General features: G+C 41.7%; 1 protein-coding gene across 8 annotated transcripts; it reads left to right on the top strand.

The window, feature by feature from the left end:
- The first annotated feature begins 10,578 nt into the window (after window positions 1-10,578).
- Window positions 10,579-40,050, top strand: SPTSSB (serine palmitoyltransferase small subunit B). 8 transcript variants are annotated; one of them, XM_077488049.1, is made up of 3 exons: window positions 10,579-10,781; window positions 30,627-30,738; window positions 38,468-40,050. In XM_077488049.1, the coding sequence occupies exon 3, from the start codon at window positions 38,495-38,497 to the stop codon at window positions 38,735-38,737; it is 243 nt and encodes an 80-aa protein (XP_077344175.1). In that variant the 5' UTR covers window positions 10,579-10,781; window positions 30,627-30,738; window positions 38,468-38,494; the 3' UTR covers window positions 38,738-40,050. The 8 variants fall into 8 exon arrangements, with proteins under 8 accessions (XP_077344175.1, XP_077344177.1, XP_077344179.1 ...); XM_077488050.1 differs by lacking the exon at window positions 10,579-10,781 and adding an exon at window positions 11,027-11,067; XM_077488047.1 differs by lacking the exon at window positions 10,579-10,781 and adding an exon at window positions 27,188-27,386.
- The last annotated feature ends 32,039 nt before the right edge of the window (window positions 40,051-72,089 follow it).

A 72,089-nucleotide genomic window follows, 5' to 3' on the forward strand; every position in this document is an offset into this window, starting at 1 on the left:
CTTTATTAACATTCATAAACAAGGGAGAGTCATCAGCGCTGTCCTGAAAGACTCGTAGAAATACTGTTACCATTAAGTCTAACTAAGGTTTCCTCACCTCATCTTTCAAGACAGCACCTGGAGATGATAAGCAAGTACTTACTTTTAGGGTGGAACCAACGCCTGCAGGACTTCCTGCCAAACGATTGCCCTGCTGCTGAGAGCAGGTAAAGTGACAAGTGAAGGTGGAAAAACTCGTCCATGTGGCTGCCTTGCAGATTCGCCCTTATGAGGCTCCAGGTCGAAATTTTCTCTTTAGGGCTTGTTAGATATGGAGAGAATGTTGGTAGCACTATTTCTTGAGATCTGTGAAAAACTGAAGCGACCTTTTGCAAAAACCTTGGGTCTGTCCTCAGCACTACACGATGCGGAAAGACGGTCAAGAACGGCTCAATGATATATAATGCCTGCAGTTCGCTGACCCTTCTAGCCAAGGTGACTGCTACCAGCAGTGTTAGCTTTAATGACCAAAATTTAATTGTGGCTTCTTCTGGTGGTTCGAAAGGGCTTCTAATCAGCCCCTGCAAAATCACAGATAAAAGGAACTGGCCTAGCCATAGCTAGTGCCTTAAAAAAAATCAGATGACCCGCTTCTTGTGCCCCCTTTTTGAGATGTTGTCTGATAACACCTGGATGTGTTGGCCCCCGCTTATCTGCTTGAAGGTCCACAACCCCAGGAAAATGGCCCTTCATTCCCTCCAGTTGGAGGACTTCCTGGATTCCTCTACTATCCAGGACCCTTGGGCTATCTGGCTTTCGAGATGTGCACCTCACACCCAGAAACTCATATCTGTTGTCAAGATCTGCTGCAGGAAAGGTCCAGAACAAACCCTTGCTCAAATTCCTTCACCACCATAACTTCCTTTCACTGGATATAGGATTTTAATCTGTTTCTCCAAAGACTCTCCGTAGGCCCAATTCTGTAGAATCGCCTGTCGGAGGCCTCTTGAATGGCGGCGGGCCCACTGAACAGCTGGGATTGAGTCTGTGAGAAGCTCCAGCGTGGACAATGCTGCCTGAACTGAAACAGATACATTTGTCTGTACTCTTTTCACTGCAGCCTACACCTTTTTCATCTTTTCCTCTGGGAGGGAAATCTTTTCCTGTACCAAGTTGATGGCATACCCCAGGAAAATGGTCCTCTGAGAAGGAATGAGCTTTGATTTTTCCTTGTTCAGAAGCCATCCCAAATTTTCTAAATGGCTCAGCGCCTTTTTCAAATCCCTGCACAATAGATCTTTTGAGCTGGCAAAAAACAGAAGGTCGTCTAGATAGGGCACTACTGAGACCCCCTTCAACCTGAGTGGTGCCAATGCTTCCACTATGATCTTTGTGAAGATCCTTGGAGAAGAGGAGAGACCGAATGGGAGGTTCCTGAACTGAAAGTGCGATACCACTCCCCCTGCTCTGATTGTCAGACGTAGATGTGACGTTGGTGTTATGGAAACATGTAAGTACGTGTCCTTGAGATCTATGGAAGCTAGGAAGCACCCCGTGGGAAGAAGCTTCCTCCCCAAATAAATTGTGTCCATGCAAAATTTTTTGTATCGAATGGACTTATTTAAGATCTTTAAATTCAGTATTAGTCTGAACTTTCCTGGCAGCTTTTTTACTATAAAAAACATGTGAAATTCACCCAATCCTTCCTTTTCCCGGGGCACTGGGATGATTACTTTCTGTTGAAGAAATTCCTGCAAGAGTGATGTCATTGCCAAAGATTTTTCTGGGTCCTTGGGGAGCTGCGTCACATAAAATCAAGATGGAGGGCTTTCTGAGAACTCCAGGGCATAGCGCTCTGAGATTATTTTGAGGACAAACACACTGGATGTTGCCCCCTCTCACTGTGGGAGAAAACACTACAGCCTTCCTCCCACAGTCGAAAGACCGTCACTGGGTCTTTGTCGGTTGGCTGGGGGGGAAAAAACACCCCAGCTCTCCCTCAACCCCTCTGGGACCACCAAAATCTCTTCTGGCCTGTTTCCTTTGATTCCCGGGTTTGGTGAAAAGGACAAAAAAAATTCTTAGGTTGCCGTGCAACCTTCTTTTTGGCTGGAAAGGCTTTTTTCTTATCTAGTGTTTTGTCCAGAACAACGTCAAGGTCCGCACCAAACACCAGATCCCCCTCAAAGGGTAGGCCACACAGCTTTTACTTAGAGGTTGAATCACCTGACCAGGTCTTCACCCACAAAAGCTCTTCTTGCTGAATTAAAGCCGAAGATCCTGCAGTCATCCTCACGGATTCCGACGGGGCATCTGCCATGTGACCTATTGCCTTCTGTAGGACTGGCAGAGTCTCCAGAAGATCTTTGTGCGAGGTCCCTGTCTCAATATGGCCTTTAGCTGCTCTAACCAGTGTTATAAATTCCTGGCTACTACCGTTGATGCCAATTCTGGTTTGAGATTGACTATTGTAGAATCCCAAGCCTTTTTTAGCAAGGTATCAGCCCTCTTGTCCATAGTGTCCTTTAAGACCCCCATGTCCTCGAAGGCTAAATCAGTGTTCCGCGATACCTGCGAGAACGCTGCGTCAAGCTTAGGTCTCTTATTCTAAACTTGCACGCTATCTTCATCAATGAAGCTGTATAGTACCACCCTATGCTCCAGATGAAGTCCCTTTGACAAAATGCGTAGGGAGAAACTATATACCAAATGCACTCTGCCAGAGACCGCAACAGCAGGTGATACTTGAATGGAAGACTGTCATTAAAGATCAGTTTATTACTAAAATTGCAGTGTATATATGGGCATATCTGTGCAGTGGTTACTGGGCTGGTTACCTGCACTGAGGCATAGACTTCTGTTATTACCTGCGGGTTTGGAGAGCTTTCACAAAGTGCACCACACCTGCAGGATATAATAGAAGTCTATGGCAAAGTGTAGCTAACCCACAGGAAAGAGGTGCACTGCGCTGCATTAGTATGAAAGGCCCCTTTCACACAATCGGTCCAACTCAATCCCTCCATTCACCTCTATGAAACGGCAGATATAAATATTTGTGTCCTTTTACACCCGCCTACCTCCAATCTGATTTGCTTAAAAAAAAAAAAAAAACAGAAGGGGATCAATTCCCCATCCGTCAGGGCGGATCAGAGTACCCATAGAGTAGAGTGGGCTGTGTCAGTGTCCTCTCTGCACGGACCTGTCATCCACCTGCTCTGCTCATTGTGGCCCGCAACCAGTTGCCAAGTCACTTAAGTGGCCCTTGCTCTTCAAAAGATTGGGCACCCCGATCTAAGAGGTTAACAGTGAGAAGACCACTTACATCGCAGACAAGGAGGCACTTGGAGAATACAGGAGAGGAAGTTTCCTCCCACTCCACAGGCTGCACAGTGGCTTATACTGTGAAGGTGAAATACCTCCTTGTGGGGTGAATAATAGCGGTGAGTGCATTTTTTATGGGGCACTGTTTTCCAGGAAGCACATAACAATTTGAAGGAGCACATTGTCACTTTATTGAACTTTTTTTTTATACACCAGGGTTTAAGGACGGTATATGCATATTTCTGAACCCAGTTTCACAGCAACAATATACACCAGTCATATATGTTGGATTTTTTGCACAGAAATGTCACTTTGAATTGCAGGTTTTGCACAGGATTGTGCTTATTTTATTTTTATTTGAGCATAACAATATGCATTATATATAAGCAGCTAGGAAGTTTACACAGTAGGATTTTTTGTGGATTTTTGTGAATCTACAAATATATTATATTATATATATATATATTATTTTCTGCGCTTTTAGTCACTTTTTGCACTAAATGCACCCGTGACACACACCCCTCAAGTATTCAGAGGTTGTAGGTCACCTCTTAATAAGAACAGGGTCATACCTATCCCCTCCTTTTCACATACAATTTATAAGAGTCAGAGCTGCACCTACCTATTCTCTTAATGCTGTTAGCCTTTAGCCCAATCCGAGCAGCCTCTGTAGCTGCTCCTATTATAAATGAATGTGTTGTGATCCTTAAATGTATTAAATGTAATTGATACAAACAACATTGTAATATATCACTCTAAATTGATAACCTGTTAAAGGTGAATCATCGCTGTGAATGAATAATAGATTAGATAAACCCAACCTCATATTCATATATAAGCTCAATGCCTTAAGCGGACAAATACTTGTCCTGGCACCTCTTAAAAGATGTCCAAGAACCAAGACCCAAAGATTCCGTCTTGCTAAATTTTAGAAATATCCTTACACTTTCTTCCAACAACTGTACATTTGATAACAAAATACATGACCTTCCTGCCCTCGATGGAGGTAATAACTTTGAAATCCTTAATGATGCAAAAAATGCCAGAGAAAAAAACGCATTGAACAGGATAGCTTCATATTCTGATGAGAACATTAAAAGAGTTACCTTACATAACCTTGATAATATCTCAGGTGTAATAGGAGATCTATTATCAGTAATCATATGCGTTTTTCTATATCCTTTCATGACCTGCTTTGTTGAAAAGAAACTTTGACAAGCAGGTAATTTGTAAAGACGTAGAAAGAATGATACTCCAGATAGAGTTTTGTTAATGTGTGACCAAGAATAATTCTTCTCTCATTGAATGAAGAAATAGTAACACTAAATGTTCTAAAATATAAAAAAATGGTCAATTTTAGTGAAGATAGAAAAGATAACCACAGCAACCATGAAGCAGAAGAAGAATTTTCCAAGTAGATATCGCCACTGAATTCTTAACCACTTAAGGACCAGGCCTCTTCTTTAGATGTGTTGTTTACAAGTTAAAAACATATTTTTTTTGCTAGAAAATTACTTAGAAACCCCCAAACATTATAAAAAAAATTCTAACACCCTAGAGAATAAAATGGCCATCGCTGCAATACTTTCTGTCACACCGTATTTGCGCAGCAGTCTTATAAGCATGCTTTTTTTGTGAAAGATAAAGTTACGCCAAGTTAATTGATTCCCAACATGTCACGCTTCAAAATTGCGCCCGCTCGTGGAATGGCGACAAACTTTTATCCTTAAAAATCTCCATAGCTGACGTTTTAAAATTCTACAGGTTGCATGTTTTGAGTTACAGAGGAGGTCTAGGGCTAAAATTATTGCTCTAACTCTACTGACCGCGGTGATACCTCACATGTATGGTTTGAACACCATTTTCATATGCGGGCACTACTTACGTATGTGGTCGCTTCTGCACGCGAGTTTAGCGGGACGGCACGGGTTTAAAAAATGTTTTCTTCTTATTACACCGTTTTAAAAAAAAATGGTGTCACTTTTATTCCTATTACAAGGAATGTAAACATCCCTTTTAATGGAAAAAAAACATGACAGGACCACTTTAATATGAGATCTGGGGTCAAAAAGACCTCATATCACACTAAAATGCAATAAAAAAAAAGAAATAAAAAATTGTCATTTAAAAAGAAATGGCCCTTTAAAAGTTATGAGCAGAACTGATGTTTTGACGTCACTTCCGCCCTGCAGGGTCATGGAGATGGGTGGGGGCCATCTTCCTCTCACTCGTCTCCATGTGCAGCCAGTGAGAGGGCCCCTCTCCCGCCGCTGATAAAAGTGATCTTGCGGCGAAACCGCCACAGAGACCACTTTTATCTTGTAGCAAACCACCGGCTGAACAAGGGGATACAGGGGTTATGGCAGCTAGCTGCTGCCATAACAACAATATCCATCCTCAAAGTGAGGACATATATTGGCCTTTGGCGGTCGGCAAGTGGTTAATATTTACAAAAATGAAATCAGATCCCATAAATGTGGTAGGCATGAAGCTTCGACTAGGTCCACCTTCAGCAGCAGGGAGAAAAAAACAGTCCATCAGAGAGAGAGAGAGAGCGTCATCTATGATGTTAACCTAACCTTGAATATATTTAGCCTTTAACCAGATGTTCCATTTTAGACAAAGAAAAACTAAATGTCGCAATAAAGAAACCACCTGTGAAGACTTGGAGGAAAGACAATTTACAGCAAAGCATACACCTTTATTTTCTGTACTCAGTAATATTCTCCTATTAGCAAAATTAAAACCCCATAACTCCAAAGAAACAATAACCAAGAATAATTCCAAAAGCACTATATTTCTGCAGAAACCATTGGCAATCCACTGGCTCGGCCAAGCTGATGTGCACCAATGTCCCCCCCCCCAGATTGCTCCAAAACTAATCGATCCTGCTGCATCTGTTGCCAAAAAGAAATCACTGTCAGAAATAAAATCCATCTGCCACAGTGATTTCCCATTAAATTGCTCAAGAAAATTAAATTAAACCAAGAGCTCTCCTTTTATCTCTGAGGTCAATCTGACATGAGAGGAAGGGCTTTTTAAACCAGATATAGCCAAGTACAACCTTCCAGAAAATACTCTTTTCATCTGTAAAAAAAAACCCTTGACGCAAATGCCAATTGACCCAAAAGCGATTGCATTTCTTTTAGTGTTATCTTCTTCCTTCTTATGAACATCAACAGAATCTGTATAGTCTCTTCCGGGAGACGAAACTCACCTGCTACCGTATCCACTATGATACCCAAAAATTCTATAGATGTTGTTGGAAAACCGTTTTTTCTTCTGCCAAAGGAATACCAAAATATTTACATAATGAAAAGAATGAATTCAGGAAAAGACAGTCCTCCAATTTTCCAGATCCCATGATAAGAAAATCATCTAAATAATGAATTGGGAATCCGCCACCTCATTTACTACCCATTAAATGAATGAAGAAAACGTTTCAAAATATATACATGACAATAAACAGCCCATTGGCAGGCACATGTCAAAGTAAAAATTATTCTCAAAACAGATCCCTAAAGAGTTAAAACAATTTGGATTTAACGAGAGAAGTCTAAAAGCCGACTTAATGTCTGCTTTTGTCATTAAAGCATTTTTTCCCCAATATATGTTGCTTTTGCAAAGCTGATTCAAAAGATGCATAAGACACTGACACTAAGGCCCCCTTTGCACTGGGGCGGTTTTCAGGCGCTACAGCTAAAAAATAGCGCCTGTGTAGTGCCTGAAAAAAACAGCCCCTTTCACTCCAGTATGAAAGCCGCTAGCCACATCTTTGGAGTGGTGAAGGAGCGGTGTATTCACCGCTCCTAAACCGCTCCTACCCATTGAAATCAATGGGGCAGCGTGGCTATACCGCCGGCAAAGCACCGCTGCAGCGGGCGGTTTTAACCCTTTTTCGGCCGCTAGCAAGGGTTAAAACTGCCCTGCTAGCTGCCGCATACCACTGCTAAAACAATGGTAAAGCGCCACTAAAAATAGTGACGCTTTACTGCCGACGCCCGCACTTCCCCAGTGTGAAAGGGGCCTAAATTTGGGTCTATCTGATCATTCAAGAAATCTCCATAAAGAAATGAGAGGTGGTGGATGAGGCAGAATTTGTTTGGTTCCTTTTTGGGGACTCCCTAAAATTAGAAAAAGGGGGGAATTAAAAAGGACCTTCAATTCTGCCAGCCATCACCTCCTTAATACATTTTTCTCTATCCACATTAGGTAATTCTCTAGCTAAATTACATCCTGAACCTTAAAAAGGGGGTAAATTAAAACCTACCGTAAAACCTTCAGTTAACAATGAAGCCTTCTGCTGGTTTGGATAAATTCGGAGCCAAGGTAGAATTCTTTGAAAATTCACTGGCAAAGAATAATTGTACAGTGGTGATTGTTGGGGCACACAGCTCTGCTTCCCATAGATAACTTTTTTTATCACTTTGGGAGGGTGGGGCCCCTGCGTCCCCTATTGATGGGCCGCCACTGGTAGCAGCCTAGTTTAGGCAAAATGGCTGAACTTAGACAAAATGGAAACTATAACAAGATGGATGACTCTGATAAGCATGTTTAAGTTATAGCAAATTTCTGATATTTAATGGAGTTTCCAGACCTGTTTCTAAACTCACTTCCTCTCCCTTCTTTTGAACACAGGATGCATAGGCAGGATGTTCTGCAACTCGGTAGCTGATGCACAGAAGTGGGAAAGCGCAAGGCTTCACGCTAATGGCTTAGAGTGGGAGCTTAGATTATGCTAAAGGAAAAATGTTTTATAATTTTTTTGGAAGAGGAAAGGTATTGTGTGATGTAATTGTTAACAGCATATATATATATATATATATATATATATATATATATATATATATATATATATTTTTTTTTTTTTTTAACACCCAGAAGGGCACACTTAGCATGCTGACTTTAGTCAGCTGAGTGTTTCCTGCTAGCAGAATAAAAAGTTTGTTTTCCTGAAAAGTCTGTTTTCCGGAGTTATCACTGGTTTCCCAGAACTTATAGAGCTTTTTTGCTGCAACACATGCACATGCATAGTGGCTTGCCATGCAATTGCAGTACAGCACATCCTTCATGTGTCTTGTGGTAAAACTCAGTGTATGTGGCTCAAGTGTTTTTTTTTTTTTTTTTTTTTTATAATGCCTTTAATGTGCACTGCTGGCCCATTCAAAATGAATGGACTGCCCTAATGCAGAGCGTCATAAGACATTAAAACACTTTTGTTGCAGAATGCAAAAGTGTGAAGGTGACATTAAGTACCGGTATACAGAGTGGATTTGCTAGTAGCAGCCAATGATAAATAAATATTATTGCTGCTATCAATAAATGTTACTGTTTCTTTTCCATCCTTTCTTAGATTTTCAAATGAGTTTCAACATGATGAAAAAAATAGCTGTAGCCGTAGTTGTGGCTGGTGCTCAAAAGTTTTGGGGGACGCAAACAAACTGAAAAAAAAATAGAAAAAAAAAAATCGATTGCAGCCACTGTGTCCATCATATGCTGCCAGTGTGCCCAACTGCCCAAACGCTGCCAGTGTGCCCAACTGCCCATCATATACTACCAGTGTGCCCATCAAATGCTGCCACTGTGCCCAACTGCCCATCATATGCTGCCAGTGTGCCCAACTGCCTATCATATGCTGTCAGTGTGTCCAAACGCTGCCAATGTGCCCATCAAATGTTGTCAATGTACCCTGCGTGCCACTCGCCGTCTACCCGGCACTTACCCTCTGTCTGTGGGGTAGCGGCGACAAGTGGAGTCCTTCATGCATCTGCTCTCCTGCCTCATCTCCCGTCCTCTCCTCCTGATAGGCGTCCAATAGCGGCGCCTGTCATTTCAGCCAATCAGGTGACAGGTAACAGACCCTGATTTGCAAAGAGGCGGTTCGAAGTTAGGAAAGTAAATTACTATTCACTTTCCTAACACAGCTAAGTGGACTGCGAGCGCCAAGCATGGTGCTCACAGTTTACCTATTTTGAAGCCTTATGCCGAGTATACACGGTTGAAATTTTGGCCACCAAAAGACCGATGAGAGCGTTTCATCAGAAAATGTGATCGCGTGTATGCTCCATGGGAATTTTGCTGGCCGAATCTCCGCCAGCAAAAGATTGAGTGCAGGCTCTCAATTTTTCTGAAGGAAAATCGGAAATTCCGATCGTGTGTATGCAATTCCGACATGCAAAAACTCACGCATGCTCAGATTCAACTACGAGATGGAAGGTATTGGCTACTGGCTATTGAACTTATTTGTTCTAGTCCCATCATACGTGTTGTACGTCACCGTGTTCTTGGTGGTCGGAATTTGGTGTGACTGTGTGTAGGCAAGACAGCATGAGCGAAATCCCATCAGAATTCCGTTGAGAGAACCATCAGAGCTTTTGCCAACCAACATTCGGCTCGTGTGTACACGGCATGAGAGCCTTACTTACCAGCTCTGCTCGGGCCGTGCCTTCCATGGAGCTTCTGATGTCACTTGGGAAACTGGTAGTAAGGTCTTAACTTGAAGAACAAAACAGGTAGTTGTTTGGCACGATGGAATGCACCACAGAGAAGGTAAATATCCTGCAAATTAAGCACCTCATGATTGCATTGACATGGCGCTTCCCATAGTGCACCGTGTCCGGCGCCCCAACACAGTGCACTTAAAAGGACATTTTTTTTTCTATTTTTTTTTTAAAAGAGCCCTTTTAAAAAAAACTATTATTTTTTTTTATTTTTTTAACTGCTGGGGGGGGGGGGGGGGTGGCAATGTTCGTGTGCCCCCGATGGATAGGCCACCACTGTGTAGCCATACTATTTTTATTCTGTCAATGCCATCGCCATTTTACATTCCAGTCTGTGAGAGTCTCTAACACATTCTCTGCATTTAATATGCATTCCTTTTAAGAGCAATGTTGATGCTGCATGACCACTTGCACATAAACTATACTAAATGTAAGTTAAAGTTATTTCAGAAACAAGCCACGAAATACCTTTTAAGTTAACCACATCTGAAATGTAGCTACACATGGGTACCCTAGGAACAGTCAATACACCCCCGTGCCCCAAGATTTAATATATAGCATCTCTTATTTTTTTTATGAAGCCTGATCTTCTTTTTTTTCTGCCAGCATCATGATTTGCAAGCCAAGAAATCATGTAACTTAGTTCCAGTACCTTGGAATGCATACATAGATAAAACAGTAAATGAAAAGGCATTTAACGTGAAATCAACCTTTTCCCTAACATAAAATGCTTGCTGCTTGAAAATAGGTTAAAGTTTTCTTTTTAAACATGCAGCTAAGTGCAGAGCACACACACACCTTCTCTCCTGAGCTGGAAAGGCCTAGATAGCAATCCTGTGATGATGCACTGCTACCTTATCTGCAGTACTTCTGCGTTGTAGCACTGACATAGGAGAGGAGAGCCAGATCTGCAGTTTTCAGCCCTGCACACTGAACAGTCCAGTCTGAGAGCTAGCACAGCCTTCTATACAATTACAGCTGGTAAGACACCCGAAAATCCCACTTTACTGTCTGAACTATTCTCAATATTGGAGCATCCTAGATGTTCCATTGATTTAAATATAATGGGTTACTTTTTGTTCATTTTTAATGGTTGGATGCAGGTATTCTATATGGGAGGCTTTTTTTTTTTCCTAGCAGCAGGAAATTGGGAGGGGCACATACACACCTGAGTAGCACAATTCAGTTCCACTTACTTTTCACACATCTTCTGTACCTGCAATCACCCTGTGGATCCGCTCTGTACTATACTGGTGGGAGTTTAGAGGTGAGGTCTCTCTAAGCAGCCTTTGTTACATAGGAACAATGCTATCAGTAATTGCTGTATCTGATCAAAGGTCATAACACATCAAAATACAGTAGCAGCAGGTGAATATATCAAGTTCTTTAATTTAAGTAATTTTATGTTTCTACTTTAATTGCATGCTTTAATTATTTCTATAAGTTGCCTTTTATAAAGTTTATGAATGTACTCGCGTAACTTCACTATTTTTGTGACCTTTTTATTTTTTTACAGTTGCATTTTTTTTTACCTATGTGCAGCTATTTGTTTTATAATGTTTGTGTTATTTAAACCCATACATTATTTTTATCTGGATAATTGTTTTCAAAGGTATTTTTTGCAGACTTTTTTTGCTTGTTTTCTTCCTAAATTTGTTTTAGTAGTTGTAGCAAGATTTAGTATTAAGTAATCTGACTTTACCCATGGGTTTCCTGCTAGACATGCAAGCCTAGCATTTAAAAGTTATACATTTTAGTTATGAGGTTGTTAAGGCTACTTTCACACTGAGGCGCTATAGCGCTAAAAATAGTGCCCAAAAAGCGCTTTTCCTGTCACTTCAGTGTGAAAGCCCAAGATTTTCATGCTGGAGCGGTGCACTTGCTGGACGTTAAAAAAAAAAAAAAAAAAAAAAAGTCCTGCAAGTAGCATCTTTGCAGAGCTTTAGGCAGCGCTGGTTTGCAGGCACTTTTAATGCTTTTTCAGACACTAGTGGGGATTAAAAGCACCCCACTTTCGGCCAAAAAACACAGCTTAAAATAGAGGCGCTTTACCACTGATAGGGATGAGCTCAGGCGTGTTTGCATGCTCCACGTGCAGAGCCTGCCAGGAAGTCGGCGCAGTGCTGCGCTAATCACAGGCAGTGGGACATTGCCCGATCTCTGCAACCGCGCATCGGGGCAATGTCTCACTGCCTGTGATTAGCGCTGCGATGCGCCGACTTCCTGGCGGGCTCTGCACGTGGAGCATGCAAACATGCCAGAGTTCATCCTTAACCCCCGACGGCCAAGTGTGAAAGTGCCCTTAAAGACTTAGGCAGCCCTAATGTTATCTTGCACAATATTTAATCTATTGAAAAATCATTGCATGGTACTATCCCTGCTGGGACCCTTTGATACATTAGTGGTCCTACTGGAACACCGGAGTATAAGCACTAGTTGGTAATTTAGGGATTTAATTACTAAAGATAAATAAGCCATTTACTTTGCAAGGCAATTTCCCTTAGCTTAATGAATGTGTTGAAAATGTTGTTTTTAAAAAATATCCATTCATATGCAGGAAAGAAAACGTAATTTTTGCAGGCACACATTTGAATGATGGAGGTCCATAGGATAAAAGTCCATTACAAAGTGAACAGCCCGTTTGCCTTTAAAATCTGCACCTTGATTCCATGCAATGATTACGTATAATGTACAATACAATGTATAATGGGAAAGCATCTAGGGCACTTAGTGTTATATGAGCCTTACACTACTGCATCCTTGTGTTACCAAGCTGGTGCCTGCTTACAAGATTAAGACTTCTGTTTCCATAGCACTGAATTATCAGCATAATGCCAGGGTGCCAGTGTGATAAAATGTCACCACGCAATGATAAGTTAGTAGCAGTCAACATCAAAGTGGGTCCAGGTTCCGTGATCTCTCCTCATCCTCTCCATAATAAAAACAAATTCTCCACAGCACCCTGAAAGCTTGTTAGCGGTAGTAAATCCAAAAATGTAATATTTTGCAGCTTACCAATTACCAATGTGGTTGCTGTATTTGTTTCCCATTTTTATTTTTTCACCTGGTGACCCTGCCAGTAAATCCTGTTATTTTTCAACTTTATTACACCAAGTTTACCCCAAAAGGAAACAAACCTGTGTTTGCTGGAGTTTGGTTTTAATGTGTTAGTCAATTCCACCTAAATCTACTAGGACATCTAACACTACCCTCCCCCAGAATGACAATGCTGCTGTCTACTGGAGGAGTAACGGAGCCACCTTTTGGAGTGGAGACACCCTAAGGCCCCTTTCACATGGGCTTTCCGATCAGGTCCGCATGTCAGCTTTTCAGGCAAACCTGATCGGAGCCTCTATTCACCCATATGGAGCTGACGATGTCAGCGGTGACATGTCTGCTGACACCCGCTGCTATCCAATCCAGTCTGTGAGATCCAGACGGATGGAGACCCTATTTTCCATCCGTCTGGCGGGTTGGATGAAAACGGCCAGGCGTTTTTCTTTTTTTTTTTTTTTCTTTTTTTTTTTTTTTTTTCCAGTCTCCAGCGGGACTCTGACAGGTCCGTCCTAGCAGAATGAGTTGACACGGACCTGGGATCAGCAGATCAATCCCCCGCTGAGCAAAACTGGGTCTGCCGTGCGAACCGCTTGTGTGAACGGACCCTAAAGCCTGATATTTGGCCCGTGTATATGTCGGTCATTTGGCCGGCTTCTGTCAGATGTGCATGCTGGAAAACCAGCAGCTGACCGATCAGCACACTCTGTCCATGGCAGAGAGCCATAGGCATGTGCAGCCTAGTGCATTAGGGTGTGCACATCAAAGCTCAAACATGTGTGCGTGTGCGTGTGTGTAAAATATATATAAAATTTTAGATAGAACTAGATGTATATAGCGCCAAGAGTTTACCCAGTGCTTTATAATACAATAACATGCACGAGGTTTAAGAGGTTATAATCTAATAGGGTGGGGCAGGTGGTACAAAAGGTTGTAATTGTGGGGAATGAGCTGATGGAAATGGTAAAGGATTAGTTGGAGACATGATGGGCTTCCCTGAAGAGATGAGTTTTCAGGGATCACCTGAAGGTAGCAAAAGTAGGGGATAGCCAGACAGGTTGAGGTAGAGAGTGCCAGAGGATGAGAGAGGCTCTGGAGACGAGCATGGGAGGAGGAGACGAGAGAGCTTGAGAGTAGGAGGTCTTTGAGAAGAGCGGAAAGGACGATTTGGGTTATATTTGGAGACAAGATTTGGTAGCTCGGGGCAGAGTTGTGGTTTTTTTTTGCCATCTCAGTAAGTTTCTTTGAGTTGACAGATTCTTATCAGCTTGACTTTCACAATCCTTCTTTCTTAACATCATTGTGGCAATATTTTCATTTTCTTTTCTTTTTTTTTTTTTTTTCCCAACGTTACTTATATCAATTTATTACTTGATTACAAAAAAGAGAAAAAACCTTACAGAAAGGAAGAATAAGACTAGCATCTCATTAATTACTTTTTACATTTGTATTTGAGATACCTTATCTTGTTTACTAAACTATTTTATTTATTTATTTTACCCCTCCCCCCCCTACCCTCTTTTCTCTAATCTGTTGGCCCTCCCTGGATCCACTGCTTTTTATTCTGTTAATGCTTGTATATAATGTTTCGTCTTTTTAAATATTCTCCACTTTTCCCACATTACCCCGTATCTTTTCATTTTATTTTCCTCCATTTTACTTAGATATTCCATATTATTGATGTATTCTATTCTTTGTATCCATTCTCTGATTGGGGGTTTTTTAACCTGTAACCAGTTTTTGGGTATTATGGCTTTTGCCGCATTGAGTAAAACAGGTACTAACGTATTTTTTATTCTTTTCTTGAATTGCTTGCTGGTTTTTTCTTCTGCCATTTGGAACAAACACTCCCCGGGGGCTAGAGGTATTCTTTCACCTGTTATTATTTCTATATATTCTATTATTTTTCGCCAGTATTGTTTTATTTCTGGGCATTCCCACCAAAAGTGGAATATTGTTCCCGGTAATTTACATTCTCTCCAGCATAGCTTAGATTTGGAGGGATCTATTCTATGTAATTTATCTGGTGTTAAGTGCCATCTCATAAGGCATTTGTAATTAGCCTCTATTGATCTTGTGTCGGATACGTAATCATGCACGGAGTTGATCATTTGGGTCTCGTCAACTTTAAAGGCCAAGTCTTTTTCCCATTCAACTATAGGTGGTATACTACCTTGGCCCTCTATTTCCGGGAGACGATCATATAGCTGTGAGACACAGTGTTTTATTACTGTTTTCCCCGTACATAATTTTTCTATTGGTGTTAACCTATTTTCGTTTCTTATTGGTTTTGGGATAGAGTTAATAAAATGTTGAATCTGTAGGTATTCCCAATCCCTTAATATTTGCCAGCTATGCTTCTTAATTCTTGTTTTGGCATTATTTTCCCATCCCGCGTGACGTCTTTGATTTGTAAACCCTTCGTTTGTTCCCCTAATTGTGTACCGTATCCTGGGATAAAAAAAAATCGTACCCTCTAAAGGGATTAGTGGTGAATTATATTCCCATTTATTTTTCCGGTGTATTGTATCCCATTTTTTTAGTGCCGTTAAGGTGATTTTGTGTGTCCTACTACTAATTAGCCTAAATTTTGGTGGGATCCAAATTGTTTTTTTGTAATTGTGAACCATTAAGTGTCTCCTCCATTTTTACCCATTTCTTTTTAGTGCTTAGATTTGTCCATTCCACCAATCTCGCTAGAATAATTGCAAGATAATATCTATATGTGTCTGGTAGTGCCATTCCGCCCCTATTTTTTTTTCTAGTTAATAAATTATATTTTATCCTGGGTTTTTTATTTTGCCATATAAATTTTAAAAATAAAGTTCTTATTATTTTAAAGAAACTATTTGGGATATTTATCGGAAGCATTTGCATTTTGTATATCATTTTTGGTAGTACCACCATCTTCAACACATTAACTCTTCCCATCCATGTTATTGTGCTTTTATTCATCCTCCCTAGTAATGCTTTAATTTCGTTTACGAGTGGGATGTAGTTAGCTTGATATAGCCCCTGAAATGTCTTCGTTATTTTAATCCCTAAATATGTTATTTCTTTTTTTTCCCATGTAAAAGGGAATTCTTGACGTATCTTTTCCTCTTCCCAGATGTCTAATCCTACGTTCAAAATAACTGTTTTAATTGGATTTATTTTAAAATTAGAAAGGGCACCATAGTCTCTAATTTCTGTTATGAGTCCAGGTAACGACATTCGGGGGTTGGTCATATATAGGATTATGTCATCCGCATATGCAGCCACTTTATGTTCTTCACCCCCCATTCTTATTCCTCTTATATCAGGGTATTACGAATCTTTGCTAATAGTGGCTCCAAAGCTATCACGTATAGTAAGGGCGAGAGGGGGCACCCCTGCCTTGTACCATTTAGCATATCAAATGCGGACGATATACTCCCATTCCCCCCCCCACTCTAGCTGACGGATGAGTGTATAAATTATTTATCCATTTCAACATTCTTGGGCCTAGGCCTATCTTCTATAAGGTTTCCATTATGAAGCACCAATCCACTCAATCAAAAGCCTTTTCGGCATCGATCGAAATTAAAATCACTGGGGGTTTGGTTTCTTTGTTCTTCCCCATTAATAAAAGAGTTCGGAGGCTGTTGTCTCGGCCTTCTCTGCCTGGTACAAATCCTACTTGATCGCCATTGATCAATTCTGGAAGTAGATTTTTTATCCTCGTCGCTAGTACCTTTGCATATAGTTTGGTATCCGTGTTCAATAGCGCTATTGGACGATAGTTAGAACAGATAGAACTATCTTTACCGGGTTTTGGAATAAGTGTGATATTTGCCAGGAGTGATTCTTTCCTCAGAACCTCCTCATCTGCCAGTTTATTCCAAAATTTGCATAGCTCGGGAACCAACTGTTGTTTAAATTTTTTGTAGTACCTGATGGTGAAACCATCTGGTCCTGGGCTTTTCCCATTCGGCATTTCCTTTATTGCGTTCTCGATTTCTTCTGGGGTAATCGGGTCCTCTAGACTTTTAGACATCTCTGGGGTTATTTTAGGTAAATCTATCTCCCTCAAATATTCTTGAATTTTAATTTTTCTAATCCCCTTCTGTTTTTCTGTCTCAATATTCCTGATTGAATACAGGGCGCTATAATATGTTTTGAATGCGTTTGCTATCTCTGATGTTCTATATTTTATTTCCCCTTGCGCATTTTTAATCTTTTCTATATAATATATGGCTTTTTTTTTCCCTTACTAGTCTCGCCAAATGTTTCCCCGTTTTATTTCCCCACATATACCTTTCTTTGGCTAAATTTTTATATGTTTTCCTTGCTTCTAGTTCCATCCTGTCGTTTAATTGAGTACGTTTATAGATAATCTCTTTATATATATATATATATATATATATATTATTATCCAGTTGGCTCTTATGCTTTTGTTCTAATACATAAAGTTCTTTTTTTAATTCATTTAGCTTCTTTTCACTTTCTTTTTTTTTCCATGCACCTATGGAAATTAATTTCCCCCTGACTAGGGCTTTATGTGCCTCCCAGAGAGTAACCTTTGGGATCTCATCTGTTTCGTTAATTATGAAATATTGTTCAATCTCTCTTTTTATGATGTTCTCAGTTTTCACGTTTTCTAATAGAGACTCATTTAATCTCCATGCCCCTTTACTGTTCTCCCTTCCTGGGTCTTTAAATTTTATTATTACAGGCGCATGATCCGATAGGGTTATAGTTCCTATTTTAGCCTCTATTATATTATCTAACAATTCATGGTCTACATATATATAGTCCAATCTCACATACATGTCATGGGCTAAAGAATAATATGTATAATCTTTTTTTTCCAGATTAAATATTCTCCAAGTGTCCATTAGTTGTAGTGTATACATTCTCTTTTTTAGGATTCTATGTTGTTTATTTTCCTGTAAGAGACCCTGTGATGTACTATCTATGGGCGGGTCCATAGCAAAATTTAGGTCCCCACCCAAGATGGTATGGCCCTGTTTGTATGTTTCTAGTATATTCAAAATTCGGTTTAAATCTTTTTTTGGACCATTGTTGGGACAATAGATGTTCACTAATGTATATCTTTTTTTTTCTTTATTTCCTTTCAGGAATAGGAACCTCCCCTCTGGGTCCACTTTCATTTCGTCCACTTTCCAATTAACATTTTTAGAGATCCCAATTGCTACTCCCCTAGAGCCCCTACATGGAGTATCTGCATAATACCACGTTGGAAACCTTACTGTATTTAACTTAATGTTGGAATCTAGGTGCGTTTCTTGTAAAAAAACAATATCTACAGAAAATCCCTAAGAATATTATACCTTTTCTTTGGAGAATTCATTCCTCTCACATTATATGTTGCTATTTTAAATTCCAGCATTATACCAGGCTAAACTTTTTCTTACTACCAGCAGTGGATCCCAGTCAACAGATTGTTCCCTCCCACCCTTCCCCCCCTACCTGCTCCCTGCCCCCTCTTTTGATGTAAAATTGACCCACTGGTCCGGGACCTTTTATCCGAAACACCCTCGTTCCATTTGTCCCGTGGCCCTGGGGTGGAATTCGGTTTGGCAGTGCCTTCATCCATCTCGCCTTTTATTAGCGAGGTGGTAATCCCGCACGCCAGGGGCATCCCGTCCCCCATCCCCCCCGAGACAAAAGCCAGAGGGAGGGAGGGGGAGGGGCTAAGGGGAGACGAACCGGAGAAGACTTCTAAACAATTGGGACCCCATCCCTTCAATATTTCATATCTCTCTTGTCCACCCCCCCTCTCTTCTCAGAAGGGGGGGTAGGACTAGTTCCCCCCCCCCCCCCCCCCCGGTACTGGAACATCTAATTTACTACAGAATTCTGTTATTTCATCTAAATGTCTCAGTCTTGCTGTCCGACCATTTTTTTTTCCCTATTAAGCATGCAGGGAAGCCCCAATTATATTGCACTCCATCCTCTGTCAACACTGTCAGTAACGGTTTTAGGGCTCTTCTCCTCCTTATGCCCCGTACACACGAGCGGACTTTTCGACATCCAAACTCCGACGGACTGAGTCCGGCGGACTATCCGCTCGTGTGTGGGCTGCAACGGACTTTAGCTTCGCAAAAGTCTGACGGACTTTAGAAATGAAGCATGCTTCAAATTTTGCAGACGGAACTCCGCCGGACCCGGTCCCCTTCGAAAAATTCGCTCGTGTGTGTGCTACTCCGACGGACTAAAACCGACGCTAGGGCAGCTATTGGCTACTGTCTATGAACTTCCTACGTCGAATCCAGTCGTACGTCATCACGTTCGACTCCGTCGGAGTTTGGTGTGATGGTGTGTGGTCAAGTCCGTTCGGTCGAAAAGTCCGCCAGAACTCCGGCGGAACTCCGCTAGAACTCCGTCGGAAGTCTGTCAGACTTAATCCCTCTCGTGTGTACGGGGCATTAGGGTTTCTTGTGAAAGATCCTGAAATATCTAAATATAATTTCCTTCATATCTTAGTGGTGCTTTTGATCTTATATTTCTCCATACTTGATATTTTTCTTCTTCGTTTTGAAATCGCACTATAATATCCCGTGGCATTTGTTGTGGGAGACCCTTGGGTTTCCTTACTCTATGCGCCCTTTCTATATTTATCTCATTAGTTATATCTTTATTCATTAAGGGGTTACAGATCTTCTTAATTATATCTGTAAGGTCCTCTCGTTGTTGTGCGTCTGGGACTCCACGTATTCTTAAATTTTTTCTTCTGTCTCTGTTTTCTTGATCTTCGACTTTGTATGCTTGGTCTTGTTGTGCTTTTTTTAGATATTGTATTTCTGCTTCTAATTTCTTTATTGTATTCGTATCCTTTTCATTTTTTTTTTCCACCTCTTCTACCCTTTCCAAAATATGTCCGAGATTTTTATGTAATCTTTCTATTTCGGTTTTCATAGTATTTTCCAGGGCTGCAAACATGGAAATTATCTCATTTTTAGTGGGCAGTACTTGAAGATTATCTTGTTGAGTCAGACGGGTTAGCGTAGTTTCCATCTCCCGGTCTGATTCAATTATTTGGTCTGACTCGTCCTCAGGTGGTATATCGGGTAGTGTTTCCAGATCTTGTGCGGAGAGGTTTTGCGTTTGATGCTTTCTTTTCTCTTTATCTTTCTTATCTCTTTCTCTTTCCCTTTTGTCTCGGTTCTCAGCCTGTTGGATTCTTGTATATTGTTGCTTTTCAGCTTGTTTGTCCGTTGTCACTGTCTGTGTGACGTATTTATTCATTGCGCCGGGGCTAGTGACCAAGCTCCGGCGAGGCGATTTCGGGATAGTCCCTGACTTTGTTGATTTTCCCTTCATCTGTCACAGAAATGGCGGGACGCCCTTGTTACTATTATTTATATAGATCTCTTCCTTTTTCTTTTTTTTTTTTCCCTCTCTTTGTTGGATTACCTCCTTAATACCTATTTAGAGAGTCTCTCATCCTAGTTGTATCTAGGCTCAATCTTCATTCGTTCTGAGTGCTATCTGATAGTATTTGTAACCTTCCGCAACCCCCTGCAATGCGATTTATGTTTTCTTACAGTCGCAATATCACAATGTTGCAGTCCGGTTTACAATAATACACCATTATTCTACTCTCTCCCCGCTCATTTTTCCTCTCCACTTTTCACTGTTATTCCGAAAGATTTACATAATATATGAAACTCTCTTTTTTTCTTTTTTTTTTTTTATTATTTTGTGTGGGTCATTTTATAGCACGTAACTTGCTAGTTTGCTCAGTTATGCGCTGAGATGTGGATATCTGCCTCCCACTTGTATACTAAATAGGGGGTCTTCCACAGTCTTATTAATTACCAAGGTTATAGTGCTGCGTATGTTTTGTATGTTATAGCATATGTCCACTTACCCCATGCATGCTTTCGGGAGGTTTTACATGCTTTAATGCTGCAGGATGCTTGGAATTCTCATATAATTTCTACTGAATTTCTACTGACCTTCCTTTTTTTTTTTTTTTTTTTTTTTTTTTTTTTTTTTTTAAACAAAAAACATAACACCTTCCAGTATTCAGTATCCTCGGGGAACAGCATCTCTCCTTGTCCAGCAGAGGGCGTCCGGAGTCCTTCGTGTGCCTTCCGTAGTTTACTGAGCACATCAAAGCTCAAACACGTGTGCGTGTAAAATACATATATATATATATATATATATATATATATATATATATATATATATAAAAATTTTTAGATAGAACTAGATTTATATAGCGCCAAGAGTTTACCCAGTGCTTTACAATACATTTATAATACAATAACATACACAAGGTTTAAGAGGTTATAATCTAATAGGGTGGAGCAGGTGGTACAAAAGGTTGTAATTGTGGGGAATGAGCTGATGGAAATGGTAAAGGATTAGTTGGAGACATGATAGGCTTCTCTGAAGAGATGAGTTTTCAGGGATCACCTGAAGGTAGCAAAAGTAGGGGATAGCCAGACAGGTTGAGGTAGCGAGTGCCAGAGGATGAGAGAGGCTCTGGAGACGAGCATGGGAGGAGGAGACGAGAGAGCTTGAGAGTAGGAGGTCTTTGAGAAGAGCAGAAAGGACGATTTGGGTTATATTTGGAGACAAGATTTGGTGAGTAGCTCGGGGCAGAGTTGTGAATGTTGTGTTTAGTATTTTGAATTTAATTCACTGGGTGATTGAGAGCTAGTGTAGGGATTGGAGGAGAGGGTTGGCAAACACTGAGCGGTTGGTAAGGTGTATAAGTCTGGCAGTAGCATTCATGATAGACTGAAGAGGGGATAGCCTATGGAGAGGCAGGCCAATGAGAAGGGAGTTGCAATAGTCAAGGTGAGAGAAAACAAGGGAGTGAATGAGGAGCTTAATGTTACGGAGGGGAATTCTACAAACTTTTGACAACAATTGGGCTTGAGGCTGAAATGAAAAGTCAGAGTCTAGGATTACACCTAGTACCCTGGTGTGAGGGGAGGGACTAATGCTTGCATTGTCGATTTTTTTTAATGGAAAAGTCATGGAGGGGGGCCGTGGGTGGGGGGGATATTAATAGCTCAGCTCAGTTTTAGAGAGATTTAGTTTAAGGAAGTGTTGAGACATCCATGTTGATATATCAGTAAATTAGTAATGCGAGAGGAGACTGAAGGAGTAGGTGAGTAGACAGATTTTTTTGTCAGCGGCGTATAAGTGGTATTGGAAGCCTTGGGCAGTTACGAAGTGACCAAGGGAGGAGGTGTAGATAGAGAAGAGAAGGGGTCCAAGAACAGAGCCTTGGGGGACCCCCACAGAAAGGGGCAATGAAGAGGTGGAGATAGTTGTGGTAGGCAGAGAACCAGGATGGAGCAGAATCTCGGAGGCCAAAGGAATGTAGTTTGAGAGGGAGTGGGTGGTCAAAGGGTATCAAAGGCCATAGAGAGGTCAAGTAGTAGGAGTATGCAGTCCTGTCTGTTGGTTTTAGCAGTTAGTAAATCGTTAGTGAGTTTTAGTAAGGCAGTTTCCGTGGAGTGCTGCGAGCAAAAGCCAGACTGTAAGGGGTCAAGAATGTTATTTTCACTGAGGTAGGAGTTAAGACGGTTGTAGACTAAAGCCTCGTACACGTGATCGGATTTTCCGTCGGGAATTGCGTGATGACAGACTGTTGGAAGAAAATTCATCAGACAATTGTCGGATTTTCAGCGGACAAATGTTGGATGGCAGGCTTATAAATTTTCTGTGGACTAATGTCTGTTTTCCGATCGTGTGTACACAGGTCCATCAGACAAATGTCCAAAGTACAAACACGCATGCTCGGAAGCAAGGATGAGCCAGAAGCGGTCAGTCTTGTAAACTAGCGTTCGTAATGGAGAATTAACATTCGTGACATGGCAAATTATGAAATCTATAAATGCAGCGCACATTCTCTTTTTCATTAATGGGATAATAATGAAGCTGTTTTGCTGGTGATGCTGATGGAGTTCTGCCAAACGTATTTTAACCACTTCCCGCCCAAGGACATTGTATGACATCCTGGAATTTCAGTGGGAATATCTGAATGATGCCTGCAGCTACAGGCATCATTCAGATATCCTTGTTTTCCACCAGCGATTCTGTGCACCATAAGGATGATCATAGTGGCAATTCCACCGCTTGATCGTTCTTACAGGAGGATATCCCCCCTCCCATCGCCATCGGGTGCTTCTCCGAGCTTCACATGCCATTGGGGACCTGGATAAAGAATTGGCCGCCTCTGAATGAGGAGCATTGGAGGCCCGGGCATGACATTATTATTACATCATATTATGACGTCATATCCGAGCCTCGGATGTAAGCAAAGCCGCGATCGTGGCTGGTAAGCAGGAGATTGTGGATTTTTTTTCCAATCTCGTGCTTTCCAGCCTGGAGGAGAGATGCGGGGTCTTAATGACCCCGCATCTCTCCATAAAGAGGACCTGTCACGTATGATTCCTATTACAAGGGATGTTTACATTCCTTGCAATAGGAATAAAAGTGATCAAAAAAAAATGTTGTAAAAAAAATAAAGTAAAATAAAAACATTTTTTAAAACGCCACTGTCCCCAGTAGCTTGTGCTCAGAAGCGAACGCACACGTTTTTCCCACCCACACATGTAAACGCCATGCAAACCACACATGTGAAGTATCACCGCGTGAGTTGGAGCCAAAGCAATAATTCTAGCACTAGACCTCCTCTGTAACTCTAAACCTGTAACCTGTAAAAAAATGTAAAGTGTCGCCTAAGGAAAGTGCTGAAGTTTGACGTCATTCCATGAATGTGCGCAATTTTAAAGCGTGACGTGTTTGGTATCTGTTTACTCGGCATAACATCATCTTTCACATTATATTAAAAATTGGTCTATCTTGATGTTTTTGTTATACTATTTTTTTTTTAAATCGTAAAAAAAACCACATTTGAAAAATTGTTGCGTAAATACCGTGCGCGATAAAAAGTTGCAATGACCGCCATTTTATTCCATAGAGTAACTGATTTATATATTTATTATTAATTATGTTTGTAGGTTCTGACTAATTTTATAGCAAAAATATTATGACGTTTACATGTAGGAGAGGAGTGCTAGAATGGACCCAGTATGGATGTGGTTAAAAGCCTTTTATTTTTCTAGCGATATCAATAAATTAAAATAAAGCACATGGAAAAATTTGACTTTAGAGGCACCAATTGCGAAAAAATGGGAAAGTGGTGCGATCTGGATCCTCGAATGATGTTTCAAGGCATACAACTGAGTGGTCTGTCTTACTGCTGTCAGTGGTAATTTGTTCTTATATACTACTTGTGAACCTATGTGTTATTGTTTACACATTTTTTATATACTTACTCATATGCTATATTTTCTAGAAATCTATAATGTTTTTCCCCTGAAGAAGACAGACAATACATATGGTCGAAAAAGAGGCATGATTTCTGTCCCAGATTCTGTAATGTTTTAACATACACTGTTTAGCAGTTGTTTCTATGTATTCTATCTATATATATATATATATATATAATCTATCTCAAATCTCATTGCAGAGCTCATATTACTGGTCATGCCAATGTAACTTTATTGTTGTAATAAACCATTTTTTCTAATTTTTGACTTTATTGCTGCAATTCAAAACCCAACTGGGACATTTCCTTCACTTTTTGTAGAGGCACCAATTATAGAAAAATAAAATACATTTTATTAAACATATATTACATGAAAGACATTCAAAATACTGTCAATTGCAGTGAACGACTAAACCTCTCCAATATGGATCAAACACATCAAATACTTCTATCATAGATTGTAACATAAAACAATAGCTCTACATGTTTCAGGAAAAAACGCTTCTTCAGGAGCTTGAAGAAAAGGAGGCAGTCAATAATAAACATAGAAAGGTATATCAATGGTAGAAAATATGTCTCAAAGGAACCCATGGCATCGATCCGAAAAGAGGACATGCGGGTAGTGCAGTGGATAACGTGGGGATGTGCCAGATAGAAACTGTCAAAAAAAAAAATCCAAAGTGCTATAATGGTGGGAACCTCTCAAATAAAAGGTTGTTGCACTTGAGGTTAATATATGTGGCAAATATCTATAGGAGGGGTTTCCACCATCCCTGCTAAGTTTCATATGGTATGTCTTATTTTCAGTTGTGTATTAAATGTAAAGTTGCGTATCACAGAGACCGTTATTTTGGTAATATTGAAGTTTATTGAGATTTCCATACATTGAAGGGTTCCACCATCTTTGTTAAATGCAGCGCCAACTTACTAATCAATAACTTTTTTTTTTTTTTTTGTGGTGTGGGGACACATAACAGTGCTGAGCGGCAGGTCTATTACTGACCCCTTCTTCCTTTTTTTTTTTTTTTTTTTTTTTATTTTACCTCCAGTAGAAACGTGGAATGGGGGGTTCGGTGTCTGCCATTGAACAGAAATTGGCTGGTCTTACCTTTTTTTTCTTCAAGTTACGAGGCATGGCGGATTTCACAAAGGATTTTTGGGTACGACAGGCAGTTAAGGGTTATAGGAAGGTTCATGGGCACAAGGACACTAGGCATCTAGTTTTAATTTTAGAATCTTCAGGCCATTTGTGGTCATTTAGGATCCTTGTGTACATTGGATCACGAGGTCTCTTTATTTTGGGTGGCATTTTGTGTTGGGAAGTTAGTAAGCCCGTCTAAGGTAGTAGCAGGTGGATTTGTGTCCCAGAACATGAATTGTGTGGATAATGGTGTCTTGTTACGGCTGTGGAGATCGAAGACGGACCAAAAGGGAAAAGGAGCGAGTGTGCAGCTGTTTCCATTGCTGGGTTTTTTTCCGGTTTGCCCAGTGGGGGCGTTGCGGAAGTTCTTGGCGGTTTGCCCAGACATAAAAGGCTCGTTCTTGATACACGGGGATGGGTCATTTATCGACGTTTCATTTTGTTGCAGTTTTTCGGAAAAGCCGTCGGGCAGCAGGTTCGGATTACACACAATACGCCTCGCACTTCTTCCATGTCGGGGAGGCCACAGAGATGGCCCGCTGTGGGTTTGTTGAGGCAGCAGTAAAGAGAATTAGGTGGGAATCAAAGAGATTTCAGAGGTACATTCGGCCGCATCTGTTGGCTGAGTAGGGGGGAATGCACAGGGGGAGAACAAGGGTACTTTCAGTTTGTTCTGTGTTCATCATCTGTGGTGCGGTAAAAATGTTAGAGTGTTGGTGCTATGTAGTGTTCTGTCATTTGTATTTCAGATGGCATGCACACATGCCTCGTCTGGATTATGGGGCATGCCTATGTTTTTTGGGGGGCCAGGAGAGCTGATGTTGGACCAGATGGCAGACAGCTAGGTATCTCTAGGAGGATGGCTTGTATTTGCTGGCTGGGGATACCGGGGATGATGTAGGGTAGGGAGGTGCTGGAAGTGCACCGTTATGCCATGCCAGGCTGGACCGGACACCAGACATTTTGGGGGAAACGTTTTGGGGGTCAGGTCCATCAGAGAACTGATTTTGGATGTGAAATTGTACTTCCTGAAACTCTGCACGGCTTTTCATGCCATACAGGTCCGACGACATTGCGGTCCGACATCATTGCTCGGAAGGCTTGGCACATGGCACGATCTGTAGCAAGGCTTACATAAAAATTAACAAAGTGGTGGGCAGATTTGTTTCTAGGAATCGGGGTATGGTCATCGACACATCGAGTTGAAATCCAATGTTGGCCTGTATTTAAGAGGAGATGGGGTTTACCTCTCGGCAGTGGGGATTGACCTGTGGAGGCTGGGTCTGCAAGATGGGATTCAGCGGGTGTGGAGAGGCCCATAAGGTTAAGTTGTTATCCTTGTGGGCTGTGGCTGTGTTTTTGGTCTTTTGATGGTGTCAGAAAACCTAATGGAATACACCAGAGGGGCACATACTACCGAGAAGCCCCCCAATATTTCCACTCGTATAAAGGTTAGCTGGAATATGGTAATAGTTTCACTGTGGGAAGGGGGTTGTCTCCAAGCTGGTGGTACGGCTGGAGGCCTATCATGGAAAAAGGTCCCGCAGTGTAGTGGTGGAAGAAGTGTGAAGTTCGGGGTGCTGTCAAAGACCAGCAGACTGAGGGTGAAAAGTTGTCGTTACAGATGTTATGTTTAAAAGTTTAGAGTTATTGATATTTTAATAAAAGGCTGCTATGGCCAGTTATACTCCAAATTCAGCTGTGGTCTCATTAATTTAGAATGGTAAGAGGGGGGTTGGTGGAGTATGAGTGGTTGGGCAGTTTAAGAAGGTTGGGGACATCTGGGCTACACTGGTCAAGCACAGTATTATGTATAGCCTCAGTGTAACAGTTAAAACTAGATTTTCAAGATCTGAATGGAGAAACTTGTCTGTCAAGTTTTCAGGCATGCAAGGATTTCACTCTCTTTTTTGCTTGCCTTCCTTTTGGTGATGGTTGTTTTTATATATGTAGCAATTCTTGGTTGCCGTGACTCTTAATGTTTGTTGTGGTGTTGTGCAAGTTCATTCGTTGTGTTATGGGAGTTCATTGATATGTTGGGCATTTAAATCAAATCCTATCCAGTGCCTGCTTTTCCCTGTCATCAGTACACCGAAGCTGCAGTTCCAAGGTTAGTCACACAAGACATGTTTATTTGATTCACTTGATGTTTTGTCTGGTTTTTTTGTTTTTTGTTTTTTTCTTTCTCTGAAGCATCCGTAGACAAGTAACAATGAGCATTAGCAGATATGTCATTATGTTGCTGACAACACCTATGGTAGCTGGTCTTAAAGTCAGGATTACAAACTGTTACCTGTGTATTAATTTACAGACTGCACTGGAACTTGGTAAAAGGTAACGCCTTTCAAAAAAGCATGCACTTCACTTGTAATAACTTTGATCATATATTGGCTTTTGAATGTGTTGCTCACAACTATTCAGATTTTCATTTCATTTGCTGGGCAAGGTTACTGTGAGATGTCGGGTTTTTTTTTTTTGGTTTTTTTTTCAAATGCATTTTTTTTTTTTTTTTTACACAGGTGTATTTTCTTAGGTTCTGAAAACCTTTTACACAAAAACATACAATTAGTCTAGAAAAAAAAAAACTTGCTAAAATGGAAGTGTTCTCTAAAGCCAGGCACTACAGCAAATAACTTCTGTAGTCTACGGTTGTTTTAATACATTGGCTAGGAGAGACTTTTATACTTGGTTTTAAGATGTATTATAATAACTGGACAATTTACCTAACTGATAAAACTGCAAACTTCCTTAAGCCATGCTGAACAGTCTTTTGTGAAAATATGCCAAATTGTAACTGGGCAGGATTCTACATACTGATCGCTTTGGTTCAGTACATACTATTTACACCCAGCATCAATGGGCACTCAGTAGATGTTAGAAAGTAGGGCAGGATCCATTCGATTCAGTACATACTACAGTTGTGCTCATAAGTTTACATACCCTGGCAGAATTTGATTTCTTGGCCATTTTTCAGAGAATATGAATAACACAAGTTTTTCTTGCACTCATGGTTAGTGTTTGGCTGAAGCCATTCATTATCAATCAACAGTGTACATTTATGGGCACAACTGTATATACACCAGGGATCACTGGACATTGAGTAAATGTTAGAAAAATTTGGTGTTTGTTCAACTTTCTACTAAAGCTTACCTGATTCCAAAAATGATGCAAGAATAGAGAAGTCCTTCTTTATATAGTATATGAGCTACCAATAATCATAATACTGTACTTCTTTTTTTTAGCTTTTAGTATGTTCTCCTTCAAGTGTTTTATTGCATGTCAAATTATTTTCTACCTCCCATTGTATTAGATCTCTGAAGTTCTGGTAAGCTGATATGACCGGTAGACTGTTACAAGACAAGACAATACAGAGGATGTTGCTTTTTCCATGCAAAACCTGCCACCACCACATAACGCTGTCTCGTGTGCATGCTTCGATGCATAACCATTTGATAAAAGTAAACTGTGGCCCTGATTTTGCACATTGCTTGAGATCATGAAGTTATTTATACCTTTTCTTAAAAGCAATAACCGGCATCTCAGATGATTGGAAGGGCCTTTTAAAACAACGATTTTATAACTAAAATCTCCCTGCAAAGCAGATCCTGATACTTCACCCTCCAGTAGAGAAAGTAAAGGGTCACAATATTACTGCGTATGCACCATTGTCAGGGAAATATGGCGGGTCCCACCACTGGAGCAAGACACAGAAAGATGGGTCAGATATCTTCTCATCTATGGCCAGCTATAGTGCACAGTATCTATTTCAGCATACTGTATTTCACAATAAGGGTTGCTGCAGTGTAAACTTTGTCATTGCGCTTTGCCTTACTAATGCACGTTTTTGTTTTTTGTATTGCCACCAATACTTTATCAAAGGAACTTTGTAGAAAGAAAAACACTTTTCAAACATAGTACGTTTTTCAATTTGGTTTATTGTTCTTAGTAATATCTTCACTTTAAGTGCATAATAACATGGTACCCAGCTGCAATTTGTTGAAAGATGCTATAATATGGTTTTTATTTCATGCAACAACACACGCAAGATTCTTGTGAATCATGTGACTGTGCTACGTGATCAGTCTGACTATGAGACAGCAGTACAACTATGTAGGAATTTGAATGATTTAACTCAGCAATGCATTCTTTTGTTCTGAAACTAGCATTTCAGGTTTTTATGGCTCAAGAAATGCCTTCTAGAAAACTCGCATTGTCTGTTGATCATAGCAATGAGCAGAAACACAAGTAGGTTTGTTGTTTGTATGTTCCATCTTCCACATATTAAGTATATGCCATTTAATAAGGAAGTTCAGAAAACTAGAGCTTTTGATCTTTATGTGCCTGACTATTTTGTTAACCTACATGAATGCATTTTATGAGAGACATAAGCTGACATTTCAGGCCTATTGACTGGTTGCTTCTGTCCTTGGTTCTTTTAAACAAAAAAAAAAAAACATCCCTGGAACAAGCATGCAACAAATCTGTGTCATCAGGACTTGTATTCTACATATTTTGTTCAGTGATTTAAAGTCCTGAATCCAGAACATAAACAAAATAGCTAGGCTAGCATTCATAGAAGAGGTAAACAATGGCATCCTACTCCTACCAGATCTTGATCTTGTATATCTGTCCATTCATATACTTTGTAGACCTGGTCAGAATGTTGCCTAAGCCACAACTCCCAGTTGAATAAACTTGTCATAAATAAACTTGTCATCGCAGTAACGTGGAATCTATAAATGCTGACCTCCAACATGCATACATTTGCCTGGCTGTCATGCTGATGTGTTGGCTTCAATAGTTTGACTTGCTAAGTTAGAACTAGTATGCAGATCAGGCATTGAGTTATGCCACGTACACACGATCGGAATTTCGTTCAAGCTGTCTTGCATACACATGGTCACACCAAATTCCAACTGTCAAGAACACAGTGACGTAAAACACATACGACGGGGCTAAAAAAAAGGAAGTTCAGTAGCCAATAGCTTCCATCTCATAGTTGAATCTGTGCATGCGTGAGTTTTTGCGCATCGAAATTGCATACACACAAACGGATTTTCGGATAGGAACTTTTTTCAACCCGAAAAATTGAGAACATGCTCTCAATCTTTTGCTGGCCAAAAATTCAGTCAGCAAAAGTCAGATGGAGCACACGATTGCATTTTCCAACCAAAAGCTCTCATCAGTGTTTTGATAGCCGAATTTCTGATCGTGTGTACGCAGCATAACTCTGACTTTACTCTTTGCATGCTTGGAAGATATGACCACCTCCTTTCTCCTTCCCATTTTTTTTTTTTTTTTTTTTTTTACTGTTACAAGTTTTTTTCTTTAACTCTTATTATATTCATAGAGAGCACGCTAAAGGACATGTGGCCATGTTTAGACCCCAGCTGCTGATGCAGGCTGTCATGCTGATCCAAAGGCTTTGGTACTTTAAGGAACAGGGATACAGCACATGAGTTGTAAGTTCACACAAACTTTGTAATCCTGCATGCTTATTCCATGTCGGTGACCCATGGTATCAGAGCTGAAGAATGTTCTGTTTAGCTAAATGCCTCGGTCAGAAATTATAGCTAAAAATTGTTTCTCCCCACCTTCCCTATTTAAAGCTGATCTCTATCTTTATAGGAACGTTTAAATCATTTGTTTGGACAACCTGGACCAAACTATTACCTTCACTACTAGATTTTTCTATTGTGCGAGTTGTATAAACTATATTCTCGGCTATGTACAGTATACAGCACTGTGTTCCATCAGTGGGGTGGGTGGCCGTGCTGGAAATCGTGAAGTCATCATCTCACCTCTCCATCTCAGCGAATCACAGAAAACTTTATATTTTATATGCATGTAGCCTGGGCTAAATACAGTTTATATAGTATTCACCCACAGTGCTGTTTTATCTCCCTATATCAATGAAAACATTCCCCTCAATATTGTGTGTGTGTGTGTATATGTATGTATATGTGTGTGTAATATATATATATATGATTTTATTGATTTTTATATCTCACAAAAGTGAGTACACTCCTCACATTTTTGTAAATATCTTATTCTATCTTGTCATGTGACAACACTGAAGAAATTACACTTTGCTACAATGTATAGTATTGAGTGTACAGCTTGTATAACAGTGTAAATTTGTCCCCTCAAAATAACTCAACACACAGCCATTAATGTCTAAACCACTGGCAACAAAAGTGAGTACACCCCTAAGTAAAAATTTCCAAATTAGTCCCAATTAGCCATTTTCCCTCCCTGGTGTCATGTGACTTTTATTAGTGTTACAAGATCTCAGGTATGACTGGGGAGCAGGTGTGTTAAATTTGGTGTTTATCATTCTCACTCTCTAATAATGGTCACTGGAAGTTCAACATGGCACCTCATAGCAAAGAACTCTCTGAGGATCTGAAAAACAATTGTTGCTCTACATAAAGATGGCCTAGGTCAGTGATGGCGAATCTTGGCACCCTAGATGTTTTGGAACTACATTTTCCATGATGCTCAACTACACTGAGTGCATGAGCATCATGGGAAATGTAGTTCAAAAACATTTGAGGTGTCAAGGTTCATCATGATTGGCCTAGGCTTTAAGAAGATTGCCAAGACCCTGAAACTGAGTTATTTTCAGGGGACAGAAAATGTACACTTATACAAGCTGTACACTCACTACTTTACATTGTAGCAAATTGTCATTTCTTCAGTGTTGTCACATTAAAATATGTAATATTTACAAAAATGTGAGGGGTGTACTCACTTTTGTGAGATACTGTATATGATAGACTTTCATTTATATCAAAGTCCCAATCTTCCTGTGTCATGTGCACAATATTAATATATAATACACCAGTGCTGTCTTTTAAAAATTCATCCGACCAGCGTGAAGTGATGACCCAATGCTCTCACACTCACCAGAGATTATGGACCCCCTGCCATACAGCAAAAAGGGTCTGTCTCCCTTATTGATATACCCAAGTCTTTAAATATAAACTGTGGGCCTTTTTCTGTTATCCTCCACACTTTCTCCAGATCCAGCAATGGCCACTACTTCACCATCATCTATTCCTGAAGATGCCCATTGGACATGGTGAAACACGTTCGGCGGGGCTTTCCAATGACCTCACTTCTGATCCGTGGAGCACATGCCACTGCCATAATCTATTCTTATACACGTGAGAGCACTTGCATACATTTTAATAAAAGGTAAAGGTCATTTCACTATGGTATTTTCCCTTTTTGTCCTCCTGAAACAATTTGAGTGGTAAAGTACTGGCCATTGCTCGATGTGGAGAATAACAGCAAAGGCGCACAGTCCATATTTAAAGATCCAGGAGGTGTATATAGATGAGCAAGGCATGCCCTTTTCCTGTATAGCAGGGGGTCCATAATCTGGTAAGTGTCGGAGCATTGGGATCACAAAGCACTGCACTGAATTTCACCTGAGCTCCAGAAGGTTTTTTCCCCCACCAGGTAATTTTTTTTCCCTATCCTGCGCTTTGTTAAATCAGCAATTTTGTCCTCATGCAACACTGTACACAAATTTAAAATTTATATAATTTTTTTTCACACAAACAGTGGTATTTTATTACCACTTGAATTTTTTGAAAACATTTTAAAAAATATATATATATTATTCTTCTGTATATAAAATCTAATTTCTAATTTCTTCATATGTGTTCATATTCATGCAAATCCACGGGAGCGGACGCTCTGTGCGGTCCCCTAATCCAGAACAGGCTGGATGCCCCTGTCGGACCGTAGTAAATATACTGTAGATGGTCGGCAAGTGGTTAAAAGACAGGTTTATTATGTTAATATTGTTCACATACCACAGTAAAATTGGGACTTTTTGACATTAATGCAGATCTGTCATGTATATGTGAGATATGGTTAACGTTTTTAAGGGAAATGTATTCACTGATATTTGGAGATAGAGACAGTGCTGTGGATGGATGTTGGTTCAGGAGCCTAAAATACATTGCAGGTGTTAAGAAAAAGTATTGGCAGAAAAGCGAGTGTTTTCTTCCTTTTACATACAGTTCATACCATGCACTAACACAGCTGGATCATCTAATAGTGAGGGTAATAGTTTGGGACAGTTTTGATCCAAATGAAATATTTAAACTGCACTAAAAGATGGAGATCAGCCTTAGGGCAAGCATGCCTACCTATACATGATTGCCCCCGATCTTGGTACATGATGCTAATGTTCCTAGAAAAACACTGTGATTGAGCAAACTTAACAGAGGTACTGTAGTCTCAAGGCTGGTCAGGCAGGGCCCCGTAAGACTGTCCAAGGTGAGGATTGGCAGCAAGCAAGTATAATCCAGAAGACATGTCCAAGGTCAGGGCAGGCAGAGAGCCCTAATCCAGTAAACAGTCCAAGGTCAAGGGAGACTAAGCCAAAGAAAGTACTCAGTGATCTGAGCATGGGTCAAAAACCACGAAACCAAATCAAGTAGATTCATCAGGGACAAGCAGTAGTACAGGTAGGGAGCCAAGAAGCAGGAATGTAGTCCAGAGCTCTGGCCATGTGATGCTCAAATACAGCACCAGAGCAACCAATCGGGAGGGAGGAGGCAGAGCCACTTGGACTAACCAATGCTCCTGCCTGCCAGGAGAAGAGAGCATCTACTGGCCACCCAGGAGCTTGACACAAGTGGAGGCCACAGGAGACCGAATGCATCCCTTTCTAACAGAGAAAAACAGACCACTAGTATTTCTAACTGTACACAGCTTTATTGTTATCTGATAGAGCCGAAGTGAGACTGGCATGAAGTGTAGCTTTTTTTTTTGGGGGGGGGGGGGTTTCATAGGATAGTGTGTTAAACCTGTAGCTAAATGGGTGGACAGGAACCTTCACTAAGTGAAAGGGTGGGTTTGATAATACAATTGCCAGAGGTGATTCCCCTGTAAAATCAACCAGTACCTGGGAGTGACACGGTTACCAAGCATTTTGCAATACAAGCTAATATATATATATATATATATATATATATATATATATATATATATATATATATATATATATATATATATATATATATATATATATTATTTTTTTATTTTTTTATTTTTTTTTACATTCTGACTGTTTGCAAGCATTGGCTCGCAAAAGAAGTGGGTTTCAAGCCTCTGCGATGTGCATTACCGCATTTGGCCAGAGGTGTGGGGGCGCCAGTAATGTGGATGCACTCGGATACACTCCGTTTCCAAGTGAATTTGAACGGTTTCTAAGTGTCTTCCCAGCCCCCCCCCCCCCCCCCCCACCTCTGGCCCCATGCGGTATTGCATACAATAGAAGTCACTGTGGAACAAGTTATCTGAATTTCCATTGATTTCTATGGAGAAACTTGCTTTGATATAGGAGTGCTTTGGATTACAGGCATTCTTCTCGAACAAATTTTACTCGTAATCCAGGGTACCACTGTAATTGGAAACCGAGGACTACTGCAACCCGCATATAATAACCATAAGGATACACATCAGCATGGAAATAATGACAATCTTTATAAGAGAAAATAATTGTATGTACAATGTAATTGTTGTACATACATCCAAGAGCCCCATATTAGTCTGGGTGGAATTGTGCATATATACCCTGGTATATAGTTATTAAATAGAGGTACTTCCAGATGAATGTTGCCGCAAAGTTCTGTTGCAGGTGCCCCTGAGGATAATGATGCAGCATCTGTCTTTGTGTCAGAGGCCTGAAGACAAGATCTGCTGTGATGGGGAGACCATCCAGCCATTGTCCAACCAGCCTGGACTGCATCTTTTCACTGGCAGGAACTGTGGTGTGGTATTGGAACTCAGAACCAGCCTATCTACTATGCACTTTACTACCTCCCTAGCAGTTTTTCTAATCTGACCTGCATCTGGACCTCTAACTACCAGAAGTGACTGTTGAATGCTTAACTTGGCTCTAGTCTATGCTGGTTATTGAGCCCTAAGCTAAAACCACATGATGACAAAAGAACAGTTACAGTCATGTCTGTCTTGCAAGGATTCAGATGCACACTCAGCTGCAGATAAACAATTAATACTTGCAGAATAGTCTCTTCAAGCTTGAGTTTGGAAGCATGGACAGGACATGACATGTAGCTGGGTCACATCTTCCCTTTTTTTTTTTTTTTCTGGGATTTTTTTCAAAGCCTGCTTTAAAAAGACAAAGTGCTAATACATGATTCTACATAACACGTTGATATTAGCAGCTAATAGTAGAGGGAAGCGAACCCCTACACAAGGATTTATTAGGCTATTTTACTAGGGCTCGGTTCACATTACTGCGAATCGATTTTCAATGCGATTATGCAGTAAGACTTTGATTTGTCTTGGGATGTAGTTAGCATAATCTGTAGAGACAAATCGCACTGAAATCACATCAAAGTAGCACAGGAACCTTTTACAAAATCACAGTTGCATTGATGTGAACGGGCACCAAGCAATGTGATTTCCCTTCTCCTGTGTTTCTGTGCGACTCAAGTTGCATCAAAAATACAAGCACTAAAGAGCTGAGAACCTTTGTTAAATTGTGCGATTATTTGCAATGATGTGAAAAGCAAATTCCTGTTCACTTTGAACCTCCAATCATTTGCAGATGATTGGATAGGTTGCTTGCAAGGTTGGATAATTGAATGAAGATTCTTAACTTGTTTAGTACAATGTATATGAGCCTTGCAATAAACTCTTCTGTCACACTAGTCACTGCACCGTATTCGGATTATACCAAAGGTAAAGTTAGAGTAAAGCCAGCAATAGATAATGCGATTGTCTTTAGGGCACGGGTTTTCCCCTCGTCAACACAACACAGAATCCCTCCCGGGGGTGCAGGGTGCAATCTGACTTGCTGGTTGTATCTAAGTTGATCAATGGATCAACTTTTTTACAATTTTCCTATCCATAGATGGATCAAATCCTGGCCAGTCCCTGCTGAACCATTCTATGGCTGCCTTAAAACTGTCATTATCCATAGTGTATCTTTAGTCTACAGTGCATATTTTGGATAAATAATCGGGCAAAGTTGTTGTACATTTTTTAAAAAAAAATTTTTCCCACAAGGGAGTAGCGTGCATTGTACAATACAGATAATCCATATCTTGGATTACGAGTATAATTCATTCCAGAAGAATGCTTGTAATCAAACCACTCGTATATCAAAGCGAGTTTCCCCATAAGAAATAATAGAAACTCAGATAATCCGTTCCACAGCCACTGCCTGTCTATGCAGTACCGCATGTGGCCAGAGATGCGGAGGCGCAGGAGACCGCTCTGAGACGCTCGGGAATGGTGTGTTTCCAGCGTGCCCCCCCCCCCCCCCCCACACACACACACACACACACACACACACGCGCACACCTGGCCAAATGCAGTACTGCACACCCCAGCGGCTTGAATCCTGCTCATCTTGTGAGACAGCGCTGGCAAAGCGAGTCAGGATTTTTATTTTATTTTTTTTAAAACAGCTTGTATTGTGAAACACTCATAAACCGCGTTACTCGCAATCTGAGGTTCCACTTGTACATTGATTCGTTTATTTGCCTAGAATGATAAATGGATGAATGGCTAGAGCAGTACTTGTTCTGTAGTGTTTATTCATTCTGGGGCTTATATAATAATAATAAAGTAGTGGGTCATTGAGTATACCCAATCGCATGCTAGGAACTTTTTAAACAGTTTTTTTTTTTTTTTTGCTTGCACATGATTAGATGATAGAAGTCAGCACAGCTTCCCCTCACTTGCTTTGCAAAGTGAAGGTGTTTTACTGTTAGTAAATCAACCATGGTCTAATATATAAATTTATATAGCCTCATATATTTGCCTGAGCAAACCTGCATCATAAAACACTTGCAAACATATTTTCGATCTGTACTTTTATTGTGCTAGATCTATTGAGGTTGAGTTATTAAAGGCAAATGGGCTTTTCGCTTTGCAAGGACATTTTTCCCAAAGCAAAATGAATGTGTTGCAAATTTCACTTTTCAAAGTATACTTAATCCATGCAAAGTGAAATGCCTACCTTCCTTGATTAAGGATATGTTCACACTATTCCGACACAAGTGGCATGACCTCTGATCTGACTCTGCCCTGTGACTGATAAGCGGATCTGACTTTGAGTTTGGTATGGATCTTGGAGTTGGACCCCACATCCAAAAGAAAACAAAAAAAATGCCCCTGCCAACATCATACCAGACCATTCAGACCTGGTGTGGATTTTAAGGGGACCCCCACGCCAAAATTAAAAATAAAAAAAAGCTGTGCGCCCCCAAAATCCATACCAGAACCTTATCTGAGCATGCAGCTCAGGAAAGTCCCCTCCTGGACCATACCAGGCCACTTGCCCTCAATGTGGGGTGGGTGGGTGCCTTGGGTCAGGGGGGCTCTGTGCCCCCCCAAAGCACCTTGTCCCCATGTTGATGTGAACAAGGGCCTCTTCCCGACAGCCCTGAGCAGTGGTTGTGGGGGGGCTTATTGGAATCTGGAAGCCTTCTTTAACAAGGGGGGGGGCAGATGCCTGCCCCCCTTATGTGAATGAGTAGGGGTACATTGTACCCCTACTTATTCACCAAAAAGTGTGAAAAATAAATAAAACGGCAAACAAGTTTTAAACAGTCCTTTATTAAAAATAGCTCTAACGTGCTCTAACGTGTCTTCTTTCTCCGGTGTTCTTCTCCCTCCTCCGGTTCCTCTATTTTTAATAAAGGGCTTTGTCAAAAACCTGTGTACTGTTTATTTTTGACACTTTTTTTTTTTTTTTTTGGGTAAATGGGTAGGGGGTATGATGTACCCCCTACTCATTCACATGGTGGGGGGGGGGAAATCTGTCAGGTCAGAGTCTGGTATTTCTTTTTGTTTTTGTTTTAATTCTCGCATGGGGGTCCCCTTCAAGAGCCTTATAGCACCAATCGGATCAGTTAAGACGATCTGACTTTGATGCGACTTACATTGAAATCGCGCCCAAGCCAGACCAAAATAGTTCAGGGAGCATTGTTGGACCGACACAAGTCAGACTGCTCTCCTAGGGATCCATTCATTTTGACATGGCATATGACCTGGGCTCTGGAAGTCAGAGCACATGTCAGAGCAGTGTGAACCAGACCTAAATCAACCCCATTGTCTCACTAGCAAATCCATTTTGGGCTTTCTCTATTACCCATTCTTCTCGTTAACAGTCTATTTATTTCTATTTTTCAGCATTGAATCTATTGCTGTAATCCTAAAATGGATGTGAAGTATATTAAAGACTACCTGTCCTGGCTATACTACCAGTATCTGCTCATAACCTGCAGCTATGTCCTCGAACCCTGGGAAAAGACCATCTTCAACACCATCTTACTGACGGCCATCGCTATGGTAATATACAGTTCCTATGTCTTCATTCCCATCCATGTTCGCCTGGCTATGGAATTTTTCTCTGGGATCTTTGGAGGGCAACATGAAAGTACTATGGCCTTGATGAGCTGACATGATCTATCCTACTTCAACATGCCACCTTAATTACTCATAGGATGTGCACCTTTCTGTGCTTCCAAATTTGATGGACATCATTTGGCTTGCATGGTGTGTGAGCTGTGGCATAGGACTCCTTAGTTGAAGACACTGCTGCTCTTTCCATTGTTTACTCTGGTGGACTCTGAAAACACGTTGCACAAAAATCTCAGCTGCACTACATGTACTTATACAGCTTATGTACATAGTATAATACAATGCAGTAGGTTTGCTGGCCTATATGTTTGAAAATTACTTTTTTTTTTTTTCAAAAAGAGAAGTATATATTTTGCGCTTGCTTTTACGCCTATTCTGGGCCATGCATATTTAAATGAAATTGGTCTGTCTGTTGATTTGAATGTTGATGACTTGCTCTAAAGTATTTTTTGTTTTTTATGATTCAGACCTATTGCTTTACTTTTAAGCATAATACTATTTCAACTTAAATTATGTAAACTAGAATCAGTTTCCAAATAGACTAGTTTATGCTAAGTTTCTAGCAATACATCTTAACTTTTAGGTATTCTGCATCCATACCATCATTTTGTGTGTGTGTGTGTGTGTGTGTGTGTAATATATATATTTTTTTCCCCCAATTCCAGTCTGCCCAAATATTGTTCTAGACCTCCAGAGGCTTCAGATCTTGGAATAATATGGAATGGATATTTTTGATGTTGAAACTTTTGTTGTGGGGAAAAGCTGATCCATTCGGAAAATTCAGCCTTGCTTTGTCAAAAAAGTAACCATAATCTGTGTTTGTTTTTTGTTTTTGTGTTTTGTTTTCTTCTCTTCTCACCTAGACCATCACCTGACAGAGTGAAAGCTTCTGTAAGGGTCAGTCAAGGATATAGTTTAGCATACAGCTCTTGTAAACAATAAAACTGTAAAAAACACAACAGATGCAATAAATTCCAATGGAAGCAGCCTGTGACGCAGAGAGCACACTGTAAAATGCCACGCAGCTCCTAAACACACTTGTCTACATGGAAATCCCGGGTGTGTGTGTTTACTCTAAGAGCACAATTCATTATAATGTAATATGCAGAGGCTTGTAAGCTTTTCACTATTTCCTGTTGGCTGCACACCATACCCTTTTTTTATATTTTGTAAATGATTTTATTTAACAGCTTATTCCAAACCTGTGTTTATCAGGATCTACAAGAATATATAATAAAGTATACATGTGTGTGTATGTGATTGTTTAACTTATATTGCAAAATTTTATGAATAATAAAAATGTATAAGAAACCTGTCTTGCATACTTCAAATAAAATACATGGTGCACTCCATGTAGCTTCTTGTTGTCTTTATATGTTTATAGATCAGATCCATATTTTTTTTTTTTTTCATTTTTTACATAATTTGTACATGATTGCACCCTATACCCAAACTCTTGTTTACCCTTCCTTTTAGTTCTTTATTTTTTGTCCTAATGTGCCACTTTAATGTCTGTATGTTGAGTGATTATACTGGGATTTTTTGCAGGTGAACACTGGAGTCAAAAACTGGTAACTATCCTAAAGAGCTAAAAAAAAAAAAGTCCCCTCTTTGCAATTAGGCCCTTTAACTATAAACCTTAACTATAAACCCTCTCCTACCTTAACGCATGTATAACTAAGGCCCCATTCACACCTGAACATATAATTTTCAGGCAGAAAATCGCGCTATTTTGCAGTGTTTTTACGCATCCTTTTTTACCTCAATTTTGTGCAGGGCAAAAGGTCACCAATGTAAAAAGAAGAAAAACGCCCAATTTGAGCAACAAAAAAGGGTCCAGAACTTGTTTGAGCCTCAGGCGTTCGGCTTCCGGTGACACAGAGTGGAGATGTGAACCATCTCCATTGAGAATAATAGATTTTTTTCCCCTCCAGCATTTTGTAGCTTCAGGCTTCAAGCTACAAAACCCTCAGGTGTGAATGAGGCCTAAACCCAAAAAATACTGAACATTTTGGGTTCAAGCTGAACCCGGAAGTAAGTGGTTATTGATAGGCCAACTAGCTGCGACCAAGGACCTTCCTGCCTTGTAGCTGCACATAAGGGGAAGAGTGATGCTTTTGGCATCCCTGATCCAACTTGGCTACATGGGCGAAACCCTAAAAAAAGAACAGATGTGATGGCTGCATTAATTTCTTTTTCAGGGTAGGAATGTTTAGCATGTGCAGAAAATACCTGCTGATCTCTCCAGAAATGCTGTATTTGTACCTTCCTGTAAAATCAATTGGTAGCAAAGATAATGTTTACTTTCCTCATGAAAAATAAATATATCCTATAAACCACCCCGCCGAATTGAAATGGAGATGAAAAAAAGCTAATAAACAAGTATAGGCTGGCAGCCATGGCCCCCTCCATAGATACAATGGAGAAATACATTTTGACATATTGTGAAAATAATACAGAAACTACTGCATTCACCTCCTATAACGACTGGTAAGCAGCCAAATATTTTTGGAGGAAGAGGGAGTTCAGCTATGCCTTTTATTTCCCCTAACCATTAATGCCTATTTTGTTGCATATAATTAAAATGAGAGGGATAAGTCAATATTTGTTTATACATACGTATACTTTGTCTTATCAGACTATTTGACCCCACGTCTGATATACTTAAAAGCCTTTTTTCCCCAGTTTTGGCTCTGAAAAAAAGGTGCTACTTTCGAAACGCATCTTGTGTCTAGGACTGTTGAGCTACAGATTAAATAAAATTTTGTTTCACCTACGCTGCTTTGGTCTTATTTTTGCCTAGCTTTTGCAGTCTGTACTATACAGCTGTTTATTTTTCTTTCTTTAAGCTTACCTTGGCATAGATCGCACCAAATTTGTGAGTGAGCGATTTGTATTTCTGGACAGGAAAGGGGGTGGGGACGAGCGAGCGCCCCCCTCCTAAACCATACCAGGCCGCATGCCCTCAACATGGGGGGGTGGGTGCTTTGGGGAAGGAAGAATAAGGGGCGAGGTCACATCACCCAGTGACCCCGCCCATTATGCCTATATAAGTCGCTGCGCACCGTGTCCACTGCATTGCAGCGGGAGAGAGAGAAAGAAGACTTTTTTTATTGACACTTTTTCCCCCAGGTGAAGATGTACCCCATACTCGTATAGGGTGGGGGGCTGGGATCTGGGGGCCCCCTTATTTAATCCGGGGCTCCCGGATTCCGATAAGCTCCCTGCCCGCAGACCCCTACAACCAACGGCCAGGGTTGTCGGGAAGAGGCCCTTGTCCTCATCAACATGGGGACAAGGTGTTTTGGGGTGGGGGGTGCTGCAGGGCACCTCCCTTCCCCAAAGTATCCACCCCCCAAGTTGAGGGCATGCGGCCTGGTACAGTTCAGGAGGGGGGGTGCTCAGTATGGATTTTGGGGGGGCCCCCACGCTGGTTTTTTTTTTTTTTTGCCGTGGGAGTTGCCCTTAAAATCCATACCAGGTGACGGGGCTCGCAAGGTGTCAATCTCGCCAATAAAAGCGGCGAGATTGACTTCCTTCTCTAGTCCCATCGTACCTGGAGTCACGTTCAAAATGAATGGACTTTGGACTTTAGTCCGTGTGTGTGCAAGTCCGCTCATTTGGAAAGTCCAGCGGACCGCCGCTGCAAAGTCCGCTGGACCAAGTCTGCTGGAAAGCCCGGTTGCGTGTACGCGGCATTACACCTCGGGAAATATATGCTTGATGAGCATTCTTTGTGCATGCGTTTTATGAGTATGCTTTATGATCGGTCCCTAATAAATAATATTGTGGCATATTGTACTAGGCTGGTGCACCCTTTTGTGTTCGTTTTTTGCAGTGGCTTAACCACCTCGTGCCCGCCCTATAGCCGAATGACGGCCGTAGAGCAGGCGCTTTCGTCCGGGTGGCCGTCCCTGGACGTCCTGTTGTTTACTTCCGCAATGCGCGCCACCCCGGGGGCGCGCATCGCAGAAGTTCTGTGTTTGCCGTGTCCCCCGGGGACAGGCAAACGCAGATCGCTGTAAACGGCCAATCACAGTGGCCGTTTACAGCGAGATCGGCGTGTCCAATGGGAGATGATCTCATATGTAAACATTTGAGATCATCTCTCAGCTCCGCTCTCCCTCCTCACACAGACAGAGTGTGAGAGGGGAGAGATGAACGGCTGCAGCGGCAGCCGTTCTGCTTTGCTTCGATCAAAAAAATAAAAAAAAGTGCCATCCTCCCCCAGCAGTGCCATCCTGCCCCCAGTGCCATCCACCCCAGTGCTACCTGCCCCCAGTGCCATCCACCCCAATGCTACCTGCCCCCAGTGCCACCTGTTGTCAGTGCCATTTGTCCCCAGTGCCATCTGTCATCAGTGCCATGTATAAATGCCATCTGTCATCAGTGCTATCTGTCATCAGTGCCACATAGTGCCATCTGTCATCAGTGCCACGTATTAGTGTCATCTGTCATCAGTGCCACGTATCAGTGCCACCTGTCAGTGTCAAGTGCCATCTGTTGTCAGTGTCACGTGTCATCAATGCCACTTATCAGTGCCATCTGTTATCAGTGTCACGCATCATCGGTGCCATGTATTAGTGCCACCTGTCATTGGTGGCACGTATTAGTGCCACGTATTAGTGCCATCTGTCATCAGTGCCACGTATTAGTGCCACGTGTCTTCAGTGCCACATATTAGTGCCATCTGTCATCAGTGTCACGTGTCATTGTGCTGGTGCTTCAAAAGTGTAATAAATAGTCAAGTTAGATGTTTAATTTATGTTCCTAGAACACATGATGGCGCTACCTGCATGTTGAGCCTCTCTATGTGGCCAGGCTGTGAAAAAGTCCCACACGTGTGGTATTGTAATACTCAGGAGGAGTAGCAGAATTTTTTGGGGGGTGTCATTTGTGGTATACACGTGCCATGTGAGAGAAATAACCTATTACAATGACAATTTTGTGGAGAAAAAAAAATGAAAAATCGTAATTTTGCAAAGAATTGTGGGAAAAAAATGACAACATCAAAAAGCTCACCATGCCTCTTACTAAATACCTTGGAATGTCTACTTTCCAAAAAGGGGTCATTTGGGGGGTATTTGTACTCTCCTGACTTGTTCGGGTCACAAGAAGCGAGATAGGCCACCAGTACATCAGATGTGATCAATTTTGTGCGATTCGCACCACAGCTTGTAAACTCTCTAACTTTCACAAAGACCAAATAATATCCACTAATTTGGGTTATTTTTACCAAAGATATGTAGCAGTATAAATTGTGGCCAAAATTTATGAAGAAAAATTAATAATTTGCATAATTCTGTCACAGAAACAAAGAAATATCAGTTTTTTGTCAAAATTTTCGGTCTTTTTTCATTTATAGCGCAAAAAATAAAAACCCCAGAGGTGATCAAATACCACCAAAAGAAAGCTCTATTTGTGGGAAAAAAAGGACAAAAAATTCATTTGGGTACAGTGTTGCATGACTGAGTAATTGTCATTCAAATTGTGAGAGCACCGAAAGCTGAAAATTGGTCTGGGCAGAAGGGTTGTTTAAGTGCCCAGTAAGCAATGGTTAATGACATCGCCAGTCTTGGAGGGCAGAAAAGTTTGAAGGGTATTCCAAAATCTGAATTTCCAATACTTGTACCAGGCTACCATGATCATGCAGAGGAGGCATTTTCTATGATAATCAGAGCTAAATTTTAATACTTTCTGCATACTTGTCCACATAAGCGCTTTACTTCTGATGTCCCAAAATTGCAGTTGGTATTTCCTTGCTATCATTCATTTATTTATTCAGCACATGTGTAAGATTTTTAAAGCTCACTGGGAGCACAGAGGTAAAAAACACTGGGCAGACTGAATTCACCTTTTTGTAACATGTTAAACCCATATTCAGGGTGCATTTTCAGTGGCGATTTACCGTCATTTTTGTGATGCTTTTCGGCCACTAACAGGGCCCTTTAAACCCCTGCTAATGGCTGAAATTGGGTTCAAAGCTCCGCTGCCCATTGATTTCAATGGGCAGAGGCCCTGTAGGAGCAGTGTATACCGCTCCTACAGTGCCTCAACGATGCTGCTTGCAGGATGTTTTTGAGGATCCTGCCAGTGCACCGCTCCAGTGCTATATTTAAGTACATAAATAGTAAGAAAGGGAGGTCAGATCATATTGTTCCCATAAAGAATGATGCAGGGACTATGGTTACTAAGGATGGAGAGATGGCAAAGGTGTTGAATTTATTCTTCTCCTCAGTCTTCACGAGGGAATCGGGGGGCTTCAGTAACCAAAATGGCAGCGTTTATCCTCATAACACGTCACAGGAAGCATCCTCGTGGTTAACAGAGGACAGCATTAGCAATAGACTTGAAAAACGTAACATTATTAAGTCACTGTGACCAGATGGCTTGCGCCCAAGGGTCCTTAACCACTTCAGCTCCGGATCAATAAACACCTTAAGGACCAGAGGTCTTTTTCCAATTTCGCACTGCGCTGCTTTAACTGGTAATTGCGCGGTCATGCAATATTGCACCCAAACGAAATTTGCGTCCTTTTCTTCCCACAAATAGAGCTTTCTTTTGATGGTATTTGATTGCCTCTGCGATTTTTTTTTTTTTTGCGATATAAATGGAAAAAGAGCGAAAATTTTGAAAAAAAAGATATTTTCTTCTTTTTGTTATAAGAAAAATCGAATAAACTAAATTTTAGTCATACATTGAGGGCAAAATTTATTCAGCCACATGTCTTTAGTAAAAAAAATGTCAATAAGCGTATATTTTTTGGTTTGCGCAAAAGTTATAGCGTCTACAAACTAGAGTACATTTTCTGGAATTTACACAGCTTTTAATTTATGACTGCCTATCTCATTTCTTGAGGTGCTAAAATGGCAGGGCAGTACAAACCCCCCCCCCCCAAATGACCCCATTTTGGAAAGTAGACACCCCAAGGAAATTGCTGATGGGTATGTTGAGCCCATTGAATATTTATTTTTCTTGTCCTAAGGGATTGAATAATGACAAAAAAAAAAAATGTTTACAAAAAGTTGTCACTAAATGATATATTGCTCACACATGCCATGGTTATATGTGGAATTGCACCCTAAAATATATTCCGCTACTTCTCCCGAGTATGGGGATACCACATGTGTGGGACTTTTTGGGAGTCTATTCGCGCACGGCACCCCGAAATCCAATCACCACCTTCAGGATTTCTAAGGGTGCAAATTTTTGATTTAACTCCTCACTACCTATCACAGTTTTGAAGGCCATAAAATGCCAAAATAGCACAAAACCCCCCAAAATGACCCCATTTTGGAAAGAAGACACCCCAAGCTATTTACTGAGAGGCATGTTGAGTCCATGGAATATTTTATATTTTGCCACAAGTTGCGGGACTATTACAAACTTTTTTTTTGCACAAAGTTGTCACTAAATGATATATTGCTCACACATGCTATGGGCATATGTGAAATGACACCCCAAAATACATTCTGCTGCTTCTCCTGAGTACGGGGATAGCACATGTGTGGGACTTTTTGGGAGCCTAGCCGCGTACGGGACCCCGAAATCCAAGCACCGCCTTCAGGATTTCTAAGGGCATACATTTTTTATTTTACTCCTCACTACCTATCACTACCTATCACAGTTTTGAAGGCCATAAAATGCCAAGATGGTACAAAACCCCCCCCCCCAAATGACCCTATTTTGGAAAGTAGACACCCCAAGCTATTTGCTGAGGGCCATGTTGAGACCATTGAATATTTTTTTTTTGTCCCAAGGGATTGAATAATGACAAAAAAAAAAAAAATTTTTTTTTTACAAAAAGTTGTCACTAAATGATATATTGCTCACACATGCCATGGTTATATGTGGAATTGCACCCCAAAATATATTCCGCTACTTCTCCCGAGTATGGGGATACCACATGTGTGGGACTTTTTTGGAGTCTAGTCGCGCACGGCACCCCGAAAACCAATCACCACCTTCAGGATTTCTAAGGGTGCAAATTTTTGATTTAACTCCTCACTACCTATCACAGTTTCGAAGGCCATAAAATGCCAAAATAGCACAAAACCCCCCAAAATGACCCCATTTTGGAAAGTAGACACCCCAAGCTATTTACTGAGAGGCATGTTGAGTCCATGGAATATTTCATATTTTGCCAAAAGTTGCGGGAATATTACAAACTTTTTTTTTTTTGCACAAAGTTGTCACTAAATGATATATTGCTCACACATGCTATGGGCAGAAGTCAAATTACACCCCAAAATAAATTCTGCTGCTTCTCCCGAGTACGGGGATACCACATGTGGGGGACTTTTTGGGAGCCTAGCCACGTACGGGACCCCGAAAACCAAGCACTGCCTTCCTGATTTAAATATAAAATGCTACCAAAAAAACAGTTAGCGATCGCAGGGATCAGGCCTGACTCTGCGATCGCTGCAGTTATGTGTTTAGTGTTTTGTAAGTGACAGTGATCGATCGATACTGCACTTGGGTGGGCTGGGCAGAGGGGCAAAACGCAGGTGCTAGCAGGTATCTGGGCTGATCCCGCTAACAATGCGTTTTTTTGGAACCCTGAACTGCTGGGGACGCTAGTATAGATCTGATCAGATCAGATATTGATCTGTTCAGATTCTATACCACTACGGGAGGTGTATGCTTTGCGCGTGGGTGTTAGCGGTACTGGCACTAACCTAGCGCTGCCTGGGGCGACGAAGACCCTGACCCTAAAACCTAATTGATATCACCCGCCGGGTGATCAGGGGGTTAAACCTTTATTGGGTAATAAATGGTGGGTGCCCTGATGCTATAAAAAGCAAACTAACCAGAGTCACCCGTAACACTTATACAGTGATCAGTGGTGAAAGGGTTAACTAGGGGCAATCAGGGGGTTCAAATTTTTATTAGGTAGTATATGGGGGTCCCTGGCGCTATATAAAAACCTGACGGGGAACCTAAATAACTAACTGGCTAACCAGCGTCACCAGTGACACTTATACTGTGATCGCTGGTGAAAGGGTTAACTAGGGGCAATCAGGGGGTTAAAACCATTATTGGGTAGTATATCGGGGTACCTAGCGCTATAAAAACCTGGCAGTGAACCTAAAAAAATAACTAGCTACCTAGCGACAGTAGCGACACTGATGCAGCGATCAGAAAAATTATCGCTTAGTGACACTGGCAAAAGGGGGTGAAAGGGTTAACTAGGGGCAATCAGGATGTTAAAACCATTATTGGGTAGTATATCGGGGTACCTAGCGCTATAAAAACCTGGCGGTGAACCTAAAAAAATAACTAGCTACCTAGCAACAGTAGCGACACTGATGCAGCGATCAGAAAAATTATCGCTTAGTGACACTGGCAAAAGGGGGTGAAAGGGTTAACTAGGGGCAATCAGGATGTTAAAACCATTATTGGGTAGTATATCGGGGTACCTAGCGCTATAAAACCCTGGCGGTGAACCTAAAAAAATAACTAGCTACCTAGCGACAGTAGCAACACTGATGCAGCAATCAGAAAAATGATCGCTTAGTGACACTGGCAAAAGGGGGTGAAAGGGTTAACTAGGGGCAATCAGGATGTTAAAACCATTATTGGGTAGTATATCGGGGTACCTAGCGATATAAAAACCTGGCGGTGAACCTAAAAAAATAACTAGCTACCTAGCGACAGTAGCGACACTAATGCAGCGATCAGAAAAATGATCGCTTAGTGACAGTGGCAAAAGGGGGTGAAAGGGTTAACTAGGGGCAATCAGGATGTTAAAACCATTATTGGGTAGTATATCGGGGTACCTAGCGCTATAAAAACCTGGCGGTGAACCTAAAAAAATAACTAGCTACCTAGCGACAGTAGCGACACTGATGCAGCGATCAGAAAAATGATCGCTTAGTGACAGTGGCAAAAGGGGGTGAAAGGGTTAACTAGGGGCAATCAGGATGTTAAAACCATTATTGGGTAGTATATCGGGGTACCTAGCAATATAAAAACCTGGCGGTGAACCTAAAAAAATAACTAGCTACCTAGCGACACTAGCGACACTGATGCAGCGATCAGAAAAATTATCGCTTAGTGACACTGGCAAAAGGGGGTGAAAGGGTTAACTCTAGGGGCAATCAGGGGGTTAAATCTTTATTGGGGGGTGATAGGGGGCTACCCTGGACCTAACACTAACTGCCCTGACAGTTTTTACTTTTACAACTGACACTGAATGCATTGATCAGTAAAGAAATGATCAATGCAATCAGTGACACTGTGACTGGGGGGGAGGGGGGGCGGGGGGCGATCGGGGGGGGGATCGGGGGGGGGGGGGGGTTTGTGTACCTATGTGTACCTATGTGTCAGTGTAGTGTTTTGGTGCACTTACTTTTAGTCTTCTCCTCGTAGTCCGGTCAAAAAGACCGCCCCGAGGAGAATGACATCACTTCCTCCTTCCTGTGTAAACAATACACAATGGGAGGAAGTTCGTCATTGGCCAGGAGCGATTGAGAGGGGGTGGCCAGAAACCAACGGCCATCCCCTCATCACGGATCGCTCCCGGAGGGAAACGGACCGCCGTATCCAGCGGGAGGGGGTCCGATCGGACCCCCCACCCGCTGGAAGGCAGGCACGTACATCTTGTGCCTGCCTGTGCCATTCTGATGACGTATAATGGCAATACGGCGGTCCTTAAGTGGTTAAGGAACTCAGTCAAGTAATTGCCAAATCATTGTTCCCATTTTTTTACAAAACAGTCTACTGACTGGCTTTTCTCCAATCAGCTGATACCTTTCCCAATGTAGAACCAATATTTAAAAAAGAGCCAAGCTACATCCCTGGTAATTACAGGCCAATTGGCCTAACATCAATTGTACGCAAGCTCTTGGAGTGGAAGCTAAGGGACTATATACAAGAGTTTAGTATCATTAGCAGTAATTGGCATGGATTCATAAAGAATCGTTCTTGTCAAGCCAATCTATTAACCTTCTATGAGTAGGTCAGCTGCCTTCTAGAAAGGAAGGCCCGTAGACGTGGTGTATCTGGATTTTGCAAAATCATTTGATACAGTTCCCAATAAACATTTACTGTGCAAAGTAAAGTCTGTTGGCATGGACCATAGGGTGAGCACATGGATCGAAAACTGGATACAGGGGTGAGTTCAGAGGGTGCTAATAAATGAGGAGTACTCAGATTGGTCCGGGTGCATATTGGGGTCCCCCAGGGTTCTGTCCTGGGACCAATCCTATGTATTTTATTTCTAAACAGCTTAATATCTGTATTTGTGGACAATACTAAGCTAAGCAGGACAATAACTTCTCCACAGAATGTGGAAACCTCGCAAAGATCCAAACAAACTACTGGGGTGGGCAACTACATGGCAAATGAGCTTTAATGTAGAAAACAATGTAAATAATGCATTTGGGTGGAAAACATATGAATACAATCTACTCACTGGGGGAGGGAGAACCTCTGGGGGAATCTAGGATGGAAAAGGACCTGGGGGTCCTAGTAGACTACAGGCTCACCAATGGCATACAATGCAAAGCTGCTGCAAACAGAATATTGGCATGCATTAAAAAGGGGATTAACTCCAGAGATAAAATTATAATTTAATGTTGAAGGGCATGATGTCTGGTATCAGTATAGTGGGGGAATCTACAGAATTGCAGCTCCCTTGCTGTAGGGATAGGAGCCCGCATGTCTGACATGGTAGGCTGGTTAGCCTTGAGGGGCACGCAGTTTTTTTTAAATTTTTTTAATCCGATTGTTTTCCTCCAAATGATGAAAAAATACATGTACCCTCTTTGTGCTGAATCTATGCTTAAACACAGTTTTAACAACATGAATAGCAGTTTCCATCTGATTCACCTGCAGGCTAAATTAAAATTTCCACTGTACATGTGAGATCCCATAACTGTGACTGTGGAATGCATATCTCAATAATTTTAACTTGGGCTCGCTAAATCACAGTCCCCCTGGACACTTTCTGTGCATCGTGGATACTTAAAAAGCTAATACAAAACTGGCTATAAACATAGTAGTTGATAGTTAACATCCCTCACCCCCACAAAAAAATTGGGGACTAATCTTCATGCTTACCCCTAAAGCATAAATTCCCCCTCTTCACTGGACAAACCCACCCCCTGCAGAAATCCCCCCTCCCAGCACAAATCTTTATCTTTGCCCCATCCCCCTTCCCAGCTAAAATCCTCTCTCTCCACAAATTGCCCCCGGCACAAATCAACCCCTCAAAAAAAATCGCCCCCCCTAGCACAAATACTCTACCCCTCAAACTCCCCCTCACAATACACATCCTTTTCCCCCACTGCAAATCACCCCTCGCAGCACAAATTCTCCACCCTCCTAGCACAAATTCCTCCCCCTCCAAAATTTCCCCTCTTAGCACAAATACCTTCCAATCATCCCTACTAGCACAAATCCCCATCCCGAAAAAAATTATCCCTCCTAGCACAAGTCTGTTCCCCTCTCCACCATATCACCTCTTCTAGCACAAAACCCCCCAAATCCAGCCTCCTAGCACAAATCCTCCCAAATCACAATTCGCACCCGCCTCCCATTCCCTTTCCCAGAACAAATCATACCCCCTGCTATCCCCCCAAATTCCCCTTTCCGACATAAATACCCTCTCTTCAATCTCCTTGCAGTGCCCCCCCCTTCTCACATGATACCACAGTGCCCAGGGCAGCCGTCCCTCCTGCCCACCCCTTGTTTCGGCCCTGGTTATTCCTCACCTGTATCAGCATATACAGTACTTTTTCTTGCTCCTTTACCATTGGGGAGTTTGTGACTTATTCCCTTTCTTCCTATGTGACTGCTATGTGCTCAGTGACTGTAAACACAGACAACCAGTGCTGTTAGCTTACACATGGCTAATTGTTTTCACTCCCCACGGCAAAAGGGAGAAGCTGTGGAAAAGTGATAGAAAGGAAAGTAAATGAAGGAGATGGGGCTGGCATTAAAATAAACCCGTTGCTTTGAACCACATGGGCAGGTTCACTTTAATATGGCACTAAAAGTGATCCTTATTCTCCAAAAATAAAAGAATCAATACACATCTGCTAAAATGATTCTAAACATTTCTTTTAATAATAAACATGTCATACTTACCATGCTCTTTGCAATGGCTGTGCACGGAGAAGCCTCAAACCTCCTCTTCTGGGGTCCCCCACTGGCAGTCATGGCTCCTCCTCTTTGGCTAGTGCCCCTATAGGAAGCAGCTTCCTATGTGGGACACTCGAGCAGGTTCTATCCCAAGCTGTGCTGCCAGCATCCATTGACAAAAACATTGTGGCTTGGCCCCGCCAACCAATCTCTTATCACAGGATTTGATAGACAGCAGCAGGAGCCAATGGCTCCCATGACTGCTCTCTGTCCTGTGAGGAGACAGAAAGCGTTGAGAGCCACTGCTCTGAGGCACCGCACTGACCCGAGACCAGGCCCAAGTAAATATTTAGGGGGCCGGGGGGGGGGGGTCTTGCAGCACAGAAGGTTCTTCACCTTAATGCAGAGAATGCAATAAGGTTAACCGCTTGCTGACCAGCACAGGACAATGTACGCTGGCACAATGGCACAGCTGCACAAATGGGCATACCTGTACGTCCCCTTTAAGATGCGGCATTGTGGGCGTGCGCACGCTGCCAGTGGGGCATACACACGCCCGCCGCGTACTCCATAACCGTGCCCGCTGGTCCCGTGGACACCATGTCCGCCAGTGTCCTGTGATTGTGTCACAGATCGGCAGAATGGGGAGATGCCTATATAAACAAGGCATTTCCCTGTTCTGCCTAGCAACATGACAGCAATCTACTGCTCCCTGTCATCAGGAGTAGGGATGGCTGAACGGTTCGACCGGCGGTCGTTTCGCAGCAAATTTTGGCTGTTTGCGGTCCGCCCGATCGGCGGACTATTGGTGCCGTTCGCCCGGCGGACTTCCGTGTTTACTGTGTAAAAGAACTTTGACCTATGATGACACATCCATTATGGGGTACAGGACAGCCAATTGAGACATTACAGCACATGGACACTTGGACATTCCCCCTAACTTATAAATAGACCCGATCCGGCGGCCATTTTACATTCTTTCTTCTGTCACTATAGGGAGAGGTTGCTGTGTGGAGCAGGGAGAGATTGCAGTGACCCAAATCGCTAGCTATTTGGTACACAAAAGTTCTTTTCAGGACTGGTATAGGTGTTAGGTGTAGTTCAGGATAGGCAGTGCTGTGCTAGTGATTGTTGCAGCAGCCTGAGTGTCTTTTGTCAGTTTAGAGAAAGGGACAGGACGGTGTGTCTGCTGTAGGGACAGTCAGTTTAGTCATTAGCTGTTACTATCAGGTCCACAAAAGTGCTATTCCAGTTATTGTTCCAGTAGCCTCTGTTTTGTCAGTTTATATAGGGACAGGCAGGAAGCAGTGTGTGAGGCAGTGAGGGTCAGTTTAATCAGTAGCTGTTACTATTAGTTCCACAAAGGTTCTTTTCAGGACTGGTATGGTAATAGGCTTGTACACGTATAATATTCTTTCTTCCAAATATAGAAAGAATATTATACTTGACTGCTGCCCTTCTGCTGCAGTCTGCTAATCACTCACACACAACCTACTTATTCCACAAAGGTCCTTATAAGGACTGGTAACTTGGTCTGTCTAGGGTGCTACAGTACATAGGGTTGAGTGAGGTACAGTCTGCCATTCTATAAGGACTGGTATAGGTCCACAATACTAGGGTTGAGGAGCACTACTGCTGACCACTGCCCTATACTGCAGCAGTCCTTCATCGGTATAGGGACTGACGTACAGTCTGCTAATCAGTCACACACAACCTACTTGTTCCACAAAGGTCCTTATAAGGACTGGTAAGGTATAGGGTACTACAGTACATAGGGTTGAGTGAGGTACAGTCTGCTATTCCTTAAGGACTGGTATAGGTCCACAATACATAGGGTTGAGGTGCACTACTGCTGACTGCTGCCCTATACTGCAGCAGTCCTTCATCGGTATAGGGACTGAGAGTTTTGTCACAGGGTCATTTAAAAAATGACAGGCAGAGGAAGAGGCAGGCCCTTCCGCAGGGGTGGTAGGGGTAGGGCAGGAGCAACAGGCTTGAGCCAAAGTGGGAAGTTGCAGAAGGTGCGTTCAATTACTTTAAAGGACGCACCAGACTTGGTTGAGTGGCTCGCTCAGCCTTACTCTTCTGCACCCTCCTCATCCTCTCGATCTGCACCCTCTTCTTCACTCTCTGCTATGTGCACCCCCAAAGACACTACCACCAACAACACCACCACCACCACCACATACCTTCCGCTTGAGTCACAGGAATTATTTTCCGATCCATATCAAGAAGACATTTCTGATGCGCAGCCACTCTTGGTATTGAATCAGGAAGAGGAGGTAGCAACAACCGCTACTCAGCAGTCTGACGACAGTACCCAGATCAGCCCAAGGAGGAGGTTGGTCCCCGGTGTTGCTGCCTACTCCGAGATCTCTACTTATAGCGGAGGGGAAGGTGACGTTGATGATGACGTGTCTAGTGATGTCACGTGGGTGCCCACAAGAGAGGAAGAGGAGGGGAGTTCAGAGGGAGATATGGACCAGCAGATAGGGAGGAGAAGCAGGAATAACTTACATTGCACAGGAGGGACAAAGCAGACTGCAAATGTATCAGGAGCGAGTCATCGACCATGTACGGTCACATCTGGCGCTCCCAGGACACCGACACATGGCTCCGCAGTGTGGGCTTTTTTTAACGTGTCCGCTGCTGACAATAGGGTTGCCATCTGCAATCTTTGCCGCCAACGCATTAGTCGCGGTAAGCCCAACACTCACCTAGGGACGACCGCCTTAAGAAGGCATATGAGCAGCCATCACCGAGCCCAGTGGGAGCAACGGAACACACAAAGCCACACTCCAGGCTCTCACCGTCCAGCCTCGTCTTCTACTTCTCCTTTTCCTCTCTCCTCACAATTGTCCTCCACTCCACCTTCCATCACGCCAAGCTCACGTTTTTCTGCAAAAAGGCAGGCTTCCATGGGCCTAATGTTCGAGTGTAAAAAAATGATGACGCCGGATAACCCTCTTGCCCAACGGTTGACGGCTGGCTTGTCAGAACTCATAGCCCGCCAACTACTGCCATATAAACTGGTGGACTCGGAGGCCTTTCGCAAATTTGTGGCCATTGGAACACCACAATGGAAGGTCCCAGGAAGGAAGTATTTCTCACAGAAGGGCATCCCAGAGCTATATGGCCATGTTCAGCGGCAAGTGAATGTATCTCTGGCACACAGTGTCGGTGCCAAGATACATCTGACCACAGACATGTGGTCTAGCAAACACGGGCAGGGAAGGTATATCACTTTTACTGCCCACTGGGTGAACCTTCTGACAGCCATCAAGCATGTAACCCGTGGTACCCGTGTAGATTTGGTTTTACCGCCACGGATTGCATGCAGGCCTGACTCTTATTCTCCTCCTCCTCCTACTCCATCCTCCTCCCTCTCCTCCTCGGCTGACTCCTCCTTTTCCGCTGCTAGCGTCTCTTCCACTGCGCCGCCCAAGCTCCCCAAAACCTATTCGACATGCCAGGTGAGACGTTGCCATGCTGTGCTGCGTCTGTTGTGCCTGGAAGCCAAGAGCCACACTGGCCCGGCACTCCTTTCAGCTTTGCGTTCACAGGCAGATCAGTGGCTAACACCGCTCAATTTGACAGTTGGTAAAGTGGTGTGTGACAATGGTGTCAATCTGCTTAGCTCATTGAAACAGGGCAAAATCACGCACGTGTCATGCATGGCACACATCTTAAACTTGGTCGTGCAGCAATTCGTTGTCAAATACCCTGGGGTCCAGGACATCTTGCGGCAGGCAAGGAAAATCTCGGCCCATTTCAGAAGATCTTACACGGCCATGGCTCGCCTTGCTGACATTCAGCGGCGACACAATCTGCTGGTCAGACGTCTTATTTGCGATTGCCCGACGCAATGGAACTCAACCTTCTATAAGGTTGATAGGCTGCTCCAGCAGAAACGTGCAGTTAACGTCTACCTGTATGAACTCTGCGGCAGAACAGGTTCTGGGGAGCTGGGTTTTTTTTTACCGTGCCAGTGGCTGCTCATGCGCGACGCATGCGCGACGCATGCAGACTTCTGCGGCCATTTGAGGAGATCACCAAACTGGTCAGTCGCAGCCATGGCGCCATCAGTGACATGATACCTTATGCCTTCTTTATGGAGCGTGCATTGCGTTGTGTCATTGATCAAGCTGTGGAGGAGCGGGAAGATGAGGAAGTCGGAATCCTGGATGAATTCCCAGGGAGGGCTACTCTATCTGAGACAAGTCAACAACAGGAGTCTGAAGAGGAGTCAGAGGAGGATGGTGCCGGGGCGGATGAGGAAGAGCAAGAAGAGCATGCTTTAAACCTTTCTGGGATCCCTGTTGTGCGTGGATGGGGAGAGGAGAATGAAGAGGACGAAATTATCCTGGATGATGAGCAGGAGCCAGGCCACCACACCGCTTCCAGTTTAGTGCAAATGGGGGCCTTCATGCTCCAGTGTTTTAATAGGGACCCCCGTATAAAAAGCATAAGGGTCAAGGACCAGTACTGGGTGGCAACGTACTTAGACCCCCGGTACAAACATAAAATGGCGGAAATGTTACCGCCGTCACAGAGGGCTGACAGAATGGAGCACTTCCAGGCCTTGCTTCGATAAATGCTGCATTCTGCCTTAGCGTGCGCTGGCAGAGGAGCAATTCCCACTCCCAGAGAAGGAGTTGCGGGTACCAATCCAACAGCGCCTGCAAGAAGAGGTGTTGGTGACTTCGGATATGAGGTCATTCTTTCAGCCGACCCATCGACAGGTGTCATCCGGATCCAGCATCAGGGAACGCCTAGACCGTCAGGTGTCCGACTACATCGGGTTAACGGCCGATGTGGACACTCTGAGGAGTGATGAACCCCTGAACTACTGGGTGGGCAGGCTTGACCTCTGGCCAGAGCTTGCCCAATTGCAATCAAGTTGTTGGCTTGCCCCTCGTCCAGTGTCCTGTCCGAAAGGACGTTCAGCGCAGCAGGGGGGATCGTGACCGAAAAGTGTACTCGCCTAGCTCACGTCAGTGTTAACTACCTCACATTTCTAAAAATGAATGAGGCATGGATCTCGGAGGAATTCAACACATGTGACCAGTAGACCATGTATATGTCTATAAACAATTTTTTTAATCGAGCACAGAGACCTTCTTTCTTCATTTGGCTCACTTCCTTGTCCAAAAAAAGCACACCGTACTATATGCCCGTACCCTCCTGTTTGAAGAGGTTGAGCGGTGTCATATTTCTACTGGGGCTGCTTATTATGAGGGGCTCCCACCATCCCTGTGCTGTGCTGACATCCTCCTGGGGCTGTACCTCTGCTGTGCATATTATGAGGGGCTCCCACCATCCCTGTGCTGTGCTGACTTCCTCCTGGGGCTGTACCTTTGCTGTGCATATTTTGAGGTGCTCCCACCATCCCTGTGCTATGCTCATTATGAGGGGCTCCCACCATCCCTGTGCTATGCTCATTATGAGGGGCTCTAACCATCCCTGTGCTATGTTCATTATGAGGGGCTCCCACCATCCCTGTGCTATGCTGACTTCCTGCTGAGGCTGCTTACAGTGCAGGTGTCAGTGCTGTATATCACGGTGCTGATGTCAGTACTCTCTATCACGGTGCTGCTGTCAGTGCTGTATATCACGGTGCTGGTGTTAGTGCTTTATGTCACGCTGCTGATGTCAGTGCTCTCTATCACGGTGCTGTTGTCAGATGACTCTATCACGGTGCAGGTGTCATTGCTGTATGTCACGCTGCTGATGTCAGTGCTCTCTATCGCGGTGCTGCTGTCAGTGCTGTATATCACGGTGCTGGTGTTAGTGCTTTATGTCACGCTGCTGATGTCAGTGCTCTCTATCACGGTGCTGTTGTCAGATGACTCTATCACGGTGCAGGTGTCATTGCTGTATGTCACGCTGCTGATGTCAGTGCTCTCTATCACAGTGCTGGTGTCAGATGACTCTATCACGGTGCAGGTGTCATTGCTGTATGTCACGCTGCTGGTGATCATCTCCTGCACCCTCTTCTTTGCCTTCACTGACCTTCCCTCTCCTCCATTGCCTTCATGCGCTCCACAGTCCTGAATTGTCACAACAATTTCCCATATAAAAAAAGAATGCTTGTAGTTGTCGATCCCAGATTCACCTCATACATGTGTTATGTCATTGGCCATGTGGTGGGACTATGTTTGCACAGCTATTAATTATTTTGTGGCTGCAAATTTGACCTGTAGGTTTGCGAAGTTCGCCTCCCATTAAAGTCAATGGGGCCCGTTCGCGGTCCGCGTTCGCGAAACGTCCCGTCGGAAGTTCGTCCATCACTAATCAGGAGCAGTGATCTCTGTCATGTTGTAGTGAGACAATCCCCCCTACAGTTAGAATCACTCCCTAGGAAACACTTAACCCCTTGATCGCACACTAGTGTTTAACTCCTTTCGTGCCAGTGTCATTTATACAGTAATCAGTGCATTTTTATAACACTGATCGCTGTATAAATGACACTGGTCCCAAAATAGTGTCAAAAGTGTCCGATGTGTCCGCCATAATGTCCTAGTTATGATAAAAATCGCAGATCGCTGCCATTACTAATAAAAAAATTAATAATAAATGAATAAATAATTAATAATTAATCAATACTTTTTTTGAGTTAGGAATATCATTTTATTTATACCAGATTTTAGTCAGTTTAAGCAACTCTAACCTGAAAATGGTTACATTAGAATTTGCTTTACTGTAGTCTGCTTAAAATAAAAAATCAAGTAGATTACAATTTAAAAAAAAATAAAATTGTTAGTTGTGTAGCTTATCTACTCTTTAAAAGCAATAACTGTTCATTCTGTTTAGATGGTGTACTAAAGTAAATTGGCTCAACCTAAGTATAAAACAAGACTTTTAAAGTTTTATGAGATTTTGCAAAGCGCTATGCTTCTATTGTTTCATTACTCTTGCATTACCAGCTGGAATTTTAAGGTTAACCTTTGCACTGGGAAATACTACAAGAGATCAATGGACTCAGCCTAAACACACCAATAGGCTCATCTTACTTGTCACACATCATTGTGTACGTCTCATTTGGTTGCCGTTTCTAACTACATTTTGCATGTTAATGATTTCTTAAAATAGAATGTCTTAATTTTTTATGAACTACTGCATAATTTGGCTGTAATTGCAGCACCATTAGATTTGTTATAATGGTTTAGTCAAACCCGTTGTGGGATTGAAATTGGCCATAAGAAAATCTCTATAGCGATAACCACATTGCCTATGCCAAGCTTATTGCATCTCTGAAGAGAATATAAAAAGTACAGGAGAATAAAAGCACATTCACCTAGAAAGATTCGCCTTGAAAAAACATTTGCTGGAAGAAAGTCAAATTTTACTAGTGACAGGTTTTGGTGCTTAGTAACTTCTCTCCAATTTACAGCATTGGTGGTCAGTAGCTCCTCCACGCCAGCATTAGGTGTCAGTAACTGCCCCCTTCAGTAATGGTGGTTAGTAACCATCCTTACAGCATTAGTGGAGAGTAGCTCCCACATCCACCAGTGGTGAGCAGTAGCCCCAACTCCAGAATTAGTAAGAAATTGTCTAGACCCTATATTCCCTGTTGGTCTACTGAGCAAAGTATCCCTTGTATTCCCTGGTGGTCTAGTGGGATACTTTTGTGAAAAGAAAGCCACCACTCATCTGTCCTGCAAGTTCTACACAGCTATGGTGACAGTGGCTACCCCACACACTGATCTTCTGTTACCCAGAAATGGGTGGCACTAATGCTAGAGTGTCCATACCAGACACCCTGTCCTCACTGCAGTGCAGTAATATTGTCCTGTATACAAAGAGTAGTGTTATGAAGCTGGTTGCTAGGATGCTGGTGCCTGCTCCATAACAATCAATGATGCTGTACAGCCTAGACTTCTGCACCCTAGCAATCAATTATGCTAGCACGTCATTTATTGCTAGGCTACTGAGCCAGCATCCTAACAACCAAAGGGGAAAGCAAAACTGGGGTGATATCTGGGGGAACGTTATGAAGGGTGGTGGTGGCACCCAGAGGAGGGACAGCAAAAACAGCCACCTCAGATGGCAATAATTCTAGGCATGCTCCCCCTTTAGAAGAAAAGGTATCCCTTTATGCGGATGATGCACTACTATACCTATGAGATACCAATGGCTCTTTACAAATTTTAATGGGAACTATTGCTAAATTTGGTGAATTCTCTGGATTTACCATAGATTGGTCTAAATACATGCTTATGTTCCTTGATCAGTGGTACTACCTCTTCCTGCAGGTGCCACCCAAATTACCATTGCCACTTCCTTTAAATATCTAGGAGTAGTGGTGTCCCCAGACCCTTCTAGTTACCTCAGACTGAATTTAGATCCTAAAATGGAAAACGGTGCAAATTACCCCTATCAGTAGTGGGGCAGGTAAATCTAATAAAGATGCTTTATGCCCCAGAGCTGTTATTCATCTTCCCTAACTCCCCAATGTGGTTCTCTGATAAATGGTTTAAACGTATTGAGTCACAGTTTGGGTATCTTCTGTGGAAAAGGATAAAGGCTGTATTAGTTTTTATACCCTGCAAAATGGTAAAGATTAGGGGTCAAGGTGATACTATGGATCCTATAGCTCAGTTGGTGTCTCTGTCTAACCCTACATTAACAGCCAGCTCCCATCTGGAGATGGATTTCCCGAGTATTCCTCCTTCCTCCCCAATGTCAGGTCTGCTTTGGAGAGTATGACAAGCATCTAAGGTAGCCTTATCCATCACTGGCCGTCTGGAGTTTACTCCCTCGTGGAACAATCCTAATTATGCCGAGCTATGTAAATTACAAAGATTTTCCTCATGGAGGCCAAAAGGTATTCGGTTCTTTCATCAATTATATACTGGTGATACTCTAAAGACATATGCTCACCTGTGTGCATAGTTTTCATTATCCCCTAAACCAGTGGTTCTCAACCTCAGTCCTCAAGTACTCCTAGCAGGCCTTGTTTGCAGGTTTTCCTTTATCTTGCACAGGTGCTTTAAATCAGAGTAAATAGCTCAGTATTTTGGACAGCTATTTTATCTAAGAGGAATTCCCAAAACATGGCCTGTTTGGGGTACTTGAGGACTGAAGTTGAGAACCACTGCCCTAATCAATTCTATCAATATCTCCAACTCATGCAGGTGCTACAGACTCAAAAACAGACCCTTACTTTAACAGTATCTAGCTCCAAAATTCAGCTTGATCTTCCAACATATTAAAGGAAAAATTCATAACTCAATATTTATTCAGGAATTTTTAGTCATTACCAGATAACTAGAACAGTACTTCTCAGTGGTGACTGATGTTTTGTTTAGGGAGGTGGCAAATAACCCCCCCCCCCGAAGAGCGACTAGTGGCACCTTCCCCCTCCTCACCCCTGGTCAGGCCGAAACTTACCCCATCTAGGCATTTAGCGGCTGGTGGCAGCAGCTACGTGTTCTTTCCTCCATCGGCGGCTCCCAGTGTGCGGCTCCTCCTTGTCCAATAGGTTCGCTTGTCCTTTCAGCCAGTCAGATGACAGGCCTCAAAACCCGCTTCCTTATCAGCCAGGTGGAATATCAGTGTTACAATAGCAAATATCCATTCACTGTTGTAACACACCTGGGTGGGCTCCATTCATATTCTCTGTGACCTGAACCCACCCTATTTTGAAGCCTATTTCTGCCTCTAATCAGCTGCTTCAAAAAAACACCCATGCCATTGTAATTCAGGCATCCAGCACCCTGCAAGGTGCCGGACACATTAATAGGGGGAGGCAGCAATGAATGGGGGGGGCAGCGCCCATGCACCCTTAAAGGGTAAATTCACCTTTGTACACTTTTTTTGTTCTAAATTCCATCTCCCCTATGCACCAAAATAGCATTCATGTGTTTTTTGCAAAAATATCAAAGCTTTCCATTAGATCTAAAGTCACTTACTTTTCTTGTCCTAATACACATTTCCAGACCTTTCCATTAGTAATGTCTTCTTCCCGATTAGACTTTAGGCCATGACACAGAAAGGAGTTGACAAGCTGACCTCATTAGCACACACCTGGCATCATCCACCCTCCCATTCCCAGGTGCATGTTTTTTAAATGAAATGCAATCAATCAGTGATCACCCTTCTCATTAAAATACACAGATTGCATAGTGTATGGCCATCTTTATACAAGTGCATAGGAGGGAGTGGACAGAAACACTCAGCTGTCAAGTCCCGTTCACAACTCTGTATAGCGGGAACTCGCATTCCAACATGCTTTTTTTTTGTGTTTTTTTCATCGAGGGGGGAGGCAAAAACATGAAAAAAAACACACAAAGAAATACCGCAGTATATATGTAGAAACTCTTGCAGGATGTACATAGAAAATCCAAAACTTGAAATAATCAGAGCATTATCCACTATACTCCTGATATCCAACATGTTTCGGATTAATATTTCTATGTGAAATTCCTTCTTCAGGGATCTCAAGAGAAGACTGCAATATCTAGCAAGTACATGAAAATGATATTAATTACATGAAGAAAAAGATAACATGCAGCGTAGAGCATTTAAATAAACAGCTCAAGCAGAGGATGCAGGGAAAACTTTAGGCATTTCAGAAAGCAGACCATGTGTTGATTAAAAACAGACGAACCTCCAGGATCCCAGCATCCAGATAGTGCTAAGGATATTATTTTCCAGAAAGCAGGAGTGAATTGGTCACTGACTTCACACTATTTCAGCTAAAATCAAAAAACTCAGTAGGTAGTCTAGTTGAGCGGAAAATCCTAGTACCAATTATGGACTAGAAAGTAGACACTGTTCTACTAGGATTTTATGGCCCAGGATGGAGACAATGAGGCTGCCGTGTCCACGACGAGGAGGAGATCTTAGAAGGGCTTAGAATCCCTGAATAAATAATAAAGAGTATGTGTCACTAGAAAACCCCTCTCAAAAACTGACAGAAATAGTTGCAGTGGCAGGGAAGGCTGTCTGCATTAAAGTAGTAGAGACTTATGCCCCGTACACACGATCCGAATATCGTACGACCGATCTCACGACCTTTTTTCGGTTAATAATCGCAAGTAGAAATTGAATAGCTAAATAAAGTCATGAAAATTCTAGCACGATAGAAAAAAAAAATCGTTAGTGATGTCATGAGTTGTAATGTATTTGTATTGTATTTTTGGACAACAACTATACTGACTAAACGAAAATCGTACGATCTGGAATCGTACGAGGAAAATTTTCCGTGCATGTCCGATCGAATAATATCGAATGAACGGTCGTGATCAGCTGTCGAAAGTAGTGTACACATGATCCGAAAATCATACGATCCTTCCTCGGACGACCGTTTTCGTAGGATATTCAGATCGTGTGTACGGGCCATAAGGTTGAAAAAGTCATATGCAAGTGGTCTAAATAAAGAGAGGAAAGGGACATTCATAGAGAAAAGGATTCCTTACTGATCAACAATACCAGAGCCATCCATAGTAAGAATATGTATAGCCTTACAATACTAAGTTGGCAATCCCGTTTAGCTATCAGTGTAGTATCAAAACAAAGAGGCTTACCAATAGTCTGATGCAAAGTAACAAACAGTCTGTTACACAGATCGTTTGAAGTGAGCCACAAACAAAACATGTCAATTAGCTATTTAAATACTCCCTGAGGGAATTTAGGGCAACGCCCTCAAATGAGTAGTAGGTCAAGCAGGGGCTGGAGAGCATCAATGAATCAGCAACAGAATAAAATAAACAGGGACCTGCCCATAGGTTATGTCGGCACCGCCCATCGCTGTGATGCAGTATCAGCAAAAGCTGTGGCGTAGACTCAAGGAAGACCCCGGTGGACCGGCGTCACCGCGTTGAATGGACGCAATGGCGTCAGACGTCGGAGCGCCGCCAACACGTGGGGAGTGCCGGCCGAAAGATCACTCCCATCCAGGGAACACACACAAACAAATGTGTGTAGTGGCCCCATAGACCGGAGACAGCGGCCGGAAGTTGCCCCGGGACACAAACATGTAATCCCGCGGCCCCCCTGTGCCAGGGGACATGGCAAGAAATACAAAGTATGCATTATAGACCTGCCCCAAAAGAAATCCCCCCTCCCCGGGAACCAGGGCCAAGGCATGAGATTTTTTTATAAATGATGGAGCAATATAAATGTATGTTTAGCACTAGACCGTAGAGATCGCCTGTAGCAAAACAAAACAAAGAAAAAAATGCATATTAAATATAAATCGTAAAGCAATGGACAACTATTCATAAATTCACCAAAAAAAAGGAAAAAACTCACAACACAATTAAATACAATTTGGGAACATAAGAAAAAAATTAAGCATATATATATTGTTCTCAAAGGTCACCTTCATAGCCCCCTGATTAAAAGCCCTGCAGAAAGGGTTTGAAGCTAGAGACTTTATTTAGGCCAGGATGTGAAGTCGCATTTAAATTTGAAATCCATTTCATTTCGGGTTGTAAAAGGAACTTATTAAGGTCTCCACCTCTGGAGGTTTGATGCAATTTATCGAGCACTAAAATTTTAATTTTGGGCACACGGCTATTGTGAGCTTTTGCCACATGACGACCTAGAGGAAAAACAGGATCTGCACCTTGCATATTGGTTATATGGCGATATAAGTGTTTCCATTGTTTTTGGATAGTTTTCACAATGTAATAACATCCACATTCACACTGTAGTAGACTACAAAAGTTGTTTGGCAATTAGCATAATGTTTGTATATTAGCATATTGCCATTAGGAAGGTGTGGTTTCTGTCAGTGTCAATGTAGCGGCAATAGCCGCAAGCTCCGCAAGGAAAGGTACCTAGGGTGTTACAAGGATCACCCCGAGTCAGAACTTTGAACTCACTTTTTAATAAGCGGTTGCCTACTGATGTATTCCATTTGAACGTTACCAAAGGGGTCAGGGGGACAAACGGACCTATCACTGGGTCACTTGTCAACGCAGTATTTGTCCAGGATTTGTTTAATTTGTATATGTTCATTAGAAAACATGGTTGTGATCCTAGTATATACATGTTTATTGGGTAAGGATTTTTTCTGTGTATATAGGAGTTCCTGTCTGTCTCTATTATTCACTTTGTTAAATGACCTCTTGAGGCATCTATGGCTATAGCCTCTATCAAATAAATTATTTTTTAGGAGTCTTGCTTCCAGGAGAAAATTCTCCTTGTTGGAACAGTTACGTTTGATCTACAAAAATTGGCTATATGGAATTGAATCTACTAAAGGTCTTGGGCAAAAACTGTCTGAGTGAAGTATGGCGTTACCTGCAGTGGGTTTTCTGTATAACTTACAAGACAGTCTATTAGTTGAATTTTTAAAGATTTCAACATCCAAAAAGGTTATGGATGTATTGGGATAGCTCATGGTAAATTTTAGGTTGAAATCATTACTATTTAATGCATCCAAGAATTTGGGAAGAAGATCGATAGGGCCGTTCCAAAGGACAAAGATATCATCTATGTACCTGCGCCACAAAGTGATGTGGCGCAGGTACACAGAGAGACCATTGTTCTCTTACAATGAGGATTCCCACTCCCCCAGGTACAGATTGGCGTAGCCAGGGGCACAACAAGTGCCCATGGCTATGCCCTGCACCTGGAGAAAGTGTTGACCATTGAAATTAAACACATTATGCTCCAAAATGAAGACTAATGCCAATACAACAAACTCATTGAATGCAGGATCAAATTGTGTATTTAGTGACAAAAAATTTTCAATACATTCTATTCCTTTGTTGTGTGGTATGGAACTATATAAAGTTTCAACATCAATAGACACAAGTATTGTCTGGGTTGAAACTTGAAAACCTTCAATAATCTGTAGCAGATGGATTGTATCTTTCACAAAAGATGGTAAGTCAAATACCAAAGGTCTAAAATATTCATCAATCAATTTAGATACATTTTCTATCGGAGAGCCCCCTTCCTGATATGATTGGACAGCCTGTGGGGTCTAGTTTGTTCTTGTGAATCTTTGGTAAAGCGTAAAAGGTTTGTATAATTGGAAAAGAAGTTTGAATAAACTTCCATAATTAGTTCGAGATGACATTACAATTTAGCGCTTTGTCAATGAGTATATAGAATTCCTCATTGAATTTGTTAATTAATTTGTATTTGATGGGTCTATACCAATCAGTATTGTTCAATATTCGCATACACATTATTATATACTGATCATTGTCCATCAATACTATGTTCCCCCCCTTGTCTGAAGGTTTCACAAAAAGGTTTGGATTCCTTGAAAGCTCGTTCTATGCTAATTTTTCATTATGTGAGAGATTGTCTGCTACAGATTTTGTAGTATTCAGTTTTTTAATATCTTGCGTGGCCAGCTTAAAAAATGTTGCTATGCCATGATTAGAATTCACAGGTGGATAAAGATCCAAATTTTTTCTTTAAAGAGAGAAATTTTTTTTTGTAATCGCTTGGTTGAGTGGATTGATCTAGAAGTCATTCTAGATCAAAAATATCTATGAGGTCCCTAGTGTCACTTTCTTCTAATAGGGAATTTAGATTTTCCAATGCTTGTCGTTCATTTAAGCATTGGCAGCAGGCCTCATCAGGGTCTTTTTTGTCATACATACTCTGCAGGTGCAACTTCCGTGTAAACAGATGGAGGTCTTTTATGACCTCAAAACCATCTGTTTTTTGATTGGGACAAAAGGTAAGACCCTTTGACAACACAGAGATTTCATCTGCTTGGAGCGGATGTGAAGACAAATTGATCACATTCATTAGAGATTTATTTGAAACTGAACTAGTTGAGTTCAAACCCCCTACATCATAGGAGGAGGCAGGGGTTGAGTACCTAATTTTTTTGGAAAGAATATGCTTGGGGTTTTTACCCCACTGGTGCTAGGGCCCTCATTGCCATTAGTCACCGTGGTGCCCTGAAACGTTCTCTCATTCTGGGGTTGTGGATTTGATGAAATGTTTTTAATAGGTGTTTTTCTTGTGCGATTACCCTGATTCCGCTTAGATTTACTGTCAGGAAAATCCCCTTCCCTATTTCTTTTAGGTTGTCTGTTATGTTTAAATTGTTTAGTAGAAAGATGTGACCTGATAGATGAGATCGAGGAGGCATCAGAGGTAACTGATTGATGACCATTATAATTAGTATTATAGTGAATACATCTGCTGCTAGGGTGTTGTTGCCATTATATGCTCGACCTTCATGGAAAGCTTGTCTATCCCGTAACAATTTATTCTCTTTCTTAGCTAGGATTGTTTTATTATAAACCTCCATATGCGTTTTCAACTTCTCATTTAATTCTGAAAAAGAGGGATGGTTATTGAATGGGTTAATCTGGGAGTATCTGGGAGTATAATCTATCTATATTCTTGTCTATATCAACCAAACGTTTTTTGTATTCAAGAATAAGAAGGTTCATCATATTGTTAGAACATAATTTCAAGTCATCCTCCCAAAGCGCTTTTAAAAGTGGAATCTATGTTGTCAAAAGATGGAAAAATCTGCACGCGAAGACCCAGAGGATTTAAATTCTCCTTTCGATAATCCTCAAAAGTATTAATATGCCAATAAATGGAAGATTTTTTCTGCAACCATTTAGTAAGACCAACTGGATACTGGATAATGCTCTGATTATTTAGAGTTTTGGTTTTTCCATGTACATTCTGCAAGAGTTTCTGCATTTTTACCCTTTTTTTCTGTTTTTTTTTCATGTTTTTGTCTTTATTATTATGATGTATAAATAAAAAATTTATTTTTTACATATTTTTATATTTTTTGTACTGACTACATTATTAACCACACCTATAAAAGTCCCTTGGGGCATCCTTCTCTTTTCTATTTGGCTCTACCCTACACACAGCAATTGCCACAAAGAAGCTTCAGAACTATTTTTTAGAGTGGAGCTTGGTGCATTTTTTTACTGCTATTTTTGGTGCAGCGCATTACTGAAATGCAAGGAAAAGCACAGGTGTGAATGGAGCCTCAGTGTTCTTGTGTTATCGCATCAATTTCACTTTCAGGCCCCATTCACATCTAGCATAGTGGGAGCGCACATTTTGTGTCTCGTTTTTCCGGTGACATGCATAGGGCAGCCTGTTGATTTCAGTTGGCTGCATTACATGTGGTTAATGAGACATTTTGCATTTTTTTTGGGTTGTGTGTTTTTTACTGTGTGTTTTGCAGCATTTGCCCCTCGTTTTTTCACATGGCAAAATGTGTGTTTGCTTCTGTGTTTGGTGTGCCATTAACAATTAACAATTAAAAAAAAAGATGGCCATACACTATGCAATTTGATTGTATATTGTGTATTTAGTGAGAAGGGTGATCATTGATTGATTGCATTTCATTTAAAAAATGTGCACCTGGTACTGGGTGGGTGGATGGTGTAGGGTGTGTGCTAATGAGATCAGCTGGTCAACTCCTTCCTGTGTCATGACCTAAAGCCTGATCTGGAAGAAGACATCACTAATGGAAATGTCTGGAAACATGGTTTAGGACAAGAAAAGTAAGTGATTGTAGATATAATGGAAATATTTGATATTTTTGCAAAAAAAGATACTATATTAGTGCATAGGTGAACTGGAATTTAGAAGAAAAGTGTAGAAAGGTGAACTTACCCTTTAATGGACAGGATGTCCGTGGTACTTCTCACAGTCTATGCTTTTAGAATCATTTTTGCTGAAAGAATAGGTTACCAATTTCTGAACTATAAAAGCTGGTTTCTGAACAGATGACAAATACAGGACATGTCTTAATGCAAAGAAAAGCTCAACCAAGGCTGCCTCCTTTAAAATATTGAATAATTTCTTCTGGCAAACAAAATGATTTGACTTGTACTTTACCCCTTACCAAAGGAGTGGCAGTTCAGTTAAGGTGTTTACATTGGTACTGTAAGCTTTATTGGGACATAGGTAGCAGTTTACATTCTAGTGCCATTCTTCACAGCCTTTCTGAGACTTTGTCCTGGAAGAAGATCTTCCTAAATCAGCACTTGCTTCTTTTGATGGAGGTCCTAATGTTGTCACCTTTTGGATGTGTAGATTAAATTTCCCTGTCGTCACTCACATAAAAAGTTACCTATTTCTTTACCATCACTTCAGCTCAACCCACAGCTTTGAAGAAGAGGAAGGCTGTTTCCCCAAGGACTATTAAACAGATCCAAATATCCCAAAAAACAAAGGCTCTGTCCCCTTTTGAGCATACACATGGCATGGCTACATTCTAATCTTCTTTCTCCAAAGTTGAAGCCAAGCTACCATTTGATCAGCACATTCATCGGCCATTACAAGAATGATATGGTGTTTGGGTCTACTATTCAGTTTGAAACCAATGTTCTTAGTTCTGCTTCTAAATATGTTTTATGCTTTATTGCTAGTTCAGGCTCTGTGCTCTGTGCAGACAGACCATAATGACCTTCATTGTTAAGGATAGTGCTCTTTTTGACTGATCACCACTCTCCCCTATTCTCTTCTCTTGTGGCAAAATGATTATCTCTGGAGTTTAATAGGCTAGTGTACTGGGTGCCCTAACACCCGATCTGTGCATTCTTGTTCTAGGTCAGTGACTTACCAAGTAAAGACATAGGAATTATGATGACAAATCTTGAGGCAGTATCTTCAAAAGTAACTCAGCAATGGCAGTTGCCATATTTCTTTCCTGACAGGTTGCATCTAATGGTGAAGATGAAGACTAGGAATCTGTCACTTATAATCCGGACACACCTTAGATTAAAATCAAGTCATGTTTTAAAATCCAATCACACAATAGTATAAAAAAATGCACAACTTAATGCAGAGCTCAAAATTTCAAGTCCTGAGCTACTTGCCAGGCATTAAGAGTTACTCGCCACCAGTTGCCCCACCCAACCCCTACCCTGCCCTGCCCCTAATTCCACCCCTAAGCACACCCTCATACAATTATCTAATGAAATTACGCTGTTCAATTATTTATGCAGAATTAAGTTACAAAAATAAATATTAACAATAACTTCATCAGTGCTCATCAGTATTCATCAATGCAGCCTATCAGTGTCACATATCAGTGAGAAACACTGGTCTACATTTCTTCAATTTTTTTTCACTAAAAACACTGTGAAGAAAACAGTAGGGAAAAAGCCTAAAAAAGAAAACTAATGCAGCCACCACATCTAATGATTGGTAAACTGCAATATATTACATTTTTAGTTTGGAGCCCCAAGTTCAATAATAGAGTCTTGTCTTCTGCCAAGTGTATTATTAAAACATAGCAATGTGGTTTGTCTAACATTTTCAACCACTGTCATTAGGTTTCTTCTTAATACAATTTGTAATCAAGTAACTTGTTATGCAAAAATAGTATTTCATTTCCTCCTTTCATCTGAAAGTTGCAAGTTAATATTTTTCCTAAAACACTAGAGGAGAAGTTGCGCAGGTAACAGATATGTGTGTGCCCACTGTTCCACAGTCTGCCCCCCACACTCCCAGAGAGTCCTGACTCTGCCACAACAAAGTTATGGAAATGCAGAAGACAAGACTTGTATTCATGGGGAATGAATCATGCTTTTGTTCATCCTGAGATTTTAATGGCCAGTACAGGAAATAGTTTGTTCAAGAGCCACACAATCAGCTGCTTAATCTACTGTTTCTTGTAATTACAACCTGCCTTTAGCTACTGTTCGCTAGCAATGGTACAAAAGAGAGGGTAAGATGTTTCAATTAAAGGCAGAGGAAGGAATCCAATACTATAAAGCATCTTACAATCACTTCCTTTATGTAAAGGCCCAACGTAATGGAGATGAAGTGAAAAGCTTGTTTCATATGTCAGGTACATGTATAAAGTATAACTTTAGTCAGGAATGATATCACCTGTACACTCACATAGCAGTAGGTTGAGTTCCTGGGCCTGGACTGGAAATCTGGCAGTTCTGACATTTTCTAAAAGGATTGGTGTAACCAACTATGTTTGCAAACTAGTAAAAGTTTTAGTCAGCTACTCATCTGAACTTAAAGTAGAACTAAAGGCAAAACGCTTTATTTTCATTTTGGATTGAGTACAAGCGGATTATAACCCCTGTAAGGTTAATTGTTTTGCTCCCTGTGCCCCATTGGGGAGATTTTCTTTCATTTGCTGTCCCCTAGACGAAACAAGAAGTGGGAGGAAATCCCTCTAAAGTGAACAAATCCCTGGTTGTTGCCAGGGTCTCCATTTGAAGATTCCTGTTTTGGGGAGAACCCAAAATTTGGGATTTTCTTTTACTTTCACTATCAATGATAATTGTAAAGTAGACAACTAGAGAGGATGAATCTCTCCAACAAGGGCATAGACAGCAGTACAACCTGACAGGTGTTCTAATCCCTCTCTCCTCTACCCAAAACAAAAAAAAAAAAGTTTTGCATTTAGTTATTCTTCAATCCTGTATTTATATTTACCAGTAACATAGTCCCAATACTATCTTGTAAGTCTGTATATGAAGAAATATCAGGCCATGGGAGAAGAACTATTTTGGTTATTGCAGTATGTGTGGCTAGCATTATACATTTGTATAAATTGAGTTCACAGAGCAATGGTCTATATACAACAGCAATCTTGAAACACCTCAAACAGAACATACTGGATATTTTTTGGGGTGGAGCTAAATGGGCAATTATAAATGCTCAGCCTAACTGCTAAAAATTTCCTTTCTGCTTCAATCATTATTATTAAATACCTTTTATCTGCACCACTCCTTTACAACAGCCATTCATGTATATCTTTTACAACCACCACTCCTCTAACTTAACCATTCATATGCACCTTTTCTCTGCCCCACTCTTCTAAAACAACATAAATGCTTACGTTTTTTTTTTTCTGCACCAATCCCCTTCACATATACCTTTTGTCTGCACTACTCCTCTACAACAGTCCTTTACTGGTGTAGAGGAGTGGTGCATAGAGATCGGTTGCCCTCTACAGACATATATGTAAATGGTTGTGCTGCTTGGTATCACAGAGTTGATTGTGTGTAGCATTTCCTATCTCTGGGTCACTGGGTTGGATACCCCAGAAGGAGAAAGTAGAGAGAGGGGAGGGTCTGGGAACTATTAACTGTTCCAGTGTTAACAGTTTACTATTGTTGTCCGTAACTTCTAGGTATAGACTGGTAACAGGAGTATATCTGTTTCCTGGTTGTTACAAAAGCACTATAACCATAGCTTCCAAAGAACACACAGGGGGCGCAAACACCTAGTGTATTACCCAAGATTTATTGAAGAAACCAAATGACAAAAAAATACTCACAAGTGAACAGAAGTGTAAAGCATGACAATAATCTCCAATGAATAGTCAACATAGCGACAGGTGACCAAATAATAGACGTTTTAGGGACAT

Source organism: Lithobates pipiens, unplaced genomic scaffold, assembly GCF_037356315.1.
Source record: "Lithobates pipiens isolate NorthernLeopardFrog02 unplaced genomic scaffold, aLitPip1_a1.2 Scaffold_18, whole genome shotgun sequence".
NCBI classification, from domain to species: Eukaryota; Metazoa; Chordata; class Amphibia; order Anura; family Ranidae; genus Lithobates; species Lithobates pipiens.

Excerpts from the sequence above, each read along its gene's own strand:
- SPTSSB (XM_077488049.1), top strand. The coding sequence starts at position 38,495 with ATGGATGTGAAGTATATTAAAGACTACCTGTCCTGGCTATACTACCAG.